This window comes from Adiantum capillus-veneris, chromosome 4 (assembly GCF_014529385.1).
Source record: "Adiantum capillus-veneris isolate H3 chromosome 4, ASM1452938v2, whole genome shotgun sequence".
Classification (NCBI taxonomy): domain Eukaryota; kingdom Viridiplantae; phylum Streptophyta; class Polypodiopsida; order Polypodiales; family Pteridaceae; genus Adiantum; species Adiantum capillus-veneris.
The window spans coordinates 91,540,889-91,612,977 of NC_140934.1; the positions used below are offsets into that span (position 1 = coordinate 91,540,889).

At 41.0% G+C, this 72,089-nt stretch overlaps 1 protein-coding gene across 1 annotated transcript; it reads left to right on the plus strand.

The window, feature by feature from the left end:
* Positions 1-26,500: 26,500 nt before the first annotated feature.
* LOC147459591 (syntaxin-52-like) lies at positions 26,501-27,647 on the plus strand. Its single transcript, XM_086511616.1, has 4 exons — positions 26,501-26,663; positions 26,710-26,830; positions 27,075-27,273; positions 27,360-27,647. Exons 1-4 carry the CDS (start codon positions 26,501-26,503, stop codon positions 27,645-27,647), a joined length of 771 nt encoding a protein of 256 aa, XP_086367742.1.
* Positions 27,648-72,089: the final 44,442 nt, after the last annotated feature.

Genomic DNA, 72,089 nt, shown 5'->3' on the forward strand with positions numbered 1-72,089 from the left:
TGTTACAGGTAATCGTTATATTCTCCTCATCATAGAATACTTAACTAGGTGGTGTGAGGCAATTGCGCTCCCAGATGCAACTGCATCTACAATCGCTACAACACTCTTACAGAAGCTTATTTTCAGCCATGGATGTCCTAGACAACTCTTATCTGATCAAGGAACACAATTCAAGAGTGAAGTCCTCGCGATTCTAACAAAAAGTCTGGGAGTAGCTCAACTCTTTGCTTCCCCATATCACCCTCAGACTAATGGTTTAACAGAGCATTTAAATCGAACACTCAAGCAAGTAATTGCTGCATTTGTAGATCCTTTGCATCAAGACTGGGATCAAGTGTTGCCGTTTGCAGTACATGCATACAACACTTCAGTCCAGGCTTCCACACGAGTTAGTCCTTTTCGAGCTTTGTATGGGCGCGATCCTTGCCTTCCTCCTGATATGGCAACATTACAACTCACACCATCCAAAGCAGATGCGGTTGACTGGCTACATTATCTCCAGCAGCAACAACCTCTTCTCCGTAGAGCCCTTCTTCACAATTTACACATAGCACAAACCCGTCAGAAAAAAGCTTATGATGAAGGCCGGATCTTGGTGGAATACCCAGTGAATGCTTTAGTACTACTGTACTGCCCCATCCGACGCCCGGGTTTGAGTGAATCTTTGTTACATCGTTGGGTTGGGCCCTACAAAATCCTGCACAGGCTCTGCACCAACACCTATAGATTGCAGCGATTGTCTAACAACCGTATCACCACTGCTCACATCACGCGCATGAAGCCTTATCACGCCCCTTCACAGATGTGATGACCCCCTTCTTGTGTTTTTGGGGGGAGGTGTGGAGTAAGTCCACCTGGCAGTACCGGCCAGTGCTGATGTAAGCCTATAAGGCAAGAAAGTGTATCTTGATGTAGGGGGTACATGCTATATAGGAAAGAACGCGGGCCTGAACGAGGGCAGAGGTTTTGAGTCCAATCTTGAGATCAAACGTACTGTGTATTCCACAATATTTTACAGATCACATCATGCTTTAAGAAGCCTACAAAGCAGTGGACCCTTGAATGTTGTGAAGAGTGACTTCACTGTAACTAGTGAAGAGGTGCTTCACACAAAAAAAAAAGTTCTCTCGTTTTACGAGCCATGTACGAATCACATGAAGTTCACAATGGAATGTATGGAATATTTGTGCCCAAAAGCACCATGTACACGGGTTCTAGACACTGCTCGAAGGAGTCCTTCGTGGTAAGACCATCCATCGTCATAAGCACGCGCATCACAAGCATCGTAAATAAAATGCATAATTACTTTGCACCATTAGCCATGAAGGCCACACCCTCGACAAGATGGACCAATGAAGATCAAGATCTATATCAACATGAAGATCATGAAGAAGACATCGACACACGACGAAGCTCTCGACATGAAGACGAAGACGGTGAAGGGGGCGATATCGACAATCCTTCAAACTAAAACCCATGAATGAAATTTGTATCACCCTAGGTCATTAGAGAACCTATCTTAAGTCTCTTTTGTGAACCATAGTGATGAATCCAGTAGAGAACCGCTATGATGTATCATGAGGCATTGAACCATGGTTGTTGAATCCGCTGAGAATCGTCACGATGTATCTAGTTGGGAACCGTGAAGTGTTAAATCCAGTGAGAACCAACTTGTTGAATCAAGGTAGTTGAATCCTATAAACCTAGGAGTGTTTTATGACAAAAACAAAACTACTTGTATTTTGCCCCAAGCTTTGGCTTAAGGGGGCGATTGTTAGGGTAAGCCCACGCTTGTGACACCACGCGGGAAAAGCCCCTAGCACTTGCATGGCTATTAAGCTGCCACACCTCTTCACAAAGAGCATTCCACCTAGTAGGTTATGTGGCACACTTCCATGGCTTATTCTATTTCTATATCTATAGCCTTCTTGTACACAATTTCCAACCCACTTTTTTTGAATTGATGCTACTCTATCACTTTGGTACAAGCTCTTGTCTATTGTCTATATCTTAATTAAGTGACTATTAGCATAATCATGTGATTATGAATTCTACTAACATACATCCTCCATAGCTATTAACCTTACATCAACATGGTGTTAGAGGAGAGAAGAATAACACATGCACTAGGTGCGATACCCCCTCTGCAAGAGTGATCATTTTCCTCTTGCACATACTTATTTATAGATTTCTTGAATGTTCAAAGTGAATACAGATTATCCACCCGGATGTACAGTGACCATGGTTCACAAAGAGAACTTTAATAATAAAATTTTTCTAAATGTGTTATCCTTTTGTATAGTCCATTGATTGTTTATGCTTTTGCCATCTATCAGCTATGCAATAAATAAATCATAATCAATTTCCACCACATGCCTCCCCGTTAGAAAGCAATTTTCTGCAATTGCAAAGATAACAATCTACAAACCATCCTTGTCACAAACAATGGTTAAGATTGTGTGTGAAAAATATAATGTATCAAAATAAAAAATCCCACAAACATATCTCTACAGAACAGCCTACAAAAAGTAGTGAAACCTTTTAAAATGGTCTATGATACAAAGGCAGTGGTTCCGATGGAGTTTGCAATCCCAAGTCTTAGGTTAGCAATGGAACATGGCATTCACTTCAACACAAGTATTAAGCAATACTTAGATGAATTATGGAATCTGGATGAGATTTGACAATGTATCATGATGAAGCAAGAAGCCGTTCAGCAAAAAAGAAATAATTGCCATGATAGCAAGATCAAAGTTAGGGAGTTTAGACAAGGGGACTTAGTTTGGCTGTACCAGTCTAAGCTAGGACCAAAGAAACCAAACCTAAAAGTGGCTTGGTCAAAACCTTATGAGGTTAATTGGGTCTTCTCCAATGGCATAGTATGATTGAAGGATCTATCAGGGCTACTACTTGTGAAGGGTCTACACTGGCGCTAGGATTAAACTATATTATCCTAGGATAGAGGTAGCTCTAGCAACACAAGTTTTGGAGGTTAGTGTAGGATTTGAAGAAGAATCTCTAAACTTATTTTGGATTTTCAATATCAACCATTGTAAATTTTGAAAATATTGGGCCAAAGTTCAAAGAAAGAAGGAAAGAAAATGTAGACGGTGGAAACGGTCCCTAGGCTGGAATTTCAACGGGTAGTTGAACTAGTAGTCACTTAGCTAGTTACTATAATAACTTCATAGTAGACAGTTAGAGACCCATTTCAACACCTTTAAATAGAGGCCATTACTTCATTTGAAGGGCTATGATTTGGGGATGTCTTGATAGGTCTTGGGAGGACTTGGGGAGTGACACACTATTGTACTATGCTCTTGTACTCTTTTGCCTATAAGCCCATAACAATCCTTTGACTCATGTTGTACTTTGTTCTAGTTGTCCCCTAATCTAAATAATCTTGCTCTAGTTCTACTTCCAATCTATGGAATTTACTACTTTCATTTCCATCTCAGTATCAGTGTCTTTGTCTGATGTGTTGCTTGAAGACTGCCTATTTGAAATGGCTTAACTAACTCTAGCCCAACTTGGAATAGAAAATTGGATTAGATTTCTAAAGAGACTACCTCATTCTAGGGTCCTTTAGGGAAAGGATAATATGCGAGTTTTTCCCCCCTCCACCCTTGTCTCTCACTACTCTCCACCCTTACCACCACCGACCATAGGTGGCACTTTTTTTTATTGCAATCCCTCTTGCTCCTCCACATTTCAACACCAACTTCTAGCCCGCGTCCTCTCTCAACCTCCAACCGCACCTCTCTCTCTCTCTCTCTCTCTCTCTCTCTCTCTCCATCTCTTATACCATCTTTCATGATTTCTTTTTCCTCCCTCTCTTTGTTTCTCCCTTCTCTCTCTCTCTCTCTCTCTCTCTCTCTCTCTCTCTCTCTCTCTCTCTCTCTCTCTCTCTCTCTCTCTCTCTCTCTCGTGTACCCTACCTCTCCCATTATTGTGCATTGAAGGGGTTCGATATAGAAAAATCATGAGCACTTGACAAATTACACATCTCTCTCTCTCTCTCTCTCTCTCTCTCTCTCTCTCTCTCTCTCTCTCTCTCGTACCCTACCTCTCCCATTATTGTGCATTGAAGGGGGTGGATATAGAACAAGCATGATAACTTGACAAATTACACATCTCTCTCTCTCTCTCTCTCTCTCTCTCTCTCTCTCACCCTACCTCTCTCATTATTGTGCATTGAAGGGGGTGGATATAGAACAAGCATGATAATTTGATACATTGCATCCCTTTTTGTAGACTTTAAGATTCTATCATGTAATGCAAAAGCTGATGACTCTAGTAGTGTGTGGCACTTATACTCTCAAACTTGCAGTGAGAATAATTTGTATAGTTGATGTCTCTTTTCCATTGCCCCAGTGTCTCGTCTCCCATTGAGGGGAGTGGGATCCAAACTGAATGATTGACATAGTGTATATCCTCAAAAAGGAAATAGTCTCGAGCATGTTAGAGTGAGTAAGGATTTCTTTTTTTGTGAAGAGCATGATGTAGTTTTTTGGGGCCAATGCTAGTGGTGTAATGCGTGTAGCATAGCATATTGGATTCCTTCAAAGACAAAATAAATTGGGAGTTGTGTGTGTGTGTGTGTGTGTGTGTGTGTGTGTGAGAGAGAGAGAGAGAGAGAGAGAGAGAGAGAGAGAGAGAGAGAGAGAGAGAGAGAGAGAGATGTTTAAACAATTTTTAGAGGGGTGTGTATGTCTGTGTGTGTGTGTGTGTGTGTGTGTGTGTGTGTGTGTGTGTGTGTGTGTGTGTGTGAGAGAGAGAGAGAGAGAGAGAGAGAGAGAGAGAGAGAGATTTAAATAGGTCAAAATACATGAAACCTTTTTTTACACAGTGTATAGAGGTGTGTGTGTGTGTGTGTGTGTAAGAGAGAGAGAAAGAGAAGAAGAAGAAGAAGAAGAAGAAGAAGAAGAAGAAGAAGAAGAGAAATTTAATGACGTAGGAAACTATTCCAAGAGACCATAAAGATCTATCCGCGACGAATAGAGTTGTTAGCTTCTAATCTAACAAGAGCTGGAGAAAGAGCATCAAAAGGGATGCCACTCATTTTAAAAGCCAATCAAATGTATTAAACCCCTGTGTATCACTAAAAATCCCGCAAATTCCAAAGCCGCTGTGCCAATGAGTCTAAAGGGGTTGAGGGCCTCCAAGTTTGTTATCATATGCAATTTCTAACCTTTGTATTGAGCCCATTAAATAGCTAGGAATCCATTCTTTGAACCTTGGCTAAGATATAAAAGCAAAGTTTTGTAATTTAAAACCTAAGTTTTTGGATAATGGAAGTAAGCGTTTGCTGTAAACGCTCAATGTGAGTCTATTGTTTCTTTGATTCTTTGTCTCTCTTGTACGGTGTTGCATTCCTACTCCAAGATACCAACGCATTCGCAAGTGAAAGCTCTTCCATTTGACGTTGTTGGGTGCATTTTTGACACCCTGTTTTTTGTAAATTTGTAGATATGGACATGATGTTTGATGTCAAAAGGGTGTGTGAACTTTATTTTTGTGGGTTTTTTAGCTTTCTTTAGCAAGCACAGGTACATGCAGGGAAAGTCACTAGTATAGCACTAGCTATCGGGCTATTGTAAGTGCTCGTGAGTGATCTTTTTAATTGAAACTTGTATATAACTAAAACTCATATACAAGTGTAGAAAAGTTCAGTCAAACACCAAAGGTTTGCAGGTTTTAGTTCATTGTGTCTCCTTGATAGTTTTTGATGCAGTTTTTTTGCCCCGCCTTGCCTGCTCTACGTGTAGTCGTGTTGGGACAGTTCTCTGTTTGCATCAATTTTGCATGTAGCGGCATATAGATTCAATTTCGGTCATCTTCAGCTTTCTTGCCAGTTATTTTTCAAGCTTTTAACACTAGACTGGTAACAAGACACTTTTATGTCCTTGGACACTTTTGTGTCCTGTTAAGTGACCATTTTGCTTGGATTATTTGAAGAGTATGAAAGTGAATTTGCAGGTGCTACATATCCACAAATTTTCCTTATGAATTGGAAAAAACTTGACATTTTGTTTGGAATATTGATCTAACCATTTACCTTACTCTTGCTTAACATTTTTGAACCTAAACTATGTGAAAAAACGGGTCGTGTTTTTGGATTTTTTCCATTATTTTGCAGCTATACTACTCTAAACTTCATGTTTGTGAGGTTTAGATTTCTAGAAGATAGGCCTTTGTAGTTCTCAATATGTTTTAATACTTATAAGAAGAACTAAGTGTTAAAATTGAAGTTATGACCAAATTACAAGAATTGCCTAATCCTTTTTTGGTCAAAATTAGCACTTTTTATTATTTTTTGGGTGGCTTTCTTGATATCCAAATGCAATTTTGATTGTGTTAGTGTCATGTATAACATAAAGCTAATATTTCTTTAGTTTTGGGGGACCTAATATGCTTTATAGCATAGTATATGATGATGGTTGAGTTTTTCGATTACTGAAGAATACGAGACATTTTAGTGTAGCAAGTGTAGCTTTTTCAGTATTGCTAGTTTCTTAGACCAATTGTGTGTATTTTGTAGGTAATAACCATACCTACTCATAAACTATAAATTTGGCTAGATATTGAGTAGTTTCTATGGGATTCTAGAGGTCCTAATGCTAAACCTAGTTTTTTCATGTTTATTGATTTAACACTTCATCATTGTCCCCAAGGTTCCACTTAGCAAGAGACCCATTATTCTTTTGACACGCTCCATGGCCCCTTTTGGATCCAAAGGCCCAAAGGGAACTAAGAAAACATGTATATAGTATTCGTATTGAGTGTGACTATAGAAACTTTGATAATAGTCCGCAGAGTGGCAAAAATGCAAATTTTTGTACCTAGTTTTATTGCCCCAAAAAAAAATAGTGAGGAAAAAGTAACCATATGTTTTAACCACCAACCCATCGAAGTTAAGGGGAATTTATCTCATGTCCTACAAAAATCCCCACTCTTATTTACATGAAAACAACCGTAAGAAATGGCTGTTTTGTGAAAAATTCCTTGGTTTATCAACTTTGGAGACTTGTTGTGACCAAGACATGAGAAAGTTTACAATTTTTTTTTTCCCATATGTAGTAGTCTTTGAACTATAGGCTCAAGAAAGGATTTTTCAACTACTATGGTTTTGGATTTTTTTTCCAAAACCCTAAAAGGACACTTTTATGTCATATTAGGTTACTAGAGTAGTGTTAAAGTGCCCCAATTGGAGTTGTACTCTTCAAGTTACGACTACTTCTCTGCAGGGTTATGTCTATGGCAGCTTAGTGGAAAATTGTGTGCAAACAAATTGGGACGGCATGTATCTATGAATTGTGGAATTTATGTTGAAGTTGTGGGTTTGTGATGTTCAAATGTGAAAGGGAAGGCTCTTGTATTCATATGCATTGGTCAACGTGTGTTGTAAATCCGTGCTTTAATAGGGTTTAAATTCTCCTATGTGATATGGTCCTTTGGGTGGGCATATGCTAGTAAAATCCCAAGGGAGCATAGGACTTTTGGTTGGGGTTTACTAAGATTTTTTTTGATATACTTTTTGCTCCTGAGGTTGAGGTTTGAACTCTCTTGGGCTATAAAGCTATAGAGATGTCCCACTTTTTCTTTTGCCCAATAGTTTTTTGGTGCCTGCCACCAAAGAATCGCTTCAAGCTACCTTCAATTTATAGGTTTTGGAAGACATGGTGTTCAATTTTTTTGATTTTAGTGGGAAATCAAATGAAAGTTCCAAACGTTTCATTGAGAGAATGGAGTTTGTTTGCCTTCTTAATGACAAGAATAACCCACTGTTGGTGCTGCAAATCTTCTACTTTTGTTTGAAAGGAGATGCTAGGGAATGGTTGGAAGTCTATGAAAAGGAGCTACAATCAACCCAACCTCTTCAAGTTATGACTTATAAAATAGTAAGACATGCTTTTCCTACAAAATTTCAATAGGTGGAAGACTCACAAAAGGTATGGCATACTATTCAAGGCTTAATACAGGGTGAAGGCCATACCATAGAAGACTTTGTGAAGGCATTCAATGTGTTATGGATAAAGTGGTGTACATCTTTGGGGGACTGAAATTCCTCTAGCCATGTTGAAGAAGGATAGGTTTCTTACAAAATTTAGGAGTAGTCTATGCTTTAATTTAGAGATTAAGCAGCCAAGGACCTTTGAGGAGGCATTTGTAATTGAAAAGAATAAAGAGCAAAAAGTAGAGCGTCTTCATCAACTTGGAATCAATGTAGAGCCAAAAGTTGAAGTGAAAGCAAGGGTTCTCATCAAGGAGCCGGGTTACAAGCTTCTCATGATGTGAATGCTTTTCACAAGGAGATGCAAGAGGTTGCAGGTCTTACAAAGAATCTTATCGTGCATATGATGCAAGGTGGAAGAGGTCAACACTATGGATATGGACGTGGCTATGGAAGCAATGAGGGATTTATAGGTGGTAGAGTAAGAGGCATGGCAGGAAGAGGGGATATGTTTCAATTTTATAATTGTGCTAAATGGGATCATAAAAGCCCTCAGTGTGAAAATCCAAAGAGAATTGGTGGTGACATGTTTCCTCTTCCTTCACAAATTCCTACTCGAGCTCAAGATTATGGTATTGAGATTAAAGGGGAAGCAGGGCCAAGAGGTTTGAGAGCTGAAGAGAATGGAAAAACAAAGGTGGTAAGTATAATTTGTTTGGAGAAGAAATAGGATGATTTGAGAGCTATGGTCATGCTTGTAGGTTAGAGGGTTACAAGAGATCATGACATGAGCGATGCAAGTCTCAGCCATAAAAGAGGGAAATAGGTTGAAACATGTAAATGTAAAGAGAAGAAGGAGAGAAAATCCAAGAAACATTACAATGCATCCAACTTCCCTTTGAGATAATCTGAACCAAAATATAATTTAAGAGCTGATTTGGTGGGTAGAAAGGCTAATGTTACCTTTGGGCAAGTCATGGAGATGTGTCCTAAGTTAAAGAGGCAATGGAAGTATATAGTCAATCCCATGAAGAAGGAGCCTAAAAGAGGGTCAGTGAAAGTCCTATCTTTGAATGAGCTACCTAATATATGCCCGAATATGGATGCATGGCATAAGAGGAAGTGCATTGGAGAGTCTTATATTGAAGGAGGTGCACAAGTTTGGCTATTATTCAAGCTTTTGTATCAAAGTTGGGACTCAACATGGTGAAGAATCCAGGTTTTTGCATAAAGCTTGCCAATCAATCAAGGGTGAAGTGCTTGGGAGTTATAAAGGACTTGGAGGTGGATGCATTTGATGTTAAAGTGTTGGTCAATTGTCATGTTATGCCCGCATGTATTGGTTCTTTCCCTCTCATCCTTAGAAGACCATGGTTACAGGCAACCAGAGTTGTACAAGTTTGGGGACATGGTACCATCACTCTCTACAATAGAAGGGGTGATAATAAGAGTTTTGACATGGCTAGCAAGAAATATTTGGATGCTAATTTTGATGAGAGAAATGATGAATAAGAGTGCTCAAGTCAAGAAGAAGACAAAGGAGATGTGGAAGTGAGGTGGAAGATAGCAGCAATAGTGATCTAGATGTTTCCTCCTTGTTTCTTGAGGAAGAGCATGATGAGAAACAAAGACTTCTTGGCCTTATGGAAAATAAGGATATCTCTAGTTTTTATGAGAAAATTGAAGAGCTGATGCAACCCAAAGTTCAACCTAATGTCAAATAGGAGCTGATACAAGATATAATGTCTCCCAACCTGACTAGTCATGAGAAGGGTGAGTAGCTACATATGATCAACAATTTCCCAATTTATTCATCACTTCTTAGGAGGAAATTAGAGGCTTCAAAGGAGAGGAAATCCACATTCCAATCAAGGAAGGAGCTTTGCTCGTACGCCAAAATCTAAGTAGAATGGGACAGGTACAACTTAATGCTTTAAAGGAAGAGGTAGACAAGCTTCTCAAAGGAGGTTTCATATGTCATGTGAGTACTGTAGAATGGGTGATTCCTTTTGTTTTCACACCCAAGAAGGATATAAAGTGGAAAATATGTGTTGATTTTAAGCCTCTAAATGCAGCCATAAAGAGAGATTCATACCCTCTTCCTTTCATAGATGACATACTTGATTCTATTGCAGGGCATGAGAGATACAGTGTATGTGATGGATTCTCTGGATATTTTCAGCTCACCTTGGCTTTAGAAGATAAAAAGAAGACCACATCTATTACACCATGGGGATTCTTTTGTTATTGTGTGCTTTCTTTTGGCCCTTATAAGATGGTTATGTGTGGTATCAAAAGCATGTCAATCAGGTGTTCTCTCCATTTCTTGGCAGGTTTGTGAAGGATCTTATTGATGAATTTTGTGTTTATAGATCTAAAAAGGATCATTGTGCAAAGCTTGGGATGGCATTGAAGAAACATGATGAAAGTGGAGGTCAAATCAACTCAAATAAGTGTCATCTTGCTCAACCAAGAGTGAAGTTTTTGGGGCATATGATCTCAGAGAATGGGATTGAAGCGGATCCTCATAAAGTGAAGGATTTGGTGCTCCTCGCATCACCTAAGGATAAGAAGTAGCTTGCTACTTCTATTTAAAAGGTGAAGTCTATGTCAAGATTCATTCCTTTGTCCTCTCAGCTTCTTTATCCTCTACAGCAAGTAACAAGGTTGGATCCTCTACAACGGACAAATGAATGTGAAGAGGTTTTTAAAGGTATCAAAGAGGTTATTGGTTCTCTTCGTTCTATGCAAGCTCCTAATTGGGATAAGGAGTTTTATCTGAATCCATCAGTAGGTGAGGATGATATTGGAGCTATGCTTCTTCAACGAGGTAACAACTCTATCGTGCTAGTAGGGTGAATCTAGAGGTGCAAAGAGGCTATGCTTAGGTGAAATTCATCATGGTGAGTGTGATTTATGCATGTAGAAGGTCTAAGCACTACCTTCTCCCCAAACCATTCACATTTATCACTAGCTACACTCTTCTACCTCAATTGGTATGAATAGCCCTACTTTGTCAAGAAGGCTCATGAAGTGGATTGGGGAGCTACATGAGTTCCAATTCTCATTTATTATTGAGAAGAGTACAAGGGATACATTGGCTGATTTTCTTACTTATAAGGAAAGCCCTCTTCTTTTTAAGGAGGACACGGTAAAGAATCAACACATGGAAGGTCATGGCGTATATGGCTCTTACAAGAAATCACATGGTGAATCTTTAGGAGGTGTGGTAATTTATGATCCTCAAGGTGCTTTGTTAATCAAAATTATTTGAAGCTTGCAGTACAAAGCAGCAATGAAGGTGAGTATGCTACTTTGGAGAAAGGTCTCAACCTTTGCCTTGAGCTTGGCATCCATCATGTGAGGGTAAGAGGTGATGCTCTTTTGGTGGTTAAGCAAATACTTGGGGTGTGTCAAAGTAAGAATCCAAGGCTGAAAAATATGTGTTTTCAAGTGAAGAATCTAGGTAAGAGTTTTGAAGCTTGGAGTTTAAGGCATGTGAATAGGTCTCAAAATGAAGAAGCACATGGTGTAGCACAAGCTTCAGTTGGACATTTGTATGTGTGATAAGGGCTGATTCTCCTATTTATTTGTGAAGGGAATCTTTAAAGAGGGAGAAAGTGTTTCTACAAACAGGTATGCTTCCATCAGAGTTGGAGAAATCAAAGAAGTATGCCTTTCATCGTCGTGCTAAAAGGTATGTGTTGCTTGGTGATGCCTTGTATATGAAAGGGGATAATCTTGTGATGAGAAACGTTATTTGGAAAGAGGAAATTTACAAAATTTTGGAGGAGAATCATGAGGGTTCTTGTGGTGGTCACTTTGCTTCAAAGATCATTTTGCATAAAGTCTTGCAGGAAGGGTATGTGTGGACAAGCATTCAACGTGATGTTCATAATTGGTGCAAGTCTTGTAAAGAGTGCCAAAGCATCAAAAATAGGATTCTCAAATCAAAAATTAGAGGGACCATTGTGGCTTATGATGTGTTTGAGAAGTGGGATATTTATGTAATAGGTCCTCTACCTATGATAACTAGAGGCAAATGTTTATATACTTATTGTTGCTGACTATCTATCCAGTTGGGCCGAAACCAAAGTTGTTAAGCACATCACAAGCAAAGATGTTTCCTTATTTGTATATGAAGATATTTGTTGCAATTTTGGCATGCCATTGGAGTTACTTTCTTACAAGGGCCCAGGTTTCAGGGAAGAGCTGGTGGATTATCTATGTGAGAAGCTTCATGTGAATCACAAGTTTACTACTCCACATTATCCCCAATGCAATGGAAGGTTTAATGGAGGTCTCATAAGGATGCTTACAAAGATAACAAGAGATAATGTAAAGACTTGGGATTTAGAGCTACCTTGTGCTCTATGATCTTACAATGCTGCCATCAAATCGGGTACTGGTTTCTCTCCCTTCCATAAAGTTTTTGGTAAAGAGGCTTTACTTCCTACTGCAGTAGAGATACCATGTTTCAAGCTAATTCTAAATCTTAAAGAAGATACCAATGATTCATTCAAGAAGAGGCTTCTATATTTGCAATGTGTACAATTGGATAGGTTGCTGGCTGTTGACGGCTAGTTCAACAACACGGCATAAAAAGTACCTTAAAATATGTTCCATCGCTTCCCAGTGCTTTTTACCAAGATTTTCCATAAAGCGGCTAATCACTCCCATTACAAAAGCAATGTCTAGTCTTGTGGCTATCATAGCATTCATAAGACTGCCAAAACTACTGAAGAATATAGCACCTTGGCCATTTTTTATTTCTGAGCATCAGACCTCGGAACATCATCATTAGGAAAATTATGAACCCTCTAGTGGCCCTTTGGGATTAAGGTTAATTAGAGGCCAACCAATGAGAAGAGGGTGGTGGACACACTCTATGCCCTTGAAAAAGTAGGGGGACAAAGTAGTATTACACTTCTTAATGGCCTCTTACCTAGTGAGAAGGTGGGGAGGGGGTGGGGGGGGGGGGGGGAGTGTGGTGGGCCATATGGAACCTCCAACTTCCCTCCTTTTCTATCCGGTTTTGAATAAATCCCAAAATTTTGAAAATTTTCAAAACTCAAATTTTATCTTCTTAAAACCTCCCTAAACCTATTTTATGGTCAAAAAACATTTTTTGACCTCAAAAAGTCAAAACGTGCACCAAAAAATCCTAAAATTCATTTTTTTTTCAAAAACTTTTGAAAAATCATTTTTTACTATCCAAAGCCCCCCCAAAACTAGTCCTCAGGCAGAAAGTGATTTTTTCTCTCTAGAACCCCGTTTCCAACCCCTATTTGGTTGCAACCATCACACTCACCCTCTACTTCAACACTCTCTCTCTCTCTCTCTACACCATCTCCATTGTTGCAGCAAGAAGCTCCTCTCTCCTCCCCTACCACCTCCCATTGCCACACCAAGCAAGGGTTATCCATCTTCTCCTATCACTTACTCTTACCTACATTGTAGCAACAAGCAAGGTCTTGCTCCTCCTCCTAATTGTCTTTGTTCAACCATGGCCACAACTCTACTCCGCAAAGGTGGCCAAAGGATGAGGTCACAACACTTGCATTCCATATTCTCGGAGACTTATAGAATGCTGCGGATTATGGTCATAAACATCATTCGTAATAATTAGGTAGTCTAGCTTTAGAAGTCGGGGTGCAATGGTACTTCTAGATTGTAAATACCAATCCATTTGACCCTTTGAATTCTATTTTAGGTTTCACCTAAGGTGACCTTAGTATATAAGGTACCTAGGTCATTTGTAAAAAAAACTTTATCATAATCATAAGTTTTAAGCTGTCGTCGATAGTGTGTGAGAGAGGAAGAGAGAGAGTGTGAGCATCATCCTAGCACTACTCCCCGCTCGTTCATCACATTGAAGAATCGACAACACCATCATCCTAGCCTCGGCAAGACCTATGCAACAACCCCAAACATTCCTCATGGAACGGAGCATACGTGCTCGCGCATCTATGAGCTATTTGCGACTGTAAGTATATCAAACGATGTTTGTTTTTTGCGTGCAAGTAGCCGTTAGAATTATAGCGACATAAGCTACGCATATGTACTCATAGATTTCAATTTTGGGCACTTCCAGAATTCTATTCTGTCTTTATATGTGTTTTTCATAGATGGGTTTAGAGCTAGGATTTTAAATGTAGAGGCTTAGGGACAGTTGTATCCTAGTGAGGGGATGGTGTTTCTTAAGTTTCATACGATTCTGGTATAATTTAGTGAATTTCCTTTCGTTTTTGTGTATGTGGGTAGGTGGTGTAGTTGAGAGAAGTTGGACTCTAGATTGTGGTTTAGTTGGCCTTCCAGACTGTTGTATGTGTAGGATGGTCTCATCGTGACAAGCTAAAGAGATTTCCTCCGTGTGCCTATTGTGTTATATGTGTCCTTGATTGACATTATGTTGATCTAGTTTGTGTTGCATGCACTTTATTGGTGGTGTGATTTGCTCCGGCAACATTGGCGCCGCTACCAGAGACACAAAGACTTAGGTAGGTATTCTTACTAACACTCGTGTGAATAGCCAAGAAGTGTGTGTCTTGCCGAGGGTCTGCGACTAGGTAGATTTAGTTAGGATTTGTAGGTTAGAGTAGTTGTTGTGGTGGCCGAGTGATTTGTGAGGTGAATAAAAGCATTTTCTAGTTCGTGTATGGCATTGAAGCATTTTTCTACTCATAAATGCAAAACCCCATATGATTTTTAGGAGTAGATTTAGGTAGGATATGCTGATTTTGATCTCAAGCTATTCATCATTGATCTATTTGCTAAGTGCTTGTTTGCATTCATGATCTCTAAAAAGTTTTCTTTTGTAAAAAAAAAGCAATAAAAAGAATGTTTTTGACATTTTTGCATGACTGGTTGGTGCTAAGCATATAAGAGGGCATGTGCAAGGGTTCCGTGCTGAAAAACTGTAAGTCTGTAAACTTAGACTCTATACGCGTATAAAGTCTCAAGGGACATCTAGACAAAATTTGAAAATTTTTAATGCACCAGTGTGTCTAGATGGGGGGTTTTACCCTAAGTACACATTGAAACTAAAGTTTTGACCAACTCTTGACACCCAAAAGACAAAATACGGAGTGTCAAAAATAGGAAAATAGAGAAACTTGTGATTCTGAGCACATTTTAGCATGAAAATTGGTAAAAGTGCTTGAAATCTATTGCTAGAGACTTGGGGATGCTTGTGAATGATTTCTGTCCAAAAATTCATCAGCAGACATCATACGCGTATGAAGTCTCAAGGGTGATTTTGGCAGCAATCGTGAACTTTTGACATTATACCCATCTTTTGCATGTTGTGTTGAGCACACACACCAAATTTCATGTCGTTTGGGCTTATAGATTGAAAACTAAGGGGATTTTACTCTTTCAAGGGATTTCCTTATAAAAAGTGATGATTTTTGTGCAATTTTGGCATCCAAAATTTGTTGTGAGCACATATTCTTATTGTACACACTAAGGGGCATCTAAACTAAAATTTGAGCAAAAAGACTTTATACACGTATAAAGTCGTAGAGGCTAGATTTGGGGTTAAAAGTTACATCTGAGTGTACCCTTGTGATCTACAGCATTTAGGAAGCATATAGGCCAAATTTCATCAAATTTGAATCACTTTTGGGCTTGTAAAGACCAAAAGATGCATCTAGGAAAGTGAATGCTTGTATTGGCCGTAACTTGCTCAAAAAATGTCCAAATTGAATTCTGAAAGTTGTTGTGAGTTTCTAGTGTTGTGAGGAACCTGTGAAGTGAACTTCACTTCATTCTAACCAGCTAGACATCATACATGTATGATGTTTAAAGGGCACTTTTAGAGACCAAAATTGAAATCGGAGCTTACTAGGGTGTTAAGCACAACAAAACAAGCTCACATACCAAATTTTGTTAAAACCTGAGTACATAGACTTTATACACGTACGAAGTCTCAAAGCCAGATTTGAAAGTCAAATTTCACTTTTGACCACATAGGGGGTTGGGAAATGATGTGTTAAGCTTGCTTGCAAAATTTCATCTCATTTGGACACTTACTCTTGCATGTATAGAGACTTTGCAGATACAAGGCTGTAAAGGTGGAAAAGGAGTGATTTTGAGTAAATTTGACATCCAAAATTTTCTCTAATCACATATTCTTGTTGTATGCATTGAGAAGTACCGCTGGTAGAAATCTAAGTGAATTCTGAGCCAAAAGAATTTATACACGTATAATGTCTCACAGGCCAGATTTGTGTCAAAACAGACATTTGAGTAGGTGTGTCCTAGAGCATAACAGAAGTCCCTAGCCAAAATTTCATAGAATTTGGAGCTCATTTGGGCTTGCAAAGAGCAAAATATAGAGAGCTGCAAATTCAGGCTTGTATGGTCTTAACTTGCTCAAAAAATGTCCGAATTGAATTCTGAAACTTGGGGAGAGTTTCTTGAGTGATAAGGAATGAGTGGAACAAAATTCATCTCATTCTTCCACAAAAGACTTTATAGACGTATAATGTCTAAAGTGACAAAATAAAGGTCAAATTCACAAATTGATACTTGTAGTGGGTAGAGGACATCAAGGAGAGCTCCCATACCAAATTTAGTCAAAATCTGAGCACATAGACTTTATACGCGTATGATGTCTCAAGTGCCAAGCTAGAGGTCAAAAGTTACATCTGAGCTCACAAAAGTGTTTGCTAGCATAAAGTAAGCCTAGTGACCAAGTTTCAACAAATTTGGGTCACATTTGGTCAAGATACAAGCAAAAATCCTTAATCTTGAAACTGTTTTGAGTGCTGTTTCAAGTGCAGTTCACCAAAACTGCTCTAACTTTTGATAAACAACTCCAAATAAAGTCAGGTATAGCCAAGAGGAAAGCTTGCAAGCAATAGGACCTAAATTTGGTTTTAGAGATGAATTTTCCCAGGTTTCCTAAATCCTAGGGTACCCAGAAACCAGTATCCAGAGGTTAGAAGACCACCCAGACTTGACTTTTAGGGACCTAACAAAGGGCCAAAGGTGCTTATTAAGGACTATCAAAGTAGAAAGTGGGCTTGACATTAAGAAAGCTAAGATCATTAGATATGACCAGAGGTATGGCAAGCCAAGCTAGAAGTGTTGAAATGCCAATATATCGACATTTCGACACAAACCCACACAATGCACTAGAAAGGGGTCGGCATTTGATCAATGAAGGACCATGGATACCTCCACCAAACATGAGAATTCCAAAAAGGGAGCCACCTGCATTCCCTTCTAGAGCGATAACAAGAGATGAAATGATCCCAGAGATGGCAGACATGCCTCCTCGAGTGAATCTGCCTGATGGGCCATGGTTTTACCCAGATGCAACCATAGAACATGACTTTTATAGAGGTGGAATTACGGCCACAACAAGACCATATGTACCATCACCACCCCCTATAACTTACTCCTATCCAAATTAGAGCAGAACCTTGAGAAGATATGATACTGAGAGTGACACATCTTCTCAGAAAGTGATTCATCAAGAATCCAACCCACAATAAAGCCAGAGGTATCTAGTGAGCAAATGAAGCTTATAGAAGGATTAGCTCAGAGACTTGATCCTCTAGTCAAATCTGACCTCCAAAAACCTCTATGGTGCGAAATTGAGAGAAAATGGACAAACCATACAATGGAAGGGTAATACTATAACCAAAGGTATCTACAACCTATTCCAATAGCACCTCCTTCACCCAAATACACTATGGAGAATGCACCAGGACAAGTACGAGTTTCAAGGCCACTACTTATCTTAGGAAAACAACCTATACTGCCGGGTGCTAGAATGCCTGTAGACATGAGGTACATACCAATCATGTAACCATCTAACAAACAAGCGATATTACCAGCTACAATGTGCTATAACAACCAAAGTGGGTACTTCCCTTCAAAGCGACAGAAGATGAGAGAAACACATGGAATGGTGAGGCCGGTACAACCTCCACCTCTTGCGTTTTGACCTAAATAAAAAAGATATGAGATGGAAAAAAAGACATTGCGTCTCATTGCTAAAAGAGGATTAGCGAGGTCAAAGCCTGTCTATAGCCAAGAGGAATTGCAAGAAGAAGCTCATCAACTAGAGATAGACTGTCACAAAAATCATGTTAACCAGCTGGTCAAACAATGTCCTCAAACAAAGATCACACGAGTAAATGCCTATTGTCTAGACTACGGTGTCATGCACTTGATCCCTGACTATCCAAAAAATCCAAACCGAGTCAAAAATATCACGACAATTGTCTCACGAATTGTTCAACTTCCTAGTAGCTCGAAAAATGAAAACGTCGTACCAGTTCAAGTAGTTATGAGAGTGCAAGTTCAAAAGGAAACTGAGGAGAAGCAAGAGAGAAATAAAATGGAAATTGACACGAGTCCAAAGACGTGTGAGCCAAAAACCGATGCATCTAGTCAAAAAACCAAGAGCAAACAGAACAGCTAGAAAGCTAGAAAGACTAGGATGAAAGCATGTAGGGAACAAGAGAAAAAATCCCTAGCTAAGAAGCTTACCCAAGCTGAAGAGAAGATAAGACAACATAAGGAAAGGGTTGCACCTTCTCTTGCAAAGGAATCTCAACCTCCAATAGAACCATCAATGGAAAGTGAACCAAAAAATGCTAGCTCAGGAGGATCAGTGTTGGTCGAGAAGGTTAATGAGCATTTAGATGACCTCCTAAAACACTATGAAACATGGCTAGAAAATAACCAAACCAACGAACAGAGATGGATGACATATCCATACGTGGAACTAGAAAAGGACAGGCTTGAAATGTGCAAGAAAATGATTCAAAAAGCCCAAGCTTTATTAAACCACCAATTCAAAAGCCTGAGGGTGTGATCCCTGTCTCACCTACACCAGTAATACCACCAAACCAGGAACAAAAAGATCTAGATTCGAGTCAAGAGCATGGAAAAAATCTCAAGGACCCAACATTAGAGCCAAGAATAGTGTTGAATACCACGGATAACTCTTCCAAGGGATTTCACATAGCTATATATGACAATTGTAAAGACATGGATGGTCTTGATGAATTGTGGAAACAAGTCAGACAGGCCAATGAAGCAAGTGAGCTAAGTAAACGAGTAAACCAATTGGGTGATGTAAGAGGAATGTCTCTTCCACCAATAGAGGAATTTGAGGCTGGATCTCAAATGAACCTAGAAGTGGAATTGTATTGGGGAGACAAGGGATCTGTACAGTCTATGGACAGTCCACCCCATTCTCTAAGAACACTACCATCCTATACGGGAGAGTACGAGGCCAAGTCAGATGTTATTCCGGTCCCATCATAGAGACTGTATCCCAACAAGGTCATTGATTCAAAAGGGTTGATAGATATTCTATCTACCCCAGTCACTTGTACAATAACATTATCCGAGTTGCTCAGAATAAGACCAAACATGTGGGCTACTATGGGAGAATTCCTAGAGAAATTTGGTGTTAAAAAACCAATGACTCAAATCGAGCATGGGATCAAAGATCTTGAAATTCCTCAGCTAAACTCCAGGCCAGTGCCTTTAAACAAGGTAGTCAAGTATTATGAGGGAGAAGAGAGTAACACCACTCTTTCTTTAGAATTCCAAGGTGTAAAAACCATGGCAATCCTTGACAGCGGAGCTGGTGTTTTCATCGCAACAAAAGAGGTTTGAAAAACATGGGAAAAACCAGTAGTGAGGGCTACAAGGATGATATTGCACCTTGCAAACGGACAAAGAGAAAGGCCCATAGGATTGTTAGAAAAAGAAATTGTTACTTGTTGCAGAATTGAATATGATCAGACCTTTGCTATTGTTGAATTTGGCAAGAATAACAATTATAATATCATTTTAGGAAGACCATTCATGCGACAATTGAAAATGGTCCAAGATGGGGGTTATGACCATATCTACTTGAGAACTATGGAAACCAAGACAAAAATTAATTTGAAGGACCATAGTTATAGGGATGTGACAAGAACACCTATGGAGGAGTTCTATTCCACTACTGTAGTAGGATCCAGAACTTCCAGCATGGTTGGGTAAGCCTAAAGAATTGTGGATGTGTGGAGCTTCGCAATGCAAAAGCTTAAAGCTAGAGGGAGGCATCCTAGAAAGAGAAATTGATGATACGGATTACATCCCAGAACCCTTTCCTGAAGAAGAATTAGAGCCACTTGAATGGGAACACATCTTGGCTACTCTTGATGTGTGTGCTATTAAAGACGATCTAACAACAAAGTTTTGTGATGAAAACAGCTATGATGTTGTTCCTTATTTTACATCAAGTGTAATCCAAGAAAAATAAGACGAAGAATAAGGCAAGTTCTATGAATCTATAGAACACTTGGAGATTCAAGAAGATACCGTCAACGGATATCCAGACGACCCAGCAGATGACAAAAAAAAGAATTTAACTAATGCACGGTTTTATGATTGTCCAAATCAAAAACCCAAGAACCAATGTCACTACTACAAGAATAAAGTGCATCAAAAGTGGATTCCAAAATCTTTCATGGAAATGGAATTGCAACAACTACCCTCATATCTAGCTCCCATACATGAAGAAAAGACTCAGCCAAGAAGAGCACAGCCATGTCAACGAGCTACCAACTTTTGAATGAAGTGGATACAAAAGTCATCGCAAAAACAACAACCCAAGTGCAAGTAAACAGTCACTTTCCATAACCAGCTAAACCACAAAGGAAAAGTGCTAGAATTAAGCCTTGCTAATGACAACAATGATAGTGATGACTCTTATGACATTCCTTACCAGCAACTCAGGTCATCACAATCACTAGCAGCTTCCGTAACAACCCAAGAAGGCCAAAAGAAAAGTACAACAAGTCAGAACCAAAAAGTTCAACAAATTTGGATACCAAAGAGCCAACTTGGCCAAATGAAGGTATGGATCAAGAAGATGAAGATCTTTGATGAAAAAGCACAAGATCCAAAACCAAAAGGAAAACAATCGAAGTCTACAAGAGCATCTATGCAAATCCCAAAGTTGCAAGCTTTGGCAACTCAGATTTGGGTTTTAAAGAAGATGATTCAAGCACAAAGAGGCCAGGAATTTATTTAGATTCCAAAACAATTAAAGTACCAACTCTCAAAAGTCTGAATCTCGTCCTCAACCAAGAGTACAAAAGCTTAAGCAAAGACCGATGAAGACTCACACAAAGACAAGGTGGATCCCAAATAAGTCTCTTCAAACACAAACAAAGCAGGGAAAAGTATGGGTTCCCAAACGAGCAGCATCAACCAAAAAGCCACAAAGAAGTGGGTCCCAAAGGAAATCAACAAAACTAATGTTACTGCACCGCCATTTGAATTATTTCAATTTCTCCTACGGTTACAATACAGTTAGAAGAAAACCTACTTTGAGAATTAATGCCAAATAAAAAAACCAACCACCGAGCTATACTTCCAAAGAAGCATCAAACAGATAAGTAAGCCTTGAAAAAATCTCTACAACCTTCAATCAAGCAACCAACACATGAGCTTCAAAGGCCATCATATTGCTTAGAATAGGAAGGTGCACCAACAAATGCCAATAAGCAAATTGCTTATACCCACATCTTTCACAACATAAATCTTTTCCATGCATTGATTGTGTATGCATGATAGAACTACATTACAAGTCCTACATAGGCACAATCTTTGATTTCCCAAGTACAACACATACCCTTGGTGATACCCTGTCATCAAGGAGGACTCCAAATAGGAGGGGGGGAGGCATTCTACATGCGGACCTAATATATGAATATTAGAGGGAAATGTTTTGTGAGTAGTATTGAATTTTTGTGTTTGATTGTGACATTTTTTGACAAAATTCAGAGTATATGCCCTCATAGTAGAGTTACAAGAGGAGTACGGGGACAAAATTCATATATGAGCCCCTAGCGACATGTGTACATTGTACATAGAATTTAGAATTATATTATAATGATTTTGCTTTTTGAGTTGAGTTGATTTTTGGTTTTATTTAGTCGTTTTTTGAGATGTAAAAAAAAAGCAAGAAAAATCCATAATCCAAATGAAGAAAAGACTGAAGAGGTGTCAAGCCGTACAACGCAAAGAAGGTCCAAGAAAATAATGACACTTCACGGCGTATGTCTCAAAAGACACATGCACAAGGCTATGATGTCAGTGGTGGATGGACTACAAGGACAAAGAAAGTTGGTGATGCAACTAAAAGAAAGCACCCATCAAGTGTACAGTTGACTATCAAACACTTCACACGACAACAAGGTCATATACAGGAGTAGATCTTTATACTATAAATCTTCTATCTTGTATGTGACTTAATGAAGCCTAGAAAACAAAGCGACTAACAGTACTGACAAAAGAAAAAGGGGTAGAAATGACAATTTAGTCAACTCTTGTGATAGATGTCTGCAAGAGAAACCAAGGGTCAAGCCAAACTATGGTCATCATCATAAGTTCTACATGTGTTTGGTAGCCAGAAGATGCTAGAGATGGCCATCAATCATCTTCAGACTAACATACAGAAAAGTGGCAAATACAAGTCCAAATCAAGCCAAATTTTGTCAAGAGGCTACAAATAGAGATTACAAGCTAAGGTTTTTTTTTTTAAATTAAAAAAACCTAGCTAGCCAAAGATGATTTTTTTTCAAATCTGAAGCCATGATAGCCATCTACATACCTTGTACATAATGTATATGAATTTTGGGGAAAAATTGAAATTGGTAGCTAATCGATGGTCATCTATCATGAATGATGTCAGATAAATCCTTTTTGATGCAAGCTACTAACTTGGGGAGTTAAGTGGGGTTTGTCGGGCTAAAATTAAGTCGTGTATCAAGAAGCAATATAATAATTTACACAATACACAAAAGCTAACAGTGGCAAATGCAACTTTGATCACCTTGATGCAGGAACAAAGGAGTCACCAATGAAGAAGAGTAGACACGGAAGTAATCAGAGGATCTCAAAATATTTTCCTTGATCAGGCGGATTGAATGTTGGACATTAGTTATAAACCTCAAATGAGAAAAAATTATCTCCCACATTTGACATGACAGACAAACTTTGCATCGGAGTGCAACTTGGCCTAAAGAAGTTGCAGATTATAGAAGTTGTTTCTACGAAGGAGAAAGACTCAGAATTGACAGATTTGCTGGAGCAAGTGATGGATGGAGCTTTCTCTATCCATGATGATAAGAGTCAAGTTGCACGAGACTGGGTTCTTTCTATTTTTAGAATCTGGAAACAGACATGTAATGGCAGAAATAGATGCTTCATCTGAGCATGGTATGAAGAACATGAAGTCCGTCATCAATTATGATTTTCGTGAATCATGTGACGACTATGTACATCCAATTGGACGAACATAACGAACTCATAAATACTTTCTTTACATCAGCAAAGTGACAACAAAGACTGCACCGACATCGACAACCAGATCATGTTAGGGACGACATGAATGTGAAGGGGGATTGTGTTGACGGCTAGGTCAACAACACGGCATAACTCAACGAAGCCTTATTCTCTGAGAGTTATGGAATGCTACGGATTATGGTCATAAACATCATTTGTAATAAGTAGGTAATCTAGTTGCAGAAGCCGGGGTGCAATGCTACTTCCAGATTGTAAATACCAAGCCATTTGACCCTTTAAACTCTATTTTAGGTTTAACCTAAGGTGACCTTAGTATATAAGCTACTTAGGTCATTTTGTAAAAAGAACTTTATCATAGTCATAAGTTTTAAGCTGCCATCGACTATGTGTGAGAGAGGAAGAGAGAGAGAGAGAGTGTTAGCTTCATCCTGGCTCTACTCCCCGCTCACTCAGCACATTGGAGAACCGACAACACCATCGTGCTAGCCTTGGTAAGAGCTACACGACAAAGCCAAACATTCCTCGCGGAATGGAGAATATGTGCTCGTGCATCTACGAGCTATTTGCGGCTCTAAGTATATCAAATGATGTCTATTTTTTGCCTGCAAGTAGTCTTTAGAATCATAGCAACATAAGCTACGCATAGATACTCATAGATTTAAGTTTTGGGCACTTCCAAAATTCTATACGCGTTTTTAGCAGATGGGTTTAGAGCTAGGATATTGAGTGTAGAGGCTTAGGGACATGTGTATCCTAGTGAGGGGATGGTGTTCCTTAAGTTTCATATGATTCTGGTTTGATTTAGTGAGTTTCCTTCTATTTGTGTGTATGTGGGTAGGTGGTGTAGTTGAGAGCAGTTAGACTCTAGATTGTGATTTAGTTGGCCTCCAGAGTGTTTTATGTCTAGAATGGTCTGAGCCTAACAAGCTAAAGAGATTTCCTCCATGTGCCTATCGTGTCATCTATGTCCTCGATTGACATTATGTTGATCTAGGTTGTGTTGCATGCACTTTATGGGTGGTGTGATTCGTTCATGCAACACTTGCTTTTGAGCATTATGAGCAGGTCTTGAAGAACAATCAAGCAAAGGCAAATGAGAATTGAAGGCCAAAGACATCAAGAAGGGTGACACGGTGCTTTGTTACAATGGTAAGCTTGATAGCACTTTTCAAAAAGTTTCAAATCAAGTGGCAAGATCCTTGCTTGGTCTTAAACAGGTTTCCAAATGGCACATACCAGCTTGTTGGCTTGGATTGAGGAATCCCAATCCTCGAGCGAGTATTTCCGAGCGGACAAGAAACCGAGCGAGCATAAGCAATGAAAAAGATTAGATCAAGATCTCAATAGTTACTCTATTGAGTATAGTGTAGCAAAGTAGCCATGTTGCATCTCAAATAGTTTCAAACAAAAGAGCCATACTCTTCCTTTAATGTGTTCACGCACATTAAAATAGTCTCAAACAAAAGAGCCATACTGTTCCTTTAATGTGTTCACACACACATTGATACACACTCATATCTTGCTTCTGTACCATCTTACTAAGCACATTCCAAAACTCTATTTGTGCAAACTTATTCTCCATGGTAAATTCACATGTTGCAATTGTCATAAGTTCATGCACAAAAAGATCAAAAGATGGTAACTCAAATGCCACATGTCCATCATAATGTGTAGGTAGCTCTTGAACTTGAATGATATCCTTTGCTTTCTTGAGTGCCATGTGTACGTTGTGAAGGCATTGCATGTAGTATACCAACTACTCTGGAGAGACCATCGGACTATTACTAGTGTGTCCTTCATTCCAATGCCTTGTGTGCTTTCAATAGCAATGCGAACCTTCTAGAATTGACATTGGCCATGATTGAAAAGGAGGATCTGTTCACCACTAGCAAGTTCAGTAGCCTTTATCTTCACCTGCTCTCCCATTAGAGTTAACTAGTATGGCCGGACACCTCCGTCGGCCTCTCTCTCTCTCTCTCTCTCTCTCTCTCTCTCTCTCTCTCTCTCTCTCTCTCTCTCTCTCTCTCTCTCTCTCTCTCTCTCTCTTGCAGTGCTCAATGTCGTCATGTCCAAGCGGCCGCAAAATTGCACTATGGAGCCCTGCATGTGCATCGCAAATGGAGATGATAATGACGGGGTTGTCACTGCCAGCCTGAAGCTGATGGTCATTCGTACATGCGCGTCTCATGATGAAAGCATTGGGCACAAACGCTTGCACACACATACACAAAGAGGTAGCACACAGGTTGAAACTCTCTCTCTCTCTCTCATATTGGAGAGAGAAAGCTGTGGAACTATAGCAAGTCAAGTGAAATGGCTATGGAATCTTTGCAAGGCGATATGCAATAAGAGGAGCACTTGAATGAGCACGCATGAGCAGCTATGCAAGAATTCAAAGCAAGCAACGTCCCGACCACACTTTCAAAAAAGGCCTTTGTGACTTCACCCGACCGCATTACAATAAGAACGTTGTCTAGAGGAATGTGAGAAGTATCATTGTTTCTGTGCATACTTCTAGTTAAATATTTGAATCCTTTAGGAATGGTTTTGTGTGGTTATTCATGGAATATGTTTCAAAGAATTACTTGAAAGCTGCATAGGGAACTTACTTGTCAGGATCTTCTCCTCGGGGAAGGTGAGGTGACTTAGAAGACTCATTGGAAGATGGATTATGGAGAAGGTGCCAATTCAAATTGTCAGAGCTACTGAGCTTTGGCCAACAATGTTGTCATGCACAAAAGGATAAAGAAAAATGTAGACAAAGCGTGTGGACTCTGGGCCAAATCCATCATTGACTTTCACGACATGCTAACTAAATTTTTTTGCGCAACAAAAAAACGCATTCCACCATGACATCTTCTAGTTTTGCTTGAAATGAGGCACTACACGAATAAGCGACTTCATCTTTTGAAAGTCACGCATTTGTCTATCAGGTGCCCCAAAATTTCGTCCTATCATAAACATTTTTTTGAGCTAACTTACATAGAGATTCAACCAAATAAATTGTTTCCATCATCCATGCAGCAGGGGTGGCAATGGCGTTGGGTGGCTGAATGGTTTCAACAGTGGCGGTGGGAACTGAAGTTCACATCAGTTGGTGGCTTCCGTCTATAGGGTTGTCGCCGAATCATCATCGTCTTCTGAGGCGGCAGGGAAGACAACATGGTCAATTGCTGAGCAAAGGCTTCTAATGGAGCAATAAATGCTTCCATAATGGCGGTGTTAACTTCAACTGCAACCGATTTGATCGGGTTGGCTGTAGGGATGCCGGGAGTCCCATCTGCAGTTGCGGCATGGGATGGTCAGGAGCAGGCAGAGGCTTGCCATGGTTGGAATTGCGTGCAACAGGCTGTGCTTGAGCGGATGGGCACACCATGTTTTCAGCTGGCTTGGGACCGCTCTTCCTTTGCACGTCATTGTAGGGTCATATATGATGGCACTGAATGATTCATGGATCCAAGAGTTAGAAGATGCAGTCTGGCTTGCAGAGGATATAGCAGCCTGGATTGCAGAGCGCAACTCCGTAGCCCCCGTTGGAAGTGGGTCCCGTGCTGCTAACAATTCCCGTCTCGTTTTTGCCACAAGCTAGTAATACATTGCTCTCTTTGACCTCCTATGCTCACTCAGTCATCTCTTAGTGATATTGCATGTTTGTTCTTTTGAAACTTTGTGTTGTGGTTGTCTGTGAATCCAAAATTGCCTCACTTACTAATGGATCCCTTAAAGTTGTCCATGTGCTCAATGGCACTTTGATCGTATATGATTGCTTGTTGTGTCTTGACTGCAGATGGAATATCACCACGCTTGGTACCCACCTTGACAGCCTTCAGTACCTCTTGAGCAATCCTTCTCTCACCAAATCTTTGAATGAAAAGGAATTAAGCAAACAACAAGACAGATTTCAGAGTCTTCATTCTAGGATGAATCAGATGTCAAACAGCCTAAATTCCTCCCAAGCTTCTAACAGGATTAATCTATTGGGTCAGGTTGGGAGAAGGGAACCTAAAGAGAACAATAGAACAACAGGCTTAGATAACTATGGAATTGCTTGGCTTCAATGACAGTCTGACAGATCATGCGGGAGAAAGATGATGACCTTTTGAGTCATGAAGAGACAGTGACAAGCACAAAAAACATTGCCTTGGCTGTAAATGAAATGCTGGATTTGCACACAAAGCTTTTGGATAATTTAGATGACGACACAGACAAAACAAATACACAATTGAACGCTATGCAGAGGAGGCTAGGCGTACTGGGGCAGAAGACAAGCAATGGGCGTTCAATTATGTCCCTCATCTTGATGGTTCTTTTGATTGTAATACTAGCCCTTGTCATAATTGCGTTGATCCGATATTTGTGAGGTATGCTAACCCTCATCATAATTGTGCTGATCGGGTACTGTGTGAGGTGTCTTTGTGCGAGCAAAGGATTGATGGTGAGGTTTTCAGTATGTGGCCCTTTGGAATTCACAAGCTGTTGCTGACTTCTAAAGTGACTGCTGGCAAAAAAAAAAATGGTTTGACAAATAAGTAATGCATGTAATCACCATGTCTCATGATTCTATCAAAGCCCCCTCAACATTGACCATGGTCGGTGATTCAAAAGGAAGCTGTAACATAGCGTGTGTGTATGCTATGGGTAATTTCTTGTTTGGAGGACCACCTTTTATCAAGGTTGAACTAATTTTTGCCTTCTGTGTAAGCAAAGATTGGTATCTAGTTTGTTAATACTGAATACCCAGCAAAACATGAGACGTCTTATTTTGTGATGTTTGTCTTGAATTAGAGTAACGGATTAGTTTTTTCTTGAGAGAGAGAGAGAGAGAGAGAGAGAGAGAGAGAGAGAGAGAGAGAGAGAGAGAGAGAGAGAGAGAGAGAGAGAGAGAGAGAGAGAGTTATTTCATGCACCATGTGGGGTGCCTGACATTTTCTAAAAATAAGAGGGAGAGAGAGAGAGTTATTTCATGCACCATGTGGGGTGCCTGACATTTTCTAAAAATAAGAGGGAGAGGGAGAGTCAACGGGCATTTTTGAAATCGAAAAGGACATGATATTAAGCTGAGACACATTTTTCCCAAACACCTAGGATGATGCCTTTCTAGAAAATTCTAGGTATATAACTCTATAAATTTTTGTTGTTGTTTTTGTAAATTGATTAAAAAATTCCTATATTGGTCAATTGAGGAAAAACATGATTTTATTGTAACAAAAGAAGCCTTTCATAATTAGTTATGGTGTTTGTCAGTGATGTGTCGTGTAAGAAGGGTGTCTTTGTATGAAGATCACAACCTTGTAGAGTATAGATAGGACAAGAAGACATGGAAAAGATGATTGGTGTATAAATGAACTAATGAGGTGCAATAAATTGCTATCAAATTGATGCGTCTAAGATGAGGAAGGATTCACATGCTCTCAAGTATAAAAAATGACAATCAAGAACCAAAGTACTAGACATAGGAGCACTACAAATGACCTTACAAAAAGAAACTTACGATGACTTGAACATTAAGTACAGGGCTAGAGCTCTTATTATTCTATCAATCTTACTTTATGCTCAAACATGTGAAGCCCAAGCGAGCCTAAGATAGAAGATAATATTTTCAAATATTGTGTTTATTTTCTTAAAAGTAAACGTTGATGTTTTGGAATTTAGGAGGTAGTCTATTCATCGATAACCCTTTTTGTTGTGGTGCATGAATATATAGCAAATGATAAATAATCTATTGACGATAAAATTTACTATATCGTTTCCAAACACTTGCTCGGGCTTGTCCTTGCTCGGAAAAAATCGCTCAGTGCATGGTAACACTCGCTTGGATTATACCCCACATAAATCACATGTGAATTGCTACATGTTGAAGAAGTATATTGCAAGTTTGATGACTGTAATTGAGAATAAGCCTTCTTTTGAGGAATTTTTTGGTCATTGGACTAATTATGAAGATGCAATGAAGACTCCATCATGTGGTTTACAGGATATCTTTTGTGTTGTTGATCATGAATGATCTAGTAGGTTGGGGCGTGGCAAACTATGTTGGACGCATTTTTGACACCCCATTTTTAGTAAATTTGTACATATGGACATGGCTCCCAATGCCAAAAGGGTGTGTGGTGGATTTAGTTTTTTGGTGTTTTTAATCTTTCTTTAGCAAGGACATGTACATGCATGGCAAGTCACTAGTATAGCGCCAGCTATCGGGCTACTATAAGTACCCGGGAGTGAGTTTGTTTAAGTGAGATTTGTATATAACTAAAATTCCTTACAAACTTAAAAATTTCAGCAAAACTCTAGAAATTTGAAGGTTTTAGCTCGTTGTGCCTCCTTGATGGTTTTTGATGCAATGTTTTTCCCATGCCTGCCTACTCTACACGTAGTCGTGTTGGAATACCTCTTTGTTCGTGTCAATTTTGCATGTAATGGTGTGTAGATTCATTTTTTTTCATCTTTGGATTTCTTTCCATTCATTTTTTAAAATTTTTCTCAAGCTTTAAATTGCCTCACTTGGAGTTTTACTCTTCAAGTTACGATTAGTTCGCTGCAGGGTTATGGCTATGGAAAATTGTGTGCAGACAGATTGGGAGGGCATGTATCTATGAATTGTGGAATTGATGTTTGTGTTGTGGGTTTGTAATGTTCAATTGTCATAGTGGAGGCTCCTGTATTCATATTCATTGGTTAGCGTGTTCCATAAATCCATGCTTTGTAAAGGTTTTGCTCCTTTGTGCTATGGTCCTTTGGGTGGGTGTGTGCTGGTAAATCCCAAGGGAGCATAGGCCTTTTGGTTGGGGTTTACTAAGAGTTGTTTTGTTATACTTTTTATTACTGAGATTGAGGTTTGAATGCTCTTGGGCTATAAAGCTATAGAGATGTCCCACTTTTCCTTTTGCCCAACAACGTAAGTTTCTCATGATGAAAGTGTGATTTTAATTGTGCTAGCTACAACCTGATATTATTCCCTATGCACCATACATGCACCAAAACTGATTTTCAACCTTAGGAATAGGTAGAGCACGTCTAGAGAAATCTATAGAGTGCTTCAACTACAAAAGCTGACTGACCTAAACTAGGTTGTTCATCTTAGACGTGAACTTTTTCGAGTGTCAAAAATGACATTTGAGTACACGCGAGTGTTAAGGGTATTGTGCTCATGCTAGGCATAAAGTTTCCTTGTTTTTCGAGACTCGTAGTAGGTATACCAAATCATTGGAACAAGCTTGAAGTAAGGAAAGTAGCTTTTGATGTCTGACACACATTTGAGACTGAGATAGGTAGGAACGGATTAGACTTGGGTTTTTCAAGAGATTAGCTATCTCTTGTAGCCTCCATGCACTAGTCCGGTCAGCTACGTCCCATGGATTGATAAAATTTGGGTCAGTATGTCCTAGGATTGATATTTTATGTCTATGGTTCTCGCTTTGCTGACATCAATATGTGAGGCTTGGTAGAGGGCTGACATTTTGGCACCATTGCCGAGGATGAGGAAACCTAGACTAGAAAAAACCCAAAATATTTACTTAAATTTTCATTATTTTTTCTAGTTTTGGTTAGAGTAATACCTTTCTCACTTTATCAAGGTTGAAAGGTGCTTGAGAGTAGGGATACTCAGTAAGGACCTCACAAAATTTAGTTTAGTAGGTCTGATTAGGTAGAGGGTCCTTGAGACGAGCTAGTGGTCGGTCACCTAAGTAGAGAGTAGGGATTTCAGTCAGAAGGTTGATTTTTTTACCTTTTGTTCTTTTTTTCCATGTTCAGTAGGAGTAGGGTAAGTAGAAAACCATCAAGATTGCATCTGATCTAAGGTGCATTGAAGAAAACCAGAAAATTATCAAATCTATCTTAGGCGCATTGAAGATAGACTGAGGGTTTCTAAGATTGACATCGTACAATTGAACTTGTGAGGTGGTATACCAACTTGATTAGACCACTCCTCTTGATTTTGGGAACATTTGGATCACTAAAACACTTGGTCAAGCACAAAAACTGGAAAAAAATACACACTTTAAAAAATTTCACATGGAAAACCCAAATCATGCTAAAAATTGAAACCAGGGTGTGGATAAATCCTAAAACTTGTGGGACAAGTAATCTGTGGAGGAAAAGATGAAAAATATGTAAATCTAGAAGAGATTTATCTTAGGCGAACAGAAGATACAAAACTCTCAAGAGAGCATATTTTAACAAATTTTCAACCCATAGAGTCTAATCATACCATAATATAGCTCTTGAGAAAGTTTCATCATGTTTGGAGTTGTGTAAGGATACAAACACCAAGAGAATTGGAAAACCAAGCCATGGGATAAAAAATAGTGATAAAAACATTGGTAAATTGTCCAAACTTTGTGAAACTCATTGTACAAGCTTGAGATCACATGAAGAATCCACTCCAAGTCATACTAGCCAAAAATATGTTGAAATAGAAAAGATTTATCTTAGGCGCATCAAAGAAAAATCTCCCACCAGAAAAGCAAATTTGTCATTTTGACACCAGGATTGACTTTGGCAAACTATGGAGACCCCAATTGTGTGATAAAATTTTAGATAGACCCTACAGATAGGTATAGCCATCTTAGGAATGCCTAAGATAAACCTGAGCAGAATTTTACCTTTTTTGCACATAAGGTCTATTGGGCACTGGAACAAAATAACTTTTGTATATTTTGTGACTTAGAATTGCAAATTGAAGAAGCACATTTGACTTTAAATGTTGTTGTGTAGGGAATTGCGACTTTGTGAAGACAAGAGAGCAAGCAGCAAAATCATTGCGTTTAAAACCAAAGACAACCTTCCAAGTTTGTTCTATCAGTTCAATTAAGTTTTGTAAATCCATATATGAACCTAGCATCTGGTAGAGTTTTGGGAAACTCGATTGACTTAGGAGAGAATAGGAGTAGAGCATCTAGAGAGAGAGCGTAAATCAAGGAAGACCATTAGAAATTATAGCAGAAGAAGTGTCACACACTTACTCTGATTCATGTTCAATTATGTCTTCTTTTTTAACTCAATCTGGAACTGGAACCTCTCTCAAGTTCAAGCACATCTTGAATTTTTTCAATAACAACAAGTATGAAGCCCTTATTTATTTGGACCCAAATGAGGATTTTACAATGAGGATAGATGACCCTACCATTGATTTTTAAGAGGAGGTTAGGGAAAACAAACAAACAAGACAACCTGTATGTAGACCAAAATGGATTACAATATTGCAAAATAAAACACCCCGATTTAGTGAATAAATGGGAATTAGAGATTGATACTCTAATACCAAATAAGTCTATAAAGGAGGGACCTCCGGTGTTAGAGTTAGAAGGGTATGAGTTAATAGATGCTAAACCATTGAAACACATCCCCAGTGATAACCCAAGACTTGGAGTTTATTGCTGGGAAGAAAACAATATTAAGGATTTGGTATGGACTATCCATGCCAGATTAACTGACACCCTTGAAAATTGTGTACATTTTCAAAATCAAGGAAAATGGATTAGCAAAAATTCTCGCTCATCTCTTTAGGGATTGTTACAACAATAATTTTGTCATGATGACTCCAAAGGAGATTGAAAAAACCAAGTACCAAGGATACTCAATCCGTGAAGTGATCATGGAAACCGTACAGGAAACCAATCGGGATATGGATCCAAATGCTAGAACTTATGATAGAATAACCAACCAATGAGGAAGTGCGGCAAGGAGTAGCCACCTCAATGATTCCAACAGAGAAAGAAAGAAAGGAACCACCTATAACAAGGGAAGAATAAGTGACATGAGGACGAGAAGAGGTCCACATGAGTCACACTTACCAAACAACTAGTTTGAGGGATTGATGGGAGAAACACCGGCTAGATGAGAGAGAGTGGGTGTTGAACACTTGATTGTAGAGTCAAACTAGCAAATTTCCAAAAGTGGGTTAAAACATATAGCAGGACGGGTGACACATATGACCATTTGGACAGCTTCCGACAGGTTTTGAGAGCTGAGCCCATAACCAATTTCCATACACAATTTGAGGGATTGGGGATGACCTTGGAGGGTAAAGCCTTGACTTGGTTCTAGACCATACCTCATGGATCAATAACTGATTTTTTGACTTTGGCTATAAGATTTGTCGCTACATGCTCTAAAATGGGCATAAAGCATAGTACTGTGTCACAAATATATAGTTTCAAACATAAACAAAGAGAAATTGTCAGAAGTAGCATGAGCCAAATGAGACAGTACATTGACAGATGCCCAAAGTTGGAGATTCCAACCGAGGAAAGACTAGTCTCACTGTTTCTAGAGGGGCTATTAAAAAAATATTTGCATGCTATTTTGTATAGAAAAAAACACATGACATTAGAAGCATGCAGTTTAGATGCAATAGACTTGAGAGATAATTGTGAGATCTTCAATGAGGAAAGCAAAGCTAAAGATACTTAGAGCCAGCAAAACACATCCATTGTGCCTACACAAGTAGGATCAACAGATATAGCTTCTACCAATGCGATAGAGGACATGCTTAAATGCATAAATGATATGGAATGCCAATGCAAGACCCAATGTAGGGATAAAATTAGAGACAACCTATGGGACAACAAAGGAAATTAAAATGATGCAGTATTGAAGGGAAATTGAAAAATCGTGATACAAATGAGTGCTACTACAAGCCAAAATATGATGAAATTTTCGAGTAGGTGCGAATGAGGCCACAGGGGCAACCCATGTATAGATACACACCCAATATGGCACCCATGCAGCAACGATCACCCATGAATGTGGAGCAACCACAACCAGTATTAGGTCGTCAACCTCCACTTCCAAGGGATAGATCTCTACTGATCAAGAACATGGTGTCTGAGGAACAAACAAAGGAACAAGTGCTAGTACCCATTACTCCATATCTTGAGACTAGTTTGATAAAAATGGGGATAGAAGAATAGTGGTATAACCAACCTAATCTAGCTCAATAACAATGGGGATAGAAGAGAGTGGTATAACCAACCTAATCTAGTCCTTATCTAGCCGATGTGCCAATCACCTACAATACCTGTTTATTTTATTGCAAACCAAGGGGAGAGACATGCCAATGCCCAAACCAAAGAGTGAAAATTATCACAATTGTGGAGCGGATTACCATTGGAAAAATGATTGTCCTGAACTGGATAAGAATGTGAGACCTTTACAAGCATATTGTGGAGTGTGTGGACACAAAGGTGGACAGTTTCTTGAGGACTACTGCAGGAATCCAACAAAAAAAGGGAAAACTCTCTTAAATATAGTTCAAGTGGTGCCAATTAGTTCATTAGAAGGGGAATTGATAATTCCAATTTAAGTGATGTCTAGAGCACAAACCACACAAAACCAACAAAAAACACGAATGGATCGGATAAAATGTAGCAATTCCTCCAAAAACTCGAGGAAAGAAAGATGCAAAAGATATGAACTCAAGAGACAAAAACAACAAAAGAAGATTGAGGGGAAGATACGAAAGGAGACAGAAGAAAAAATCCAGACTCCTTTTATAGATTTTAAGGAACTTGAACCAAAATCGACTGGATTTTTTTTGGTTGATAAAATTTATGAACCAATCAGTGCAGCTTTTCAAGCTGGACTAAAAGTCGAACAAACGCTAGAAAACCAATGAAAAACCTATCGAACACCTGAAATGGAAGCAACTAAATTAGAGGCTTAGAAAAACTTGGTGCAAATCACACAAGCCTTGATGGAAAAACAAAATCCTCAGCAAGATGATATAGGAGAACCAAAAGTAGTTGAGACCAAAGTCCTAAGAGAAAAATCTCCAAAAATAAAAGGTCAAAAAATTGGGAAAATGAGGAAGTACAACCACATAAAATTGGAAGTTCTTGATAGTGAAGAAGGATGGGATAGAGTTTTGATAGTTGAAGATGAGTGGCCAAACTATCTGTGGAAATGAGTTAGGGAAGCAAAAAATGGAATCTTGACTCTAAAATCAACACCAATAGAAGAAGTTCCGTTTGATAGATCATCCATGAAACTAGATGAGTCGTTGTAGATTGAGGATCAGAATAGTCAGGCTCTACAAAAGTTGAAGCCTTGCAAACACTGTCGTCTTACTTAGTCAAGAATGAAGAGAAATCAAAGAAAGTCCAAGACAGACTTTGGATGTGGCCAATTTACAATCCAGTATGTCGACACCAATTCCGTGTAGAATTACTTTGGCTGAGCTGTTGAAATGAAGATCACACCTATACGGAGATATACAAACCACCATGGGTAGAATGGGATTTAAAGGAGTATCTCAAATGACTTAAAAAATTTGCAAAAAGAAGAGACACAGACTAGAGACTTGTCAAGTCGGTACCTATGAATAAGGTCGGGGACTATTGTGAAGGGAATGAGGGAAACCTGACCCTTTCAGTACAATACAATGATGTAACAACTATGGCTATTTTAGACAGTGGAGTAGGCATAGCCATAGCAACCAAAGCTATTTGGGAAGCTTGGGAAAATCCAACAATTAGGAAAACAAGAATGAAACTGCAATTGGCATATGGACACATAGAGAACCAATGGGTCTACTAGAGAATGTGATAGTCACCTCCTGCAGGATTGACTACCATCACGTTTTTGCCATTGTAGACTTTGGGAAGAAACTCAATTACGAGATCTTCTTGGGAAGACCATTCATGAGACAAATAAAATCAATCCAAAATTGGGGCAACGATTATCTCTAGCTGAAACAAGTAGGGGTAGTCACTCAAGTGAACTTGAAAAACCATTTGTATAAGAATGTGTTAAGGATACCAATAGAGGAATTGGACTCAAAAACTTGTGTAAAAACTAAACTGCCATCATGGGTACATAAAACCACTCCAATTTGGATGTGTGGTGCTTCTCAATCGTAAAGTGTACAAAAGAAAGACTGCATTTTGGACAGGATGTAAATGATGCAAATTACATACCAGAACCATTTTCTGAACATTTGGTTGAGCCCTACAAATGGACTTAGATCTTCGCAACCATGGATGTATGTATTAATGAAACTACACATACACATTTTTGTGACAAAGAGGGCTATGAAATATTTCACATCCGGATGGTGTATATTGAGATGATCAAGGAGCAACTTGTCTTCTTTGATCACTATTACGATTTTACGGATGAGTGGAAAGAAGAACTTATTACAACAGGGGATCGAGAACAGGAGGAGCACTTACAAGCCAAGATTCTACTCAGAGGAGGGAAAGAAAGATCTTTTAAGTTTCCAAACCAACACCAAAGATGTAAACAAACATATCGGAAAAAACAAGACCATACCTACAAAACGGTCATTGGAAACCAAGACTCACTTCTTGATGAAAGTGAATGCAGCAGACTACATAAAAGACAAGATAACTAGAAGATATCAAGATGTAGAGCATGCAAAGACACAAAACCAATGTCACTTAAGCCAAATAAAATAAAAGGGAAATAACCCTCAATGATCAAGACGGAGCAAAAATCCAAATACAAAGAGCTGAAACAAACCTTGAAAGAAGTATGGACCACAAAAATGGAATCAAATAGTGACAAATGGGGAAAAATCAATGTTCCAACGCATTATAAGAAATACACTTTACAAGATTGCAGGATCATTGTAGAGAAACCCTTGCGACAATCAATAGAATTGGAAGATTCATATGAGCGGCAGGAAAACACCAAATAAATTGACCTTGACAAGCCTAGAGAAGTGCCAAAATCGGCATACATAGCCAAGGATCTATCGCAAGAGGAAGAGGAGATTGTTAGAAGCTGGACACACCCTACGGAAAATGACTGCTCGGCAGATTATTATTTTTGTAATTATTCTTTTATTGACAAAAATCTGACATTTCACCTTGTAAATATTGGGGCTTACAAAAGTTTCCAGATTGTATCCCAGTTTTGACATTTAGATTGAGAAGATGGTTAAAATGGAACATTAGGGTTTGAGAATTGTAAGGTATTTATACCACTTTTTGACCTTAAAGAAAGACCTTTTGTCATTTTAAAAAGTTTGAAGTCTGTGAGTGAGCGTATTGTGTACGAGAGAGAGTGAGAGCTTCATCTTGACGCTACGCATGCACCGGTGGTCGTAATCGAGTGCGGAGAAGTGCAGTGTGTTGCCCCCGATGAGAGCTATGCGCCAATACCTACATTGCGTGCGTACGGTGTGGTTTTGCGAGCTCCATCTACGAGCTTCATCTGGTGATTCGGTGAGCATACGTTGTCCGATTTTTCATTGCAGTATATCCACGCGATCGCATTGAGTAGAGCTACACATTAGGCACTTTAGATTTCGGAAACGAAGACCTGCAAATTTTGGCTAGACATCCTACGTGATTTTGCACCAGGTGTTTTGGGTTGGGATTTTGGTTTATAGACCTTAGGGAGAGCGATCTATTGGTGTTAGTCGGGTCTCCTTCAAGTTCTATGGTGTTTTGAGATTGTCTGATGGGTATTCGGCTCTAGAAAGCGTTGTAGGAAGTTTCTTCTTATGCACTCCTGAAGGCTATAGCTTTGACATTGGGTAGAGGCCTATGTAGGAATTAGTTAGGAGTCGGTCGAGACACCCTATGCTTGCTTCCACGCACCTGCGGATCGAGCTTCATCCTTAGCTGACAAATCTTGTTAGGTGAGTGCTCGCTGTGCTGACGTCTGTCTTGGCGTATCCGTCCAACATTGACGCCGTTGTTGGGAACGAAAACCTTAGGTAGGTGACCGAGACTAGTCCTTGAGGATATGGATTCTTTGGGTTGCCAAGAGTCTCGTTTTACATTTAGATAGGATCAGAGGGTGGAGGACTCTCTAGGTCTTAGAGGGAGTCTAGGGAGCGTGTGTCTAGCCTAGATCCTTCGACTTCGGTAGATTTAGGTAGACTAAGATAGTTTTAGGTATTAGTTGAGTAGAGAGTAGGAGTTGGAGTGGTAGAAGCGGTGAGAGGAGAGCTTGAGAGTTCGGAGAGGCCAGAAAGCAACCAAAACACCATTATCACCATTTCACATGATGAGTAGAAGTAGGGTAAGTAGGACATCATGATTCAAGATCTAGAGCACTTCATGCATGTATACTAGCTTGTTAGATTCATCACAAGGTTGTAAAAGACGCAAAAGTGTGTTTGAAAGCTAAAGTGAAGTCCAAAAGTTACTGTGAGTGTTTCTGATAGAGTTGCAAAGCATCGGGAGCATTTCTGTCAGGAAAAAAAATTAATTTTAAGCCAGGAGACATCCTATGCATAGAATGTCTACAGGCTAATCTGGTGGGAATTTTGGAATTTTGAGTTGACCAGTGTGTCCAGAAGGTAGGTTTTACCCTATTTTCACCTCGAAAGTGGAAATTTGATGATATCTTGATAGGATAAGGCCAGATATACTGAAATTGCCAGACATCCTATCCAAATTGTGCCAAGGCATTATTCTAAGACCAAAACCATAGGATGACTGCATGGGCATGATCTACATGATATATTGAGTGACTGAGAGAGGTTTCATCTCATTTGGGTGAGAAAATTGAGTTCTAAGCAGACTTTAGCACTTTTGACTAAAAAAGACTAGAACAGCTAAAATCGGGGACTTTTGAAATCCAAACCAAAATTTGAGCATACCACTGGGTTGCTGACATCAAGGGGAAATTGTGGGACAAGTCTGGGGTCAAATAGACCAAAAAGACATCCTACGCGTAGGATGTCATCTGTGTGATTTTACACTCCAAACTAAATTTTGAGCATACCAAAGTGATCAGCACCTCAAGAGGAGTTTGTGCTTTGCATTTGAAGTCATTCAGAGCAAAAAGAAATCCTACACTTGAAATGTCTAAAGCAAGAAATTGAAGCCAAATACTGACTGTGGGCATAACAAGGTGTTGTATAGCCTGAGGCAAGCCTCCTAGTCAATTTTGGTCCAAATTGGAGTTGATTAGACTAATCAGACCAACAACAGGTTGTCGGAACAGATTTCTGATCCATTGACCAGCTTATAGGTGTCCAAATCAGAAAGTAAAAATAGCTATGGACTCAGCACATCAAGGTAAATCCATAGTGCAGAAATCTAGACAAAACAGAGCAGGAGACATCCAACGTGTAGGATGTCTACTGGGGCTTAGTGAAGAGAAAATTTGACTGAGCTTATATAGTGAGGTTCCATTTGTCTTAAGGGTTCCAGAACTTCTTTCAGAAGTGAATTTGGACCTTGTTTGACCTTTTGACGGAGCAAAGACTGAATTCAGACTTTTCACGTAAATTGACCAACATCTGAGGGAAGTATAGTTTCAGATTAGCAGACCTAATCCAGAAAATCAGCAGTGTATAAAATACAGTAGTGGTTGAGGTTAACTCTCCAGCTATACCAATCATTACTATAATCACCTCTGATCCTTTGCCAGGTGAGTGGTTGGATTTGTAATAAGTTGCATTGCTAAGTTTGATGAATTTAAGATCAAGAAGATACATTTTTAGAGACCAGAAGGTGGCAGGTGACCAAGGTAGCTTAGTGTCCACCGAGGAGAGTGTAACTCAGGCAAGGCTAGATCCACTAGCACCGATTATTGAGGAGGGTAGTGATACTGACACTTCATCAGAAAAATCCTTCTTCATGATGGGTAGTTAGCAGCCAGGAGGTTTCACCTATGACGGACAAGTGCCAGGAGGAAGCACCTCCCTAAATCCTTTGAATGATTCCAAGTTCACTGTAATCTTGTTAGAAGGAACAAACTCGAGGGGAGCCCTAGTTTATTTGACTATCGAGGACGCAAGTGTATTTGTATTGAGGAAAGACTGGAGATAATTTGAGTCTATGATGATGGAGATAGATTTCGAGACAAAAAGGGGAACCACTATCTGATGGTTAGTAACCCTGAAGATTACAACAGATATGGAGATAACGTTGTGAGCGGGATGAAAACACACACAACGCCTCTATAACGACCCGACACACACTCTTGGAAAGATACACACACACACTATGGGGCACCACTCGGCTTACACAACACACCTGGCCGAGACAGGGAACACACCTCTGGAGTGAGAGGAGAGAGACTATCCACTTGCCCACTCCACACACACACACACACACACACCCAAAAACTCAGCTCAAAAGAGGATAATTTCTGATGTTTAGATACAATTGAGCTTGGGCCAACACCAATGGGGCAAATAGCTCACACAATATGGGTAAAAGAAGCCGGATACGATCACAAACTGGAGCAGAAACTTCGCTCATAGGAGGAACTTACACAGAAAAACAGCAGGAAAAGAGTGAGGAATTTGGCAAAATGGATAGCGCCATCGCGTCCGGAACGGCCCAAAACCCCAGTCTACAATGTCAAAGTGCTCAAATCCGACCTCGGATGAGCAGTTTACGGCCAAAACAGGCTCCAAAATGAGCAAAAACACACCTGCGGCTGTTCCTCCTCTCTTCTCCACGTTTTTTTCTGGTCTTCTCTCAGTTTTTTCAGTTCCCACACTTAGCTTTATTAGTTGGGCACCCTTGGCCTTTTAGATGACCTCAAACGGACCCCGAACAGGCCAAAAACTGACCTCGCAGTGCATAGTTGTCACCTTTTTGCATCATTCGCACACCTGGCACTCAGCTTTTTTCCAATAATGCACCTCACCACCACGTGAAGTGGCCCCAAAAAAAGGTCCTCATGATGACCTTTCTGCATAATTCTCACAAGCAAACACCCACGTTGTGTCCGTCCTCATCTGCGTGCAAATATTGACCTCGTTCGCCCTCCTGACGCCACTAGATGCCATCTGACGCACCTGCTGACCTCACGTCGTCGGCCCGCGGATAGCTTCCTCGAGAAGTTTTACGCGCTACCAACTCCTCCTTATTGTAGAAAAAACACACTGGTATTGGTAATAGTGAAAATCGATGCACTATGTACATGCTGTCCTACCTGTACACATGTGGGCCCCACATAACCACCTGGCTAAGGAAAATGGGCAATTCTTTATTTGATGCACCATGCATGTGTATGTACATATGCGCAATCCCTTGCTCCAAAAAACTCCTGACATAATTTGCCCATCCCCTAGCCTGCTAGATCATTCATGATCAGTAGCAGCAAAGAGCGATATGAGACTCGCCGCATCACATGTCTCCTCATCCTTCACCAACATTGCTTGCTCCACAGACAGTTCATCTTGCTCCACCATCATCAATCTAGCATGATACAATTTAAGACGCAATCCATTTACCCTTGACTTATGTAGAACACCATCCAGGTTAGCCAGCTGATATGTGCCATTTGGAAAACACTCTACTACCTTGAAAGGGCCTTCCCACTTAATTTGAAACTTCTTTTGGAAGGTGTTGTCCAGCTTACTGTTGTAGCGCAAAACCAAGTCATGTTTCTTGATACCCTTACTTTTGACCTTTTCATTTATCTTTGTCAAAGCCTTATCCTGCATCTGCCCATAATGCTCCAATGCGCTCATCCTATCCAACTGGACCTCTTGTAACTGCAAGAGCCTCTCTTTGAATGCATCACTAGGCGGCCCAAGCAACTTCTCTAACATCTTGACCGCAGGCAACTCTACCTCCACAGGCAATAGTGCTTCCTTTCCATACACCAAATGAAATGGAGTAAACCCTGTACCTGTCTTCACCGAAGTACGGTAAGCCCATAATGCACTAGACAATTCTAAATCCCAATTCTTTCCTTGGTGCTCTGTCACTTTTGAAAGAATCTGTACCAACTCACCATTGAATCTTTCATTCAAGCCATTACACTGCGGGTAATAAGGAGTGGTATGCTGGTGCCTAATCTTCATCTTTGCACATAAAAAATCTAGCAGTTTAGCTCTAAAGCCAGGCCCCTTATCTGAAAGTAACTCCAGTGGCACCCCAAACTTGCAACATATTTCATCATACACAAATTTTGCCACATCCTTTGCAGTAATCTGTTTTACTGCTATAGCCTCTGCCCATCTAGAGAGATAGTCCACTGCCGTCAAAATATAGCTTTTGCCCCTGCTTGTGATAGGTAACGGGCCTATTGCATCAATTCCCCACTTTTCAAACACATCAAACGCCATAATGGTTTTTCGTAGCTCTGGCTTCAACACTCTCTTCCCAAATGCTTGACACCTATTGCAAGACCTAAACCAATGGTGAACATCCTTGTGCAAACTAGGCCATACATACCCCTCTTGCAAAATCTTATGCAAGGTGATCTTTAGAGCAAAATGGCCACCACATGCGCCTTCGTGATTCTCTTCCAACACTCTGTAAAGCTCCTCCCGCCAAGGTACACGTCTCAACACGAGATCAACCCCTTTCATGTATAAGACATCACCAATCAATTTGTACCTGTATGATCTACGCACAAAGCCATACTTCTTAGACTTCTGAATCTCCTTTGGAATGATTCCTGTTAGCAAAAACTCCTCTTCTTGAGCCAAACTTTCCCGGCCATGATAAAGAGGTAAAGTGGTCCTCAACACAAATAGCTCCCCAATCATGCCTTGAGCTGCTTCATGTGCCTCTCCATTTAGAGCACGTTCAATGTGTCTGATACTCCATGCTTCAAACTTTTTTAACAGGCCTTTAATTCTGAAGCACATTTCCTTCAATGAGGTGTTCTTGCTCTTCCACACACCCAACACTTGCTTCACCACTAACAAGGCATCACCTTTTATGCTCAACCTTCGAACCCCATGCTTCAAACAAATGTGTAATCCGGCTTCCAATGTAGCATATTCAGCCTCATTGTTACTATGAGCATCCAATTTGAACCCTCTCTTGCATACTAGCTTCCCCTCTGGATCATAAAGTGCTATACCCCCTGAAGCTGCATCATGGCTCTTTCTGTATGAACCATCAAAGAACAACACATGTGCATTGCTGATCTGTGGCACTTCTTCAACTACCTTTCTCACCACCTCTTCCTTAACAATAAGGGGATTCTCCTTGTAGGTCAACAAATCAGCTAGGGTAGCCCTTGTACTATCTTCCACTAGAAAAGAGAACTCAAACTCTTGCAGCTCAATTACCCATTTCTTCACCACATTTGACATGTTAATACCATTAATTAACTGTGGCAAAAAGGCATAACTCGTCAAGAAAACAAAAGGCCGTGGTAGCAAGTAATGACGAAATCGTCGACAAGCAAATATTACACTAGCCATCACTAGCTCTACTTCCGATAACTTTCTCTTCGCTACCAACTTCACTCGGCTTGCACAATACACTAGCCTCATATAATGGCTGCCCTTCCCCTTTTGCAATAGCATGGCTCCAATGGCATCATCCCCCACTGATGGATTTACATAAAAAACTTTCTCCCAATCAGGAGCCTGCATGGCTGACAACCCCCCTAACACCTCTTTCACCTCTTCAAACACTTCTTCACACTTGTCATCCCATTGCAATGGATCATGCTTTGCCACTTGCTGTAATGGATAAATAAGCTGCGAAGACAATGGAATAAACCGTGCCATGTACTTCACTTTGTGTATAAAGGTTGCCAATTGCTTCGTACTCATAGGTGATGGAAGAAGAATAATAGACTTCACCTTATCTGGATCAGCCTCAATGCCATTTTCTGACACCATATGGCCCAATAACTTCACCCTTGGCTGTGCTAGATGACATTTCTTTGGATTTAGTTGTCCTCCACATTCATCATATCGAGCCAATACCATCTGCAGCTTCTCATGGTGTTCAGCCCTACTGCTATAAACACAGAAGTCCTCCATAAAAGCCTTAACACAACTACCAATGAATGGTTCCAGCACCCAATTTGCTCTTTCTTGATAGAAAGATGGTCCATTTGACAACCCAAACGGCAACACTGTGTAGCAATAGCAGCCCCATGGCGTAATAAATGATGTCTTTGTGCGGTCTTTAAGAGCAATCTTCAATTGAAAATAGCCTGAAAAACCATCACACACACTGTACCTCTCATAACCTGCCACTGAATCCAAGATCTGATCGATGAATGGAAGAGGATATGGGTTCTTCTTAGTGGCTGCGTTTAAGGGTTTAAAATCTACACAAATTCTCCACTTCCCATCCTTCTTTGGACTGACTACTACTGGACTCACCCATTCTGTGGTCTCCACTGGAACTATGAACCCTGCCTTCAATAACTTGTCCACCTCTACCCGCAAGGCTTCCATTTGCTCTTGACCCATCCTTCTTAGCCTTTGACGCACTAGCTTAGCACCTTCTTTCAGCTCTATATGCATCTCTTCACCCTTGAACCCTCTGATCTCTTCATATGAAGTAATGAACAAATCAGGAAAACTAGCCAGCATATGCAAAAATATATCCTTCTCCATAGCTGAGAGGTCTCCACTAATCATTTGCGTCATTAATTCCTGCTTCTTTGACAACTCAACTTTGGTTTGCATCAGCCCTTCAATCACTTCATAAGGCCCTTCACTTTCATCTGCAACTTCCTTCGCAAATGCGACTAAACCAATCTCCTGGATTTCTTTGTCCATCAAAAGAAATGCAACATCAACATCCTCATCACTGCTGGTAGTGCTATCACTATCCTCATCTGTCACCGTGGAAGAGTCTTCATCACTAGAATCATCCTCATCTTCATAAAGCTCCTCTAATCGTTTCCTTGTGTCCATATTATAAAGCTTCTTGGTACCTGTCTTTCCATAGAGGCTAATCGTACCATGTCGCCAATCTTGAACAGCTCCCACTGCACGTAACCATGGTCTGCCCAGTATAATAGGATATGCTCCCAACCCTGCTGGCATCACATGAAAATCAACCACTGTCTTTGCATCATATGCCTCCACTTCTAAGCTCTTTACAACACCCAAGCATTTTACTTTTTGATGGTTTGCCAATCTGATCCGAAAACCTGACACCCCAGCCACTGTGAGACCCATCTTCTCAACGCATGAGTGTGTTATGACGCATATTTGGGCTCCGCCATCCACATAACCTTGTCCCAATTTTTTCCTTTTATGCCACATATCTACTATTGGACAAATGTCTGGTAGCTCGTCCATTGCCAACACCTTCACTGAACCTCTCTCTGGCTCTTTCTCCATTGGGTTAACCATCCTCTTCCACTGTCGCTTTAGCTTAGGCACCATCTCTATAAGCTGCCCAAAAGTAACATCTGCCTTCCTGCTCGTCATATCCTCCTTCAAGTCATAGCTTAATTGCCCATCCCCTAGTGGAAAATCTGAAACATGAAACTTTCGACGAGCTCTCCTTTTCCTCTTGGCCTTGACATCCTCGCCTTCATGGCTCTTTCCTTTATTCTTACTAGGACCTGGGGCACTTCTTCCTTCCTTTTCCTCTGTGGTCCTCTTCCCAATAGGCATCACTAATGTATCTTCTAGCTTTGATGCCTTCTCCAAGGTGACTACACTTAGCACTTTTGTCTTCCCTTTTTCCTCCTGGGTCAGTCCACTGGTTCCTTCGTCTCCCTTAATTTCGATGCCATAATCATTTGACCTAGTTAGCACCTGTCTTGGCAATGGATACATGTCTCCCCCCATCCTTGGTGGCTTATCACATTGCGGGCTGATGTGACCCAACTCTCCACAATTATAACATGTGGGCGTCTGCCTCCAAAACCTACCATTGCTTTGTCCAACACCATTCCTAGGCCTTTCTTCACCTCCTTGCTGATTTGCAAACCTCCCTCGACCTCGATTATTTCCCACTTGACCTAGCATGTTTAGGCTGAGATTCTTCATCAAATCAACCACTTGCCTCATGTCTTGCCTTAGGCCATCATCTTGCACTGCTGTAGTGACCACTGCTGGCATAACCTGAGTAGTAACAGGAACCACTGGTTCATGATGAACCCCTGACATGCGCCCTTGTAAAGACTCTATAGGCTGAAATTCAGACCTCATTGGCAAAGACTCCACCCCTAACTGGCTCATTTTCCTCAGCTTCCACTCTTTGTTCCTTGCTACCTCTAGTGCATCTTTATATGTCCTAGGCTTCTTTAGCTCCACTCTCCAACGTATATTCTCCCAAAGACCAGCCAAGAACCTGTCCTTCTTCATCATGTCAGGCGGGGGTACCTGTGGTGCTAAAGCCTTGCACATTCGCTCCCATGCCAATGAAAACTTACGTATGTACGCATCTACTGGCTCACCTTCCTTTTGCACCAAAGCCTGTACTTCTTGCCACACTTTGTCAGGGTCTTCTATCTTCACAAACTCCACTTCCAATCCATGCCTTAGATTGTCCCAACTCAATCTTATAGGTGGATCAGCCATACGCAACTCCTCTTCAAATGCTTTGGACCAAGCTCTGCATCACTCTTCAAACAAATTTGGAGAAGGCGTAACATTTGTGTAGGGTCATGAATCTGGTTGCTAATGCAGGCAACCTCCATCTTTTCCAAAAATTCTTCCACATCTTCATCACTTCTTCCATGAAACTCGGGATAAGAGAAAGCCATGGCTACCCAAATTATGATGCTTTGAGAACCCCTTCGAACACACGTGCAAGAACCCAAAACTTTTCACTTCCCAATCCCTAGAAACTTCAATGGAGCTCAACTTTAGATAAGGACAAACACATGCACATCAAATGAGTTTTCATAGTTGATCATCGGAATGACAACAGGCAAAGGACATTCCAGGATCTCTCTCAATCTTCTTGGCCCAAACATAAAGACTATGCGCTGCTGGAAAAAGATCTTCCTGGACACATGAACATTAATCTGAATTCTTTGCGTTAAATGAAAAGGAGTGAACTGAGGGCCATTTTGATCATCCATTAAAGCCAACCATGAAGCTCCCAAGAAGGCACACCTGACTCAACCTCTGATTTTGCCAAAATTTCAGCAGCATAACAGCATAAATGGCTCAAAATACCAAAAAACCAGCCATCATAACTTGGGAAAATTTCGACAGAGTTTCCCCAGAAGTAGAGCAATGAGAACCCAAAATATAGCCTGCATCTGTACGCATAAACTGACAACAATAGAACCCGAGCATCAAGTAGTACTCACTAGTACATAGCCTATGGCGAGGTCACAAAAAGGGTGCTCCAGCTACCTGTATCACCGAAAGGATCTCCACATTTGAGAATCCCCCAGCTCAATAAAAACCTCACACTATCGACCCTCACACGAAAGCTAATGCAAATCGCGTATAGTCAAGTCTCAGAAATGACTATCTTCCAGACCAAGTCTCAGAAATGGCTGGGACTGCCAAATAAAACCATATATGGCTCCACAAAGGCGTACAATGGCAGTTTCCACAAGTAACGTACAATCCAACAGACAATGCGCTCAAATAGGCGCCAAGTGATGCATTCCCACAACAACTGCAAGTGACATCACTGTACTCCAGCTACCTGTACCTGTGTGAATCACCTGTACCTGTCCCTGTCCCTATTCCTGTAACCTGTAACCTGTAACCTGTAATCTGCAACCTGCAACCTGTAATCCCGAAGCTCGAAGCTCGAAGCTCAAAGCTCGAAGCAGAAGGTACTCGAAGAAGATCCTCCGTGGGGGCGCCAAAAGAATGTGAGCGGGATGAAAACACACACAACGCCTCTATAACGACCCGACACACACTCTTGGAAAGATACACACACACACTATGGGGCACCACTCAGCTTACACAACACACCTGGCCGAGACAGGGAACACACCTCTGGAGTGAGAGGAGAGAGACTATCCACTTGCCCACTCCACACACACACACACACACACACACACACACACCCAAAAACTCAGCTCAAAAGAGGAGAATTTCTGATGTTTAGATACAATTGAGCTTGGGCCAACACCAATGGGGCAAATAGCTCACACAATATGGGTAAAAGAAGCCGGATACGATCACAAACTGGAGCAGAAACTTCGCTCATAGGAGGAACTTACACAGAAAAACAGCAGGAAAATAGTGAGGAATTTGGCAAAATGGATAGCGCCATCGCGTCCGGAACGGCCCAAAACCCCAGTCTACAATGTCAAAGTGCTCAAATCCGACCTCGGATGAGCAGTTTACGGCCAAAACAGGCTCCAAAATGAGCAAAAACACACCTGCGGCTGTTCCTCCTCTCTTCTCCACGTTTTTTTCTGGTCTTCTCTCAGTTTTTTCAGTTCCCACACTTAGCTTTATTAGTTGGGCACCCTTGGCCTTTTAGATGACCTCAAACGGACCCCGAACAGGCCAAAAACTGACCTCGCAGTGCATAGTTGTCACCTTTTTGCATCATTCGCACACCTGGCACTCAGCTTTTTTCCAATAATGCACCTCGCCACCACGTGAAGTGGCCCCAAAAAAGGTCCTCATGATGACCTTTCTGCATAATTCTCACAAGCAAACACCCACGTTGTGTCCGTCCTCATCTGCGTGCAAATATTGACCTCGTTCGCCCTCCTGACGCCACTAGATGCCATCTGACGCACCTGCTGACCTCACGTCGTCGGCCCGCGGATAGCTTCCTCGAGAAGTTTTACGCGCTACCAACTCCTCCTTATTGTAGAAAAAACACACTGGTATTGGTAATAGTGAAAATCGATGCACTATGTACATGCTGTCCTACCTGTACACATGTGGGCCCCACATAACCACCTGGCTAAGGAAAATGGGCAATTCTTTATTTGATGCACCATGCATGTGTATGTACATATGCGCAATCCCTTGCTCCAAAAAACTCCTGACAACGTGGCAAAGGGGAAAATGGTTTCAGAAACTCAGGAACCACCTCAAACATTGATCGACCTGGAGTGATTTTTATGTATGATAAGAAAAAAACTTATAATGAGAATGTGGGAATTTACAAGCATGAGAGCGAGGGAATAGTCTCTTAATTTTTTTGCAAAGAACCATAGCCAACCGAGTTAAGCAAAGATAAGGTTCTTTACTTATTCTCTTACGAAATTGCTATGGAGAAGGATATCGTTTTTGTGATAGGTACGGGCAAGAATACCAACGTATTCTCCCAGAGAAGGTAGAAAAGGCAACAGTTCCAGGAGCATCAACATATGCCCCCGATGAAGTGCCAAGAGTCCCCTACACCCCTAGCAAGTCGACAAATCCCTTTTCAGAAGAGTATGACACGACCTCACATTCTACCCGACCGCAGATATTCAACAACCAAAACCAACCAGCAACCGAGCCATCATTGCAGGCATGGATTTGACAGAGTGCAACATTAGAATAGGACCAAAATCGAGATGGTTATCAAGCCGCACGAGGGCTAAGGGATTTACAAGAACCACCACTCTATTCAGGGTATCAAGGAGAGAGTAAGCGAAATACTTAAGGGTCAACAGATCCTGGAAGACCACCCATAGAACGAGTTCGAAGAGATGAACCATATCTGGCAAGAACTGTTAGAAATTACGGCTTAGGAGCACCATTGGGAGAGGAACCAACCTACTACAGAAGACCAGAGGAGATATATAGATTGGGACGAGGAGATCCAATGATGAGATTTGTAGACCATCGTAGAATTAGACCTTCTCAAGTGCAAAACTGGGTAAACAAGAAATACACAGGAAACAGAGATCCAAGAGATCATGTAGCTGCCTTTGTGCGTGTAATTAGAGCTGAAGAGGTGTTAGACTTCCCTACCCAATTTGCAGGGTTTGGACTAACCCTAGAAGAGGACGCTGCTACTTGGTTAGACTCTATGGAGCGTAGAGACTTTGAATCTATGGAGGAAGTATTTGACGAGTTTATCGAGGAATTATCACAAAGGGTAATAGCTTATAATACTGTTTCACAAATCCATAAATTCAAACAGAAAGAAGGGGAATCTGTGCGAAAGGCAGCCCTACGACTAGAAATATATGTTAAGTTCTGCCATGTGGAAGAACTGCCAACTCAGTCCAGAGTTATTCTTATATTTATCCAAGGACTAAGGAATGCAGATCTCCAGAAGGACTTACATATGAAGAGGAGCACAACGTTGAATGAGTTAACTAAGGAGGCTCTTTACCTTGTGGATAATTGTGCGGTCTACAAAGAGGGTGAGTTTAAGGATCTTGACGATGATTCATCCTCACAACAAAGTGGAAGCAAGTCTTCTAAGACAACACCAAAAAGAGAAGTAGCTGTAAACCAGGAGTAGCTTGTAGAGGAAGTGCTAAAAAAGATTAACTTGTACGCCAAACCCCAGGCTAAACAGCCCAAGTGGTGTGCTATTGAGCAAAAATGGACAAACCATGGGACGGAGGAATGTTATTATAACAAGGGATATGTGAAAGAGAGACCTTACGCTCCCCAAGCTCAGGTAGCTTCTCCTCAAGTTCCACCGATGCCTAGGTATCAAGCAGGCAACCTACAAGGACCTGTAGATGTAGAAAGACCACAACCAGTGTTGGGGCGACAACCACCCCTACCAGGATTACGACCAGTTGGCATAAGATACACACCAATAGTAACCGAATCAGAAGAGAAGGGTTTGGTGCCTATGCATGCATATTACAAAGATCCCAATGGATATGCTGCAAATCCTGTCTATTATCCATTGGAAGAACCCTCAACACCAGAACCATGGAGCATGATGGGAGCTGTAGGACCACCAACCGCCCGCTGCACAGGCAGCAGGAGAAGGAAGATATAGCTGGATAAACGAACATTGTTGTTCATAGCCAACGGAGGCATGGGCGGGCAGAGACATGCATACCAACAAAGAGGAGCTCAAGGAGCACCTCCACAGCCTAAAGGACCCTGCTACTACAAGTGTGGTGGAGACCATTGGCTAAGAGACTGTCCTCATGATGAAATCATTAGAGTCAACGCATATTGCACTGAGTGTGGAGTTACTCATTTGATTTCGGATTTCCCTAAAAACCCGAGCAAAGGATCAAAAACTACCTTGAACATGCTGGAAGCAGTGCCGTCCAGTGGAGGGTCAGAAAACGAGACAATCATACCTATTCAGGCAATGACACAAGCCCAAGCTCAAAGAATGATGAACGAACCCGTAATTGAAGAGCCAAACACCGATGCCCCAAGTTCAGAAACGAAAAATCAAAGAAGCACAGTTTGGAAAGCTAGAAAGGCGCGTACGAAAGCCAAGAAAGAACGAGAGCAAACTGCTCTATCTGAGGAGTTAAAACACACAAAGGATAGATTGGAACGGTTAGAGGATCTAGCTAGCCTAATCTCACACACTGCGGCAACCATAGCACCCAAGGAAATAGCAGAACCCAAAAGTGCAGGATCAGGAGGATCAGTACTGGCAGACAAGGTAAATGAGCAGTTAGATTCACTTTTAAGAGCTTACAAAGCCAGACTCAAGAAGAACCAAACCCAAGAGCAAAGATGGATGACTTATCCATATGCTAAAATAGAAAACCAAAGGTTGGAAATGTGTACAAAGATGATTGAAACAACTCAATCTTTGATAGAAAACCCCCTTGGTAAACCTGCAAATTGGCAGGAAGTACCAGCTCCAACCCCTATCAAACAAACTTTAGAGGAACAAGTAGAAACGAAGGAAAGACTCATGAATGCTTATGAACCTAGGGGAGAGCCTATCATAGTGCCAAATACGACAGATGAGGGAAGTGACGGGTTCCAGCCTAAAACATTGGTAGAAATGGGTAAGGATTGTAACAGTCTAGATGATCTGTGGAAGCAAATCCATGAGGCCAACGAAGCTAATAGGGTAAGCTACCACATGAATAACACAAGAAAAGAGAAAAATAAGATCTTACCTCCCATTGAAGAATTTGAGGTAAGATCACAAATGAACTTTGATATACATTCACAAGGGGGAGACCAGGGATCAATTAGTTCGGGGCACATCCAGCCACACTCGTTGAAAACTCTACCCTCTTACCTAGGAGAGTATGAAGCCAAGTCTGAAGTGAGAGCAATACCATCTCAAAGACTTTCTTCCAAGAGAGTGATGGATTCACAAGGGTTGATTGAGTTATTGTCCACCCCAGTGGCATGCACAATCACACTAGCCGAACTCCTAAGGTTACGACCAAACATTTGGACCACAGTAAGAAAATGTGGACCACAGTAGGCAAATGCCTATAAAAATTTGGAGTGAAAGACCCCACCTCGAAGCTTCAGGAAGGGATCAGAGAATTGGACAGGCCTCAACTAAACACTAGGCCAGTACCATTAAACAAGGTTGGAGAGTATTGCGAGGGAGAAGATGGAAACACCACGCTACCAGTAGAATTCCAAGGAGTAGTTTCCAAAGCTATTCTTGACAGTGGAGCAGGAGTCGCTATCGCCACCAAGGAAATTTGGAAAAAATGGGGAAAACCAGCTTTGAGAGCTACCATAATGAAATTGCAATTGGCAGATGGGTTCATGGAGAAGCCTCTAGGACTTTTAGAAAAAGTGATTGTCACCTCGTGCGGAATCGAGTATGAGCATACATTTGCAATAGTCAATTTTGAAAAAAAGAACAATTACGAGATCATCTTGGGAAGACCATTCATGAGACAATTGAAGATGGTCCAGGACTAGGGTTACGACCACATATACCTCAGACATGGTGAGACAACAACTAAAATACACCTAAAAGACCATAGTTACAAGGATGTGAACCAAACACCAGTGGAAGAGTTTGATTCAGCTACATTAGCATGGTCGGAACTCCTAGCATGGTTAGGGCAATAAAAAGAGATATGGATGTGTGGAGCTTCACATTCTGGGAGCTTAAAAAGAGAGGAATGCATCTTAAAAAGAGCGATTGAGGACAAGGATTATATACCGGAACCTTTTCTGAAGATGTCTTAGAACCTCTGGTGTGGGAACACATACTAGCAACATTGGATGTCTATACCATTACAGATAGTCCAACAACAAAATTTTGCGATAAGGATGGCTATGATGTGCTACCCTATTACATGGTAAGCCTTATACTAGGAGGAGATGAGATGGTAGAACCACCAGAACAAGAAGAGTTTTATAACTTCTCTGAGCATCTGGAGGTAAACAATGATGCAGATAATGAGTGTTCAGACAACTCAAATGAGCGTGAGGAGAAAACAGAGAATATCAAATTTTATGATTTTGCTAATCAACACCCTAGATGCTAGGAACGCTATAGGAGGAAACGAGCGGAAAACAAAGCGAGAGAGAACCTGATGCCCAGGATAAAAGATAAAACTCACTATTTAATACTTGTCAAAGCAGAGGATTGTGTTAAAGATCAAATCTCAAGAAGATTCTCAAAATATCAAAGGGAAGGAGCGTGAGATGAAATAAGACATGTATGGAAAGCTAAAATAGAAACAAAATCACAAAAATCTCAAAAATAAAAAACAAAAACGACAAAAGACCCGGAGTGGACCAAACTGGAGCGTAAACAGAAATACCAAGAACTGAAACGGTCTTTACGAGAGGAATGGACTATTGAGGGAGATAGTGATGGTAAGGGGGAGTCAGAAAAAGGAAACATGAATTTACCATCACACTATCGGAAATTTACCATCCAGGACAGAGAAATCATAATGACACCACCAGTGAGAGAAATAACAAACCAGGAATCTTATGATGGGCCGGAAAATGCAAAAAGGGTAGACCTTGCTGAACCAGGTGAAAAGCCTCAGCCGGTTTATATCGCAATTGATTTAGAGCCAGAAGAAGAAGAACTGCTAACACAACTTCTCAAGAAGTATAAAGATGTGTTTGCATGGTCCTACAAAGGCCTCAAAGGAGTTGATCCATCGATATGTCAATATACAATTCCATTGAAATCAGATGCCAAACCTAGCAAACAACGTCCTTATACATATAATGACACATTTGCTAAACTAACCAAAGAAGAGATTGACAAGCTGATGGATGTTGAATTCATTTATGAAATCCAACATACAGATTGGGTGTCACCCATTGTGGTAGTCCCCAAAAAGAACGGAAAATTGAGAGTGTGTGTAAACCTCAAAAAGGTAAATGTAGCCACCATAAGAGATAATTATCCCTTATCGATCACAGAACATGTACTTGAGAGGGTGGCCGGGAAACGGGCTTATTCCTTTCTAGATGGGTTTTCAAGATACAACCAACTGGCAATTGCAATAGAGGATCAACACAAAACAGCGTTTGCCACAGAATGGGGAATTTATGCGTATCAAGTTATGCTGTTTGGCTTAACTAATGCCCCAGCTACCTTTCAAAGGTTAATGAGGCATGCGTTCAAAGAATACCTGAGAATATTCTTAGAAATATACATGGAAGATCTTTGTATACACTCTCTTCTATGAGAGGAACATATTGACCATTTGCAAAAGGTATTTGAAAAATGCAGAACATATCGAATCTGTCTTAACCCGAAGAAGTGCATTTTCATGGTTAGGCAAGGCCGCATCCTAGGACACATTGTCTTAAGAAATGGCATAACAACTGACCTAGACAAAATCAAGGTCATAGTAGACCTGCCCACGCCTACTAATGCAAAACAAGTGCAATCCTTCATGGGACACTGCGGGTATTATCGAAGATTCATATATATGTATGTAGTCATCGCACAACCTCTCTATCGTTTGTTAGTCAATTTCGGCTGGATTGAGGAGTGTGAAACTTCATTCCAAAAGTTGAAGGAAAACCTTGTATCAACACCTGTACTTAAAGCACCGGATTGGGAAAAGATATTCCATGTTCACATTGATGCATCTGCATATGCAATCGGGAGTATTCTGGCTCAACATGGAGACGGAACAATGGATTTTCCAGTTTGTTATGCAAGCCGACAGTTAAATAGTGCGGAAAAGAACTACAAAACCACCGAAAGAGAGGGGTTAAGAATGATTTATGTTGTAAAGAAATTTTGGCATTATTTGCTTGCAAATAAATTTGTGTCCTTCACAGATCATCAAGCTCTTTTATATCTGGTTAATAAACCATGCAATACTGGGAGGATTGTACGTTGGTTTATTATATTGCTAGAGTTTGATTTCACAGTAGTAGTCAAAAAGGGTAAAACTCATCTATGGGCGGATCATCTTTCAAGGCTACACAACGAAGAAGCTCCTGAAGGAGTAGATGATGACATACCAGATACTTATCTTTTCAATATTGAAATGATACCCAAATGGTCTCACAATATTGTTAGCATTCTTTCCTTGGGAGGTAGGTTTGATAACACGGAAGACAGATCCAAACAACAAACAATTCGACAAAACAAGAAACTTCCAGTTGATTGTAGGACGACTGTATCATCTAGGCTCGGACCAAATTCTACGACTATGTATAAATCCGGAGGAATTCGAGTGTTATCTTGAAGAAGCACATGTCCAGGATTGTGCATTTCATTGTTCAATAGTGAAAACACACTAGAGAGTGAAACAGTTAGGGGTTTATTAGCCAACTATGTACGCGGACATACATGCTTGTGTTAACAATTGTACTATATGTAGTGCCAAATGTCGAGTAGATCACGCGACATTGTTTCAGGTAAACATTGCACCTGCATGGATTAAATATATCATTGATTTCTTAACCACAAGGACGTTTTCTGAAAACATAACAAAAGCACGGAAAAGGGCTATAGAGCTGGAGGCTCGTGACTTTCAGTTAATTGGAAACCAACTCTATAAGCGAGGAAAGGAAAATCAACTTAGAATCTGTGCAAGTGAAAGTGAATACCTGCTGATTCTAGAACATGCACATGGAGGCATAAGTGGAGGCCATTTTTCAGGCGATAAGACGGCAAAAATTGCCTTAACCACCGCAGGAATATGGTGGCCTACATTGCATATGGATGCTGAAGAGTTTGTAAAGCATTGTGACGCATGTCAGTGCACCAAGGTGCCAATAAAAAGTGATGAGATGCCACTATGGCCAATGATGGGAGCAAGGGCATTTTCAAAATGGGGCATTGATTTTGTGGGACCTATTTCACCCCTTGCATATCGCTCCCATACCCAATATATCATTGTGGCTACGGACTATCTCACAAAATGGGTGGAAGCCAAGGCAATACAAAAAGCAGATACACGAAACACTGCACAATTTTTGTATGAGAATGTTTTTGTACGATACAGTTTACCAATAGAAATTGTCAGTGATCGAGGAACACATTTTCTTAATGAAGTCATTGAATATCTTCTAGAGGAATTCATGTTCATACATAGAAAATCTGCTCCATATCATCCACAAGAAAATGGACAAGCTGAGGCCACAATAAAACACTATGCACGGTTCTCACTAAAATTGTATCAGAGTCAAGAACAGATTGGGATCAGCAGCTACGCTAAACACTATGGGCATACAGGGTAGCTTACAAAACATCGATAGGAACGACACCATACAACATGGTATTTGGCCTAAATGCTATATTACCCATAGAGTTTTTAATTCCAACTCTACGAGTAGCGAAACGCTTAGAATGGACATAGCATGATCTCTCTTCAAGAATAGATGATCTTGAAAAGCTAGATGAACTTCGCTTGAAAGATGTAGCTTCGATCTATGCTAAAAAGAGAAGACAAAAGGAGTTCTTTGACAAGCATGTGCGCACGAAAGAGTTCAAAATAGGTGATTATGTACTTGTTTATACCTTGAAGCAACATGCTAAGAAACTTAAAAAGCGAGGGATGGGACCCTTTGTGATTAGTGACCTATCACAAAGTGGTGCTGTCAAGCTTGCTACATTAGCACGTGAAGAAATGCCAAATTGGATTAGTGGGTGTCGATTGAAGAAATATCATTTACCACTAACACAGGATATGCTTCAACAAATCCATCAAGAAAAACAACGAATGAAGGAGAAACAGAGGGTACGAGAAGAAGCGCAAGTAGAAGCAAAAGAACGCATTGCAAAAAGGAGACTTCTGCGACAACAACAACAATGTGGATCACCGTTGCGAATCAATGCCATTCGACTAATGAATTTTGATGAAGACACGGTGGAGCCAATAATTGCAGTCAAAGTGGGTAGCAATCAGGTTGAATCGATGGAATTGCTTGATTCTAGAGCTCAAGCAAATTTGATCTCTTACAGATTATACAAACAGCTCAAGCCCACAGGTCAACTTCATCCTAATCCACAAGTGCTGAAAAGTAGTACATCACATTCGCTAAAAATAGTGGGCTGGACTATATTGCATGTACAAGTACATCAATATATTTACCCACACAAATTTTATGTGGTTGAGGATGAAAGAACACAACACTCCATGTTGTTGGGACAACCTTGGCAAAAAGAGTATAATGTACAGATAGATTGGAATGCGAATGCGGTCAATATTCAGCATGCACAAGAACATCAGGTGGTAGCCTTTGCTCAGCAGCCCCGGAATAATCAGCTGCCAACAATGCCATCATTGGATAAAAAAGCCAAAAGGAAGGGTGCCACCAAAGAACAACATGATACCCAAGGCTAACAAACAGGGAACTGCCAACCACGTTCACTCTATAGGTATAAAAAGTCATCGACCGTAGTGAAGAGATAAGAGTTAGCAACACGAGAAAAACAGATATGGGTGCAAGGATAGAAATGACATGGCAAACAAACAAAAATACAACAGAGGAATTCAATAGAAACAGATAGTTCAACCAAAAACTAAGGGAATAAAATAGATATGGATCCAAAAGAAAATGCTCAGCAACAACTCAAATACGGCTCGCATCTGGATCCCGAAACCGAAACAAAAAGAACCCCCTTCAGTACAAGCAACATCGAAAGGCAGACAGTTGCATATGAAACCAACAAACCGATTTATGTCGGTGCCAATCAGCAACAAAACACTGGCAACCAAGGCAGTATAAGTAAACCTAAAAAAACCTCCAAGGCAAAGCTACACATGGAAAGCAAAAGAGACCAACTCTACGACCAATTCCGCCACGAAAATTCTCTCCAAAAAGAGGACTATGGCCATATCGACAGTAGCGGCAAAGAAAGCGACTTTTGCAAGAAAGACAATCAAACAAAGAGCAGTAGAGTTACAACTTTTACTTGCAAAGAAAATAGGAAACCTCGATGGCGAATGCCAATAAGCATCTTGCTTATACCCTTCTCTTGCACAGCATTAATTTTTCCATGCATTGATGGAGTATGCATAAAATAGGGCCACATTACACGGTCAAGCATTAGCACAACTGTTTCAACCCATGCACAGCACATACTCTGAGGTGAAACCTTGTCGTCCGGGAGGACTCCGGCTAGGAGGGGGGAGGCATTCTCAAATGCGGACCCAATGACAGAAAGAGCCAAAAAGAGTACGTATTTCGACTATTTTTAAGGGTTGTTGTTTGATTGCGAAATTTTCTGGACTAACCCAAGTACATATGCCCTTATACAGCATGAATCTACAAGTATATGGGGCCAAGCGCCAAATCAAGCCCCTAGGTGTGTGTGTATATAAGTAGAAATAGTCATTTTTTGGGCAAAATATTGATAAAACGGAGAAATCCGGCCATAAAAATTACAAGAGAGTGTATATAATATTTTGCGGTAATGTTTTTGATTTATTATGATTTTTGGGGATTTTCTGGGTTTGATTTGCTATTTTCCGTTAGGCAGAAAAAATTCAAAAATACAAAAAGCAGGTGAAATACGATCGTAATGAAAAACAAAAAATATGGGGATGATCAGTGACTATAGGACAACCTATAGGACAGTGGGGGTGAAATTATGAGACTGGAGCAGAAAGCGTGTTTTGGCCAGATTTTGACCGAAATGTCAAATTTCTCGTAAACTGGGCAAATGGAGTCCAAATCAAGAAATTTTTGAGCCTAAACCGCATCTCGCAAGAAGTTGGGAGCACATGTCAAATTTCATAAAAAGTGGTTCGGGGACCCCCATTATAAGAAATTTTCACATCATTTTTTGCTCATTTCCACTATTGACCTTTGAGAGAGAGCTTCTGCCACCTAGAGCAAACGAAACTTCTAGCAGCTTCTACAACGTGCACGACTATCCGACGGGCTTCAGACATGAGAGGTAGGCCCACCACCTTGAGCTTTTCACGCATGTTTGTCGTTTTGTCGCGAAAACTAGCGTACGGTTCACAGAAAGCAAGTACTAGAGACCTACAAGTAGAAGTGGCCACCTAACGGCTAACCCAAAAGCAATGAGACTTCATCGGCAGCTTACCCTAGCATAGGAAACCAGTCTTCGATGTCCGAAGGCAGTAGAAAACCATCGGGAAAAACCCTAATTCCTAGAGCCCCGCAAGAGGCCACCAAATGGGAAATCGGCGGAGAGGCACCCAAATGCTACCAAAATTCATGGGTAGGAGCATCTCGACATGCTCAACAAGTCTATGTAGCCCACATGACCAAAAGGTGACCCCAAGCGGCACTAAACTTCAGAAAGGGCATCAGACACACAAAGCGTCAAATAGCTCTTGCGGCCAAACCGCATGTCCATTTGCCACCAAACTTCATGAGCGGCTTTCCTTTACCATCAACAACCAAGTCCTATGGTGGTAGACCACCACAAGTCATCAAAGACATATAAACGCAACCACGGGTACTTCTAGAGCGACAAATTGCCAATCGGAGCTCCGGTGAAGCCAAAGTCGACAAAAACCATACGGCAAGTATCCCCAAGGGATCGGGAAGCTATGGAGACGAACATCAAGAAATTTCATCGCCGAAAAGCACTCCAAAATTCAAAAAATGGCTCGGAGGCTCTAAAATCCACACATGCAGTTATTTTCTATCTATTTGACTTTTTTGTTGAAATTAGGCTTAAAAGGGACTCAGGGGGACTAAGGGCAAGCATCAGTAGCAGTTTCCATAAGAAATTCATCAGGAGACATCCTACGCGTAGGATGTCTTAAGGCCATTTCTGGGCACCAACCCCAACATTTCACATTGCACAAAGTTTCTGAATAACCTTTACATGCTAGCCACCAAGTTTCATCACATTTGGGCAAAATTGGACCTCATGTGTACCGAAAAAACGCAAAGTCAAGGCATAGAGGAAATAATGGGCCGTAGACCTATAAAAACTTGTCCAAATCACATGAAACTTGCACAACACATTCATGAGCACATTGCCAACCAATCTGTGTGGTCACCTGCAAAAAATGATGAAGTAGACATCCTACTCGTAGGATGTCTATTTGACATTTTTTGCCTACAGAGAATGTTTTTCCATTCCAGATCTATTCATATCATCTTCAAGAGCTCATATATCAAGTTTGAAGCCATTCTAATAATTTTTGACCCCCAACACCTCCAAGATACACTTTTTGAGCCCAAAAACACTACACATGGTCTTACCAACACCAAATCTTGTCCAAATCAAAATCCAAGAGTATGGTCATGTTCCACATGTCAAGAGCTACCCACAGAACAAATCTCAAGCTATTTTGATGAAATAGACATCCTATGTGTAGGATGTCTCTAGCATGTTTTTGAACTTCTGTGCAAACAATGACATCATGGGAGCCATTACCATGGTGCAAGGAGCCCATATATAAATTTTCAACCCATTTGGATATCATTTGCCACCTGTTGTGGACATCCTACCCAATTTGTGAGCCTAAAACCTGAATCTGCCCAAAAATCCATATTTTGATGCCCAAACCCAATTCCAATCATATAGCCATGTTGTACAGGCCAAGGACCACCAGCCTGCCAAGTATCGCCAAAATCTGATGAAAAAGACATCCTACGCGTAGGATGTTTAAATGATAAATTTTGTCCAGAATCATACTGTGAGCACATGCAAGGTTTCCCAAGTTCCTTTTAAGTTTTTTTTTCGATTTTCAAGTCATTTGGATAGTTAAAACTCAGTTTCTCAGCTGATATGGAAAAAACGCTAACTTTGGACTACTGAGTGCAACAGGATCTATGGAAGCCGCAAAATCACCGGCAAAGAAGAAGAGGATGACCATACAAGATTACTTAGAAGAAGTAGAGCCGTTCGTCATACCGGAAGGAACTCTAAAGCCAACCAGCACATGGATTCAAGAGGACTTGCTAGAGTCAAATGATCTGAAGATCTACCAAGGCGTGTTCAAAGACACGGAAGGAAATGTAATAGAGCTACCCATGCTACCGCGGGAGCTCAATGAGTTTGTCAGAAGCAAGATGGCAGAGTACTTGGAGAAGATAGATCTCCACAATTATTTTGAAGTTTTGCCGGCAGGAATCGACATCAAAAGAGTATGGGAATTTGTGTCGACAATCAAAGAAGATGGAGTGGCCAAAGTTACAGATCTGCAGGGCAAGCCAAACACTGTGATTGAAATCACAAAGAAAGTAGTGGCAGCTGCACTAGACCTCTCCAACAAAGGGGATAGTGTAACCAAAAGAAGAGACGAAGTAAAGGTGTACACAGAAAAGAAAGGCAACTACACCTTTGAAGACATTGCCAAACCCTAAAGTGGCAATCATGAGTCAGCTGTACAACTAGTACTTCCATATGTGTACAAAGCGGCCACAAAAGTACATAATGCCGCTGGAGCAATTGCCACAATCTTCACATGGGCAATGTAGAAGAGCAAGCCAAAGGTGATCAACTATGCAGCTTATATACATGACAATCTAGTGAAGATGGGCAACAAGAACCCCACATACATTGTGTCGGGTGAGCTAATCACGAACGTGATTTATGGGGCATTGCACGCTAAGGGAGATGGCCCGACCCTTCGTCACAAAATGACTGGCTAAGGCTCAAGGAAGATAAGGAAGAGGAACAACCCAAAGCACCAAGGGTTGCCACAAGGTTGAAATGCAGGTTAGAGACCGTGCAAGAAGAGTAGCCAGAGTTGAAGAAAGGGAAGAAAGAGAGCGTCCAAGTGCCGGTCAAAGAGACAAAATCACAGAGAGCGGCACGGCTAGAGTGGCTAATGGAAAGTTTTAGAGCTGAAAGAGACCTCAAGGGAGATTTGAGCGAGCTATGGAAGCCGTCTCTAGAAGCAATGTCGGGATCATCCTGAAGGGTGCACAGAGACAGATTTGAAGATTATATTAAGAATTTTGAGATTCTGGATGCCACGACAGAAAATATCCCACATGTACCATTTACAGAGGCAGAAGTGGAGGAAGTCTGACGGCAACTGCTAGAAGAGCAGGAGGGCCAAGAGAGAGAGAGGAAGACAAAGGCGGACAGGGATTTCAAGAAAAAGCCGGAAAATCCACCGTCCAGCCCAGAGTCCCCCAGCCACCGCCATCACCACCTCCTCGTAGCCCTCCACAAACTCAACAGAAGGAAGAGCTAGACAAACGTGAAGATAAAAAAGATTCAAGGCAAGAATAGAGTCAAGAGCAAGAGCAAAAAGAAGAAGCTAAGCCCAAAAGTGAGCAGCCAGAGCCAAATGAAGCAAGGTATAACACTTTTCTTGATCTACTAGCTGCGGGATATTCAAAAGAAGAGGCAGCCACATTCGCATTTGACTTGGCAAGAACAGAGCCCAAAGAGCAGATGCAGAGCCTGCGGTTAGTGGAGCTAAAAGAGATGGCCACTGATACAGTGGACCTGCACCCACCCACCAATGATTGGGATGTGGTGATGACCAAGCTAACCGGGCTAAGAGCACAATTAATGGCCACGAAAAGTGAAATGGCTACTCTCAAAGCCACTGAAGTGCAAATCAAGTCTGCAGTCGACACTCTACGCAAACAAATCCAAAGGCATTGCAAAGATTCCAAGAGATGGAAAGAGAGAATCAGGCGGAAGCTCAAAGACTATAAGGAGTCGAAGAAGAATACAGAAAACTCAGCAAGACATTGACAAATGCAGAGAGGGAAAGGGATAACCTAACCCTACAACTTGCTAAAGAGTCCAAGGAAGTGGAAACCATGCGGAATGTCAAAGAGAAGGCAGAAATAGAGCACGAGGCTAGCCAGGATGAGGTCATTGAGCTCAAGGACCAGCTTAAAGTTAAAGATCAAACCATCCAATGGCTACGGGCATCTCCTACCAGAGTCAGAGCTACTAGCTTGACTCACACCACTTCAGAGAGTCAGATTTATGAAGAACAAATGAAAGAGCTCCAGAAGGAGTTGACCTTAGAGAAGAAGAAAAGGCTGATGATGGCAGAAGGGTAAGTGGTCATGCAAACCCGCATGGAAGAAGAGCACAAGGAAATGCAAGATGAGCTAGAAACCATCAAGAGAAAGCTCGAGGAGGCGGAGAAGATAAATGCCGACTTGAACGACCTCCTTGTGAATATGGGAGAGCAAGCTGAATTGGAAAAGCAAACATGTTGAGATGTCGAGCTCTACATCTTGAGCTCGCATCCACTACGGGTCTTGGCCGCTTATGGCATTTACTCACTGGCGCGTTAGGTGAACGACACGGAGGATCTTTGCCAGTGATTCTCCAGCTGGACTACACTTATAGTGCCAGCCTAGTATACTTCTAGCGTGTTCACACTTAGTGACCGCATGTACATATGTGCTACTTTTCAGCTTTAGCACTTAGTCATTTTGTACTCTCTTTTTTGTGAGAAGAAGAAGAAGCTTTCCATCTCTGTGTGCTTTGTGCTTGTCTTGTGTAGCTCTCTTGCATCCTCTTTCTTTACATGGTGTCAGAGCCTGGTGCAGGCAAGAGAGGCTAAGAGAGCAAGAGCATCACAATCCCTTCGTTCGCAATCCACGACCAGATGCCGAACAGGTCTCCAAAGTGGAGCACAGAGATTTACTATACAAGTACAGTGGTTGTATGTACGCTTGATTGTGGACACTCGTTGAGTGTAGAAAGCGTTACAGGTACCATGATAGTAGGTTCAACAAATTTGCAAGTTTTTGTAGATTGCAGCTATTTTTGTCTTAGTGCTTCAAGATGTCTGACAGTTTCAGTCAGATTGTTACTGAGAAGCTTGAGAAAAATAACCAGATGTGTCAGGCTATGTGCAGACAGGGGTTTTTCGTACAAGTTTCTGAACAGGTCTACAAAGTGCAGTACACAGAGATTTACTGTACAAGTACAGTGGTTGTATGTACGCTTGATTGTGGACACTCGTTGAGTGTAGAAAGCGTTACAGGTACCACGATAGCAGGTTCAACAGATTTGCATGTTTTTGCAGATTGCAGTTATTTTGTCTTAGTGCTTCAAGATGTCTGACGGTTTCAGTCAGATTGTCACTGAGAAGCTTGAGAAAAATAACTACCCTGCATGGAAGTTCAGAATAACAAATTTCCTAAAAGGAAAAGGTTATTGGGACTATGTAGAAGGAGACAATGAAAAGGAACCAGAGATTCCCGAGGCAAATGCTACAGCAGAACAAAGAAAAGCTTTGAGGGATTGGCAACAAGGCTAGAGCAAAGTGATGTATTGGCTTTCTATGAGCATCACAGATGGCATGATGGGCTATCTACAGGATGCTGAAACCCCGGCCATTGCATGGAAAAACTTAGGCAGAGTGTTCCAGGTGAACACCAAGGCCAGGAAGCTTCAACTAAATTCGGAGCTAAATCAGGTTAAGAGGAACATCCTCTCCATCAATGATTATTCTTTGAAGATCAAGAGTATCATCGAGGATCTTGGATCTATTAAAGTCTCAATGGAAGACGATGACATTGTCCGTGCATGCTTGGATGGTCTAGGAGATGAGTATGTACATTTCAGGTCTTCCATGAATACAAGAGACGACATCCCCATGTTCCAAGATTTGATTTCTATGCTTATCCTTGAGGAGAATAACCTTGACACATCTTCTTCTCATGGCAGAAATAATTCTGAACAGGCCTTCTATTCTAACTCCAACAGAGGTAGAGGTAGAGGTAGAGGTCGTGGTCGAGGCCCAAGGGATTGTAGGGGCCAATTTCAAGATGGTCAATCAAATCAAAACAATACAGGTGGCAGGGGAAACCAGTCTCAAGGCAGGGGGAGTGAAAGAGGTCATGGTGCAGGATCAAGCAGGCAGCAGCATACCGCAGATAGCAGAGAATGTTGGACTTGTGGTGAAAGAGGTCACATGTCACGTGACTGTCCAAAGGGAAAAACAAGTGGAAAGAGAGAATAGGGCAACTATGCAGCTACTAGCAGAGATGCAGATGACAACAAAAACGAGCGCATGTTTGTTATGAAGCATGTAATGAATACAATGACTGCAGAGAATTCCACCCAAGATGATGTTTGGTATGTGGATTCAGGTGCCTCTAATCACATGACGTCTCGTGGAGAGTGGTTTAGAGATATGTGCAAACCAGATGTGTCAGGCTATGTGCAGATAGGAGATGACATATCTCACCCCATTGCTCATGTAGGGGACATACCTGTAAATACAAAAAATGGGAAATCAAAGTACTTAGCAGATGTACTTCATGTCCCAAAAATTACAAAGAACCTTGTTTCTGTTGGACAAATGGTTGAGGAGGGTTTGCAAGTTCGTTTCAATCCGAATGGATGTTAGGTAGAAGATTTCCAGAATGGCTGTAAGCTGATCACAGAGGGAAAATGTGTGGGCGGAATGTTTACGCTGAATGTAGACATGCCTAAGGTAAAAGCTGCATTATTTGCACAGGGCACAGGTGTTGTGGCTGATGTTGACATTTGTCACAAACACATTGGCCATATCAATGAGCAAAGATTGCGCAACATGAAATCAAAACATATTGTAAAAGGTTTGCCCAAATTCAAGGTGGATGGTATGCATAAAGTGTGTGCACCATGCCAATTTTGGAAAACAGTCAAAGGGATCATTTCCACATGAGCGTAATGTATGTAAAAAGCCACTTGAGGTGGTGCACACAGATGTTTGGGGTCCAACCGATACTGCAAGTATACATGGTTGAAGTATTATGTCTCTTTCATTGATGACCATACAAGGAAAGTATGGGTCTACTTCATGCGTAACAAAAGTGAAGTGTTTGGTCACTTTCAGGACTTCAAAGTCATGATTGAGAAGGAGACATATATGCAAATCAAGACATTGAGGTTAGATGGAGGGGGAGAGTACTTCTCCAACGATTTTTCAGATTTTCTGCGAATGCATGGTATACGCAGGTAGTTTACATGCAGATATACTCCACAACAGAATGGGGTTGCAGAAAGGAAAAACAGGCACAGTGCAGAGGTTGCACGTGCATTGATGAATGAGAAGAACATGCCTCATCATTTCTGGGCTGAAGCTGTAAATACGGCTGTGTACATTATGAACAGAACACCTACAGCTATGGTGCATGATGTATCGCCTGAGGAAAAGTTTACAGGTACAAAGCCTGATTTGGCACACTTGAAAGTGTTTGGCTGCATAGCTTACGTGCATGTTCCAGATGAGTTGCGTAGGAAATTGGATCCTAAAGCAGAGAAATGTATTCTTGTGGGATATTCCCTTGAACAAAAGAGGTATAGGTGCTACAATCCTACTACACGAGAATTACGAGTGAGCAGAGATGTAGTCTTTGATGAGATGAGCAATTGGTACAGTAATGCACATGGCACTATTGGGGCTGATGTAAAAGATGATGTGGTTGTACAAAATGTGAGGCCACAGTCACAGGTTTTGAGTGGACCACAAGAGTCGTCTTCTCGTGGCTCTATTGAGAAGCCATGGAATGGTAGACTACGTACGCAGGTTACTCCACCAGTAGGTACAGGGAATGTATCACAAAAAGGAAAGGAAAAGGTTGATGAACCTCCCTTTATGGCTGATGCATCATCAGGGTTTTCACATGTAGACATGGATTCAGATGGTTCTGAACAAATTCTTGATGAGGAATTTGGAATTCCGGCTGTCAGGACACTTGGTGTAAGGAAAGTACAAGAAGATGCTAGAGGGCAAAGGAGTGACCCAAGACCGCGCAGATCTAACAGAGTCAGAAATCCAGTTCAGAAATTGACTTATGATGGGTATCTAGCGCATCACCAAGCCTACATGGCTAAGGTGATACAAGATCTGGAGCCCACATGTTTTGAGGATGCAGTTGGAAATGTGCATTGGGATGATGCAATGAATGAAGAGATCGCTGCATTGGAAGCAAACGACACATGGGAGTTGGTGCCATTTCCAAATGGCAAGAAAGCTATTGGTTGTAAATGGGTGTATAAAACCAAGCATAAGGCTGATGGTAACATTGAGCGTCACAAGGCAAGGCTGGTCGCAAAGGGTTATGCACAGACGTATGGCATAGACTATGAGGAGACCTTTGCTCCAGTGGTAAAGATGACGACTGTGAGAGCTGTCATAGCAGTGGCTGCATCTAGAGGATGGATTATGCATCAAATGGATGTAAAGAATGCCTTCTTGAATGGTGAGTTTCAAGAGGAAGTGTATATGGATCAGCCACCTGGTTATGTCGATCCAGGTTACCCAGATTATGTATGCAGACTTCTCAAAGCTTTGTATGGTTTGAAGCAGGGCTCTAGAGCATGGTATGACAGGATTGCCAAGTATTTTGTTAGTATTGGGTTAAGGAGAGCTCATGCTGATCATTCACTCTATGTACGTGAGAGTGATGTGGGGATTGTGGTCATTACCATATATGTAGATGACCTTATTATTGTGGGTGACACTGCTATGGAAATTGACCATGTGAAGGGTCTTCTCAAACAGGAGTTTCAAATGAAAGATTTGGGCGAGTTGCACTACTTTCTTGGCATTGAGGTGATCAGGACTCCAGAGGGTGTATGGCTGTCACAGAGACAATATGCTTTGGACATGTTGTCAAAGTATGGTATGGCTGATTGTAAGCCAATTTCTATTCCCTTGGATGTGAATGCAAAGCTAAGTGCATAGAAGGGTGATGTTGTTGAGGATGTCAATATGTATAGGAAGATTGTGGGTAGTCTAATCTACTTGACTATCACTAGGCCAGCAGACTTGAGCTACACAGTAGGCTTGGAGAGTCAGTTCATGCAGCTTCCGAGGAAGCCACATTTGGATGGAGTACGACGCACACTTCGGTATGTGCAAGGGACTCTTGACTACGCATTGTTCTATGCAACAGATGCGCCATTAGCATTGTATGGGTATACAGATGCAGATTGGGCAGGTAGCATTGTTGATAGGAGATCTACGAGTGGCTTCATGTTCTCTTTTGGGAGTGCTGTTGTTACTTGGAGCAGCAAAAAGCAGCCTACAGTTGCTTTATCAAGCACAAAGGCCGAGTACAGAGGTGCAACAGTTGCGGCGTGCGAGGTAGCTTGGCTACGCACATTACTTGAGGACTTGGGAGTGCAGGTGGACCAACAGATTTTCATCCATTGTGACAACCTCGGCAGCATGCAGTTGGCTAGGAACCTAGTGTTCCATGCTAGGACCAAGCACATAGAGGTCCATTACCACTACGTTCGAGAGCGAGTGTTGGCGGGCGACATCGACTTGGTCTACGTCAACACAGAGGAGCAGATAGCGGATACCTTTACCAAGGCCCTGGGAGCTAAGAAGCTTTGACGTTTCTGGAATATGCTTGGACTCTGCGACATGCAGAGCTCGAGGGGGAGTGTTGAGATGTCAAGCTCTACATCTTGAGCTCGCATCCACTACGGGTCTTGGCCGCTTACGGAATTTACTCATTGGCGCGTTAGGTGACCGACACGGAGGATCTCTGCCAGTGATTCTACAGCTGGACTACACTTATAGTGCCAGCCTAGTACGCTTCTAGCGTGTTTACACTTAGTGACCGCATGTACATATGTGCTACTTTTCAGCTTTAGCACTTAGTCATTTTGTACTCTCTTTTTTGTGAGAAGAAGAAGAAGCTTTCCATCTCTGTGTGCTTTGTGATTGTCTTGTGTAGCTCTCTTGCATCCTCTTTCTTTACAAAACATTCCAAAAGCAATTAGAAGAGCTGAGAGGCCAGCATGCAGAAGAGTAGTTAAGCACATGGCCAGCAGCCATGGAAGGAATAGACTTAGAGAATGTGGCACATTCTGTGGACACACCCATGCAAGAGGAAGTCCTTGTAGTACCCTCTCAAGAGCCACAAGATCTGACAAAAGAAGAAGAAGAGAAGCTGCGAAAGGCCATAGAGGCAAAAATCAGAGACACGGCCAAAGAAGCATTGGAATGGGAGCAAAGGGTGTTTAAATCAATGACGATTCAGAAGATAGACGCCAGCAACCTTCGACGTGAATGGATACAACCCTCTCTCCCATATCCTTTGCTAAAGTACGAAGCCACCATAATCAACAAGAGAATCAGAGAAGAGCCAACAGTGCCACTGTACACAGCAGACATCTCCAAGCCTGAAGGGGTAAAGTTGATAGTCGACTCCCAGCCCAGGTGGAGAAAGGCATGGCTGATGAAGTATCCATAGTATCTAATCCATTTGGTAGAGGCACCAAAAGTCATTAGAGATAATCTAAGTTTCTGACCACTACCAAGGATACGGACGTGGAAGGCCCATGAGCTACTGCAAAGAAGCCAACCTACTTGGCTAAACTACCCGAAGCTGCCAGGCTTGAAGGCAGACGAGAATAAGTGTTCAATACTTGGTGAAAACCCTAACGGGTGCCATCAAATTTTTCACTCGCTCGCCTGAACTATCTTGCATTATGATGAGACAGATTTTCAAAACCCTTTTGGCAGTCTTTGAGACGTTCAAACCGGGCCAGGCGATAGATAGTATCTTCTTCTTTCAAGATACATACATATGTGCATACGATTTGTCTGGTCAGCCTTCCAAGGAGGTGATACATGCATTGTATCAACGGATCATGTTTTTGCGATCCTATCACCTCCAGGCCTTTGAAGAATCTTTCTACACTGGCTTCTTCACAATCAGCTCTGACATATTCGGTGGCCCAACACTACTAGCTCAACATGCAAGATATGAGTCACTGCTCAAGATGCGAGAAACCCTAAGATGAAGAAGCAGCTCAACAGCCATGTCGGGGACGACATGAGCAAGGAGGGGGGGAGTGTTAGAAGCTGGACACACCCTCTAAAAAATGACAACTCCGCAGATTATTATTTTTGTAATTATTCATTTATTGAGAAAAATCCGACATTTCACCTTGTAAATATTGGGGCTTACAGAAGTTTTTAGGTTGTATCCCAGTTTTGACATTTAGATTGAGTAGATGGTTAAAATGGAACATTAGGGTTTGAGAATTGTAAGGTATTTATACCACTTTTTGACCTTAATGAAAGACCTTTTGTCATTTTAAAAAGTTTGAAGTTTATGAGTGAGCGTATCGTGTACGAGAGAGAGTGAGAGCTTCCTCTTGATGCTACGCACACACCAGTGGTTGGAATCGAGTGCGGAGAAGTGCAACGTGTTGCCCCCGATGAGAGATATGAGCCAATACCTACATTGCGTGTGTACGATCTGGTTTTGCGAGCTCCATCTACCAGCTTCATCTGGTGATTCAGTGAGCATACGTTGTGCGATTTTGCATTGCAGCATATCCACACATTCGCATTGAGTAGAGCTACACATTAGGCACTTTAGATTTCGAAAACGAAGACCTGCAAATTTTAGCCAGACATCCTACGTGATTTTGCACTAGGTGTTTTGGGTTGGGATTTTGGTTCATAGACCTTAGGGTGAGCGTTTGACTTCATAGTTGTGGTATAAAAAGGCACGACTCACCAACGAGCATATCACCTATCAAGAATCACAATAGGGGGAAGCACCTAAAGGGATAGATGATGACTTACTCGATGCATATATGTTCTCTGTGGAAATGATTGCAAGATGGTCAAAAGAACTTGTATCTTTAATGACTATAGCACAATTGGATTCTCAAATACCAATTCCTATTACACCACAATTGATTGGTGGGAAGATTGTGCCATAAAAATAAGGATTGAATCCTCCTCTTGTGCATCAATCCTAAGGAGCGAGATGCCTACTTGAGTCAGTCTCATACCACAATCATAGGTGTACACTTTGTGCAAGGACAAACTCTACAAAGTTTACCTGGCTAGGTGTTTACTGGCCTACCATGAAGAGAGATGTTCATCAATATGTGAATGATTGCTCTCAATGTTAAGAAAACCCGCCATACCCCATGCCACGTTATTCCACATTTGAGTCATGCCCTAGTGGAGAAGATACCTGGTTGAGTATTTGACTAACAGAATATTCCCAGAAGACATGAATAAAAGGCAAAAAAGAGCTATAGGAGTTGAGGCAGCCAACTACACAATGATTGGAAACCAGCTCTATCGATGTGAAAAAGGTCAACAACTCAGATTGTGCACCAATGAAGAGGAATATCTTCCTATTATGGAACAAGCTCATGCAGGTCTAGTAGGGGGTCATTTCTCTCATGAGACCACAGCCAAGGCTATGTTTATGGAAGACATTTGGTGGCTGACTTTATTTGCTGATGTGAAAGAATTTGTTTGACGATGCGATGCATGTCAATGAGCAAAGATGCCAATGAGAATGAATAACATGCCACTATGACCTATGATAGGAGCACACACATTTTCTAAATGGGGTATAGATTTCTTAGGTCCAATACAATCACCAGCTTACAAAATGCAAGAACAATATATTATTCTGGCAATAGATTACTTAACCAAGTGGGCCGAGGCACAAGCTACCCGAAATAATGATGCTAGAACCATTGTTGTATTCCTATACAAATGCGTCTTTACTAGATACGGACGTCCTATTGAGCTTGTGAGTGATCCCGGATGGCACTCTTCCTCAATGAGGTGATATAATATCTACTAGATGAGCTCATGGTAATCCATAACAAATTTGCACCCTACCACCCCCAAGCAAATGGTCAAGTAGAACATACAAACAAAACTTTGAGCTTTGTCCTAACCAAAATTGTTAGTTCAAGCAGAATGGACTGAGAAATGCATCTTCACTCTACCTTATGGCTTATCAAGTTTCCTTTAAAATGGCTTTGAACACGTCTCCTTTTAATTTGGTAAATAAAAGAATGCTTATGAGAAGCTACACTGTACATGAAACACTTGAAAGTGTTCCGTGCTTGTTGGGGGGACAATATATGATGTGTTTTTGTAGAAAAGTATCGTCCACTCTAAAGACTCTAAGAGATGTTTTCTAGTGATCTTGGACCTCTTGGATGTAAATGAAGCATGCTTGTACAAAGGTGGTGTTTGCCAGCTATCTCTACACATG

What these genes read in the sequence shown, in the direction of transcription:
- LOC147459591 (XM_086511616.1), top strand. Translation starts at nt 26,501, where the DNA reads ATGGCGGTGTTAACTTCAACTGCAACCGATTTGATCGGGTTGGCTGTA. An exon ending in TGAGCGGATGGGCACACCAT is followed by an intron (nt 26,664 to 26,709) that starts GTTTTCAGCTGG and finishes ACGTCATTGTAG; the next exon opens with GGTCATATATGATGGCACTG. An exon ending in GTAGCCCCCGTTGGAAGTGG is followed by an intron (nt 26,831 to 27,074) that starts GTCCCGTGCTGC and finishes TCTTGACTGCAG; the next exon opens with ATGGAATATCACCACGCTTG.